The sequence below is a fragment of the Oncorhynchus nerka genome, linkage group LG15, assembly GCF_034236695.1.
Source record: "Oncorhynchus nerka isolate Pitt River linkage group LG15, Oner_Uvic_2.0, whole genome shotgun sequence".
Lineage (NCBI taxonomy): Eukaryota > Metazoa > Chordata > Actinopteri > Salmoniformes > Salmonidae > Oncorhynchus > Oncorhynchus nerka.
The window spans coordinates 73461508-73522455 of record NC_088410.1 but is presented as its reverse complement, the minus strand read 5'-3'; the positions used below and the strand labels follow the sequence as shown (position 1 = coordinate 73522455).

The following is a 60948-nucleotide window of genomic DNA, read 5'->3' as shown; positions in this document are numbered from 1 at the left end:
GTCCCACTTTACTAAGTATCCAAAACACTAGGTTTATGTATTTACAGTACATGATTTCCTAGGCTACATGTAGGTACAGCCAGGTACATATAGTTATATTGGCCCTACTTAGGTTACAACTGCTACCTGTTTTGGTGTATGCAATTTTCATGGATATAAATAAATAAACGGTTCCTAATAGAGATAGATAATTCATCTAAAGCGATAATTCTATAATTCTAGGGTGAGGGGTGGTTTAGCTAAAATTAAATTAAATTTGTTTATATGATGAATACACCATTTTCTCAAGTATTAAGGAATTTAAGGATTAAGGAACTTGCATTGTTAACTAGGTATTTCTTTACACTCTTAACATGCAGAGCAATTACTTATAGGGTGGTTTCTCGCCATTGTGTTGGGATACCGACCGCCCAGACAGAGCTAGTGCATATGCTTATAAAAGGATTGTGAAGAGCATCAGGAACAGACACATGAAAACGTGAATGTGCTTTATCAACGGACAGACGTGTTTTTGCTACAGAAGCTTAAGAACCCGCAGTAAGTCTATTCCTTTAACTGTTTGCATTAATTGACTCTGTAATATTAGGCAATTTAAATGGTGTATTAATGGCATTGGTTGAAGCTCAATATTAAACTAAAATCTCCATATCATCATACAGTATTTTAGCCAATATGACACCAATCTTGATTTGCAAATAAACTTGGTTGGAGGTACAAAACACACTCCCCACCTATTGTCATGACCTGAGCCGACCATTACCGAGGATCACATACCAGAAAACAGAATCTTTAGCAATTTAATTTTCCAAGTATTTTCTGCACCTACCTAGCTCAAAATCTAGATGTCGGATTAATCCTAGACTATAGCGTCCATAAAGAGACCAATGGATTAAAAAAATGTCAGATTGACTAAATTTGTAGGTGCAAAAGTTATTTCATGTATAATTTATCACTCTCACATGCTCATTTCTGACCATTAAGAACCAATGATGTGTTACCTTTTTGTAGCATCTGACAACATTAACATCTTTTCAGTCGAATCTGGGTTTTAAAACCGGGACAGCAACTCGGTTGCTCAGCAACTCAACAACACAAACAGCTTGCCGCCTGCACCAGCCAGGCAGCAGCCAGTCATGAAAAGTGATGGAGGACAAACCTAGGCTACTATAGATAGCTATCGGTTGGCATTCAAAAGGTGCGTTCACACTGCCTTAGCCCAGGGCTAAGCAAGTGTTCACACTTGCACATTCTAAAGTGGGCTAGCAACAACCTTTGCCCAGGGATAGCTGGCACTCTTCCGGAGCAGGGTTAGCATGGAATTCTCAGGGCTAGCCCTAGAAACGTGGTGCCAAAATAGCTAGTGTGAACTGGTGGTCAAGAACACACATATCATTTTCACTGTCCAATCACAAAATCTGCACTTACACTTTTTTGCTACATTGCTTTTGTCGAATATATCTTGGTCACTGGAAACCTGCCTAGTGATGGAGAAGAAACAGAGATCAACACTAGGAGGGTTTCCATAGACCCAGGTTTATTCGACAAAAGCAATGTCAAAAAAGATCCTTGCAACATGTAATGGAAACAGCAAATATAGGAGGCTTTTTCTAAAGATCAACAATGTTTTTATCCCTGGAACAGAGGTGGATTTTTCTTTTGTCAAACTGTCTTTACTGCGACAAATGATAATTGCTACGGACCCAAGCCCCGACTTACAGTATATTCACTTTGTCCCATTCTTTAATCTTGTCTGGTATATATATTTTATTTGAGACACATGTATGATATACATTAATAAAAATGCATTCACTCTGGACATGAGACATTTATTTTAGACATTTTAAATCATAAGCTCTAAGTGTATTTCTGGATGTTTAAGTTATCACAGAAGTTAGTAAAAAATGTGAAGACCAACATAACACACAAGCTATGAAAAAGTTAGTTTTGTAATCTTACAAAAAAAAACTACAAATACAAAACTATTGCATTTGGTCATCCCCAAAATATGGCCATTGAAAGTCTGCGGCTAGGGGTGACAGGTAGGCAGGTTTGTTGATGTCCTTCTCTAGAGTTCTAGAGACTCACCTAGAAGAAAGGTGGATGGACACATGATAGTTTTGATTAATGTCTGGGAGACTTTTACATGGAGGAGAGAGCATGAGTTGGAGTGAGTACAGTAAATCCAATCCAACCATTGGCCCTGGATAAAATGCTAGCATCACACAAGCAGACAGCCATAGTGAATGAGGTTTACATAGTGCATCAAGTATACTATTATGAGTGGAGCTTACATCTCTGTGCCCTGGAGAGATCGCAGGTAGTTGGGCAGAAGGCTCTGAAAGCCCTTGGACCAGTCTGTCTCTGTAGCACCTGGAGATAGATGGATAGAGGTAGTGAGTGTGCTTGAAAGAGAGAGCCCTCACCCTTGACCTACCACTGGCCCCGGTCCTCCTGCCTAACCCTATTTTCACAGTCTCTCTGACAGGGAGTTACTCCAGGAATAGAACGTATTATGGTGCATAGATAGAGCTTATACACTTCTTATATGAATGTATTATTAGCTCTTGAAATGGTATAATGCAATGTAAAGGAAAAAATAATATAACGACTTCCTGGCACAGAGTGCTACATATTCCTGCTGATAGCAAGCCTCAACCTGGGATGCATGATTGAAAATATAATGGCGCTGGAGGGGATGGCTGCCGTTTTACGGGCTCCTAACCAACTATGCTGTTTTTTTTTTCCCCGCATTGTTTGTAACTTCTTTTGTACATCATTTTGCTGCCACAATCGCCTATGACTGAAAAGAGGTTCTGGATATCAGAACAGCGATTACTCACCTCACCTCACCTCACCCTCACAGTAGTACGCAAGTATAAACACCATGGGACCATGCAACCGCCATACCGCTCAGGAAGGAGATGTGTTCTGTCTCCTAGAGATGAACATACTTTGGTGTGAAAAGTGCAAATCAATCCCAGAACAACACCAAAGGACCTTGTGAAGATGCTGGAGGAAACAGGTACAAAAGTATCTATATCCACAGTAAAACGAGTCCTATATTGACATGACCATAAAGGCCACTCAGCAAGGAAGAAGCCACTGCTCCAAAACCGCCATAAAAAAGGCAGACTACTGTTTGCAACTGCACATGGGGACAAAGATGGCACTTTTTGGAGAAATGTACTCTGGTCTGATGAAACAAATATGGAACTGTTTGGCCATAATGACCATCATTATGTTTGGAGGAAAAAGGGGGAGGCTTGCAAGCCAAAGAACACCATCCCAACTGTGAAGCACGAGGGTGGAAGCATCATGTTGTGGGGTGTTTTGCTGCAGGTGGGATTGGTGCACTTCACAAAATAGATGGCTTCATGAGGGATGAAAATTATGTGGATATATTGAAGCGACATCTCAAGACATCAGTCAGGAAGTTAAAGCTCGGTCGAAAATGGGTCTTCCAAATGGACAATGACCCCGAGGTGTGCCAAAATCGTCCTGGCAACTTTGTTGCCAGGACAACAAAGTCAAGGAATTGGAGTGGCCATCACAAAGCCCTGACTTCAATCCCATAGAAAATGTGTGTGCAGAACTGAAAAAGCGTGTGTGAGCAAGGAGGCCTACAAATCTGACTCAGTTACACCAGCTCTGTTTGGAGGAATGGGCCAAAATTCACACAACTTATTGTGGGAAGCTTGTGGATCTTTACCCGAAATGTTTGACCCAAGTTAAACAATTTAAAGGCAATTCTACCAAATACTAATTGAGTCTATGTAAACTTGTGACCCATTGGGAATGTGATGAAAGAAATAAAAGCTGAAATAAATCATTCTCTGCTATTATTCTGACATTTCACATTCTTAAAATAAAGTGGTGATCCTAACTGACCTAAGACAGGGAATTTCTTTTACGAGAATTACATTTCAGGAACTATGAAAAATGGAGTCTAAAGGTATTTGGCTAAGATATATGTAAACTTCCGACTTCAACTGTACGTCTGGTAAGATTAGGGGTGGGGGTCTGTGTCTTTTTATCAATAACAGCTGTTGCTCAATGTCTAATATTAAGGTCTCAAGGTATTGCTCACCTGAGGTAGAGTACCTCATGATAAACTCTAGACCACACTATCTACTGTTAGGTTCTTATTTGTCAGAGTAAATAACTCACAGACACATTAGAGAAGCTTAACCAAGTTTATTTCTTCCCAAAGGGTCACAGCTGTATTCAGACAACAAAACATTTCTCACCATCACAGTTATACACATCCTACTGAAAACACTCCTCCTTCTCTCCAATCCTTACATTTTATGGCTCTACAGGAAGATAATAAAGAGGTTAACAGGATACCAAACCTTTATTACTCCCTTAACCTTTTGCGACTAGCAATCCTGTATCCGGGAGCGTAATCATAGCCTCAAATGCATTAGCATAACGCAGCGGACATAAATACCACTAGAAAATGTTCCTATTCATGAAAATCGCAAATGAAATGAATAAAATATATTCAAACACAAGCTTAGCCTTTTGTTAACAACACTGTCATCTCAGATTTTCAAAATATGCGTTACAGCCAACGCTAGACAAGCATTTGTGTAAGTTTATCATGGCATAATGCTATGCTAGGCTCTGCTGGCAGCAGGCAACATTTTCACGAAAATAAGAAAAGCAACCAAATTAAATCATTTACCTTTGAAGAACTTCAGATGCTTTCACTCAGGAGACTCCCAGTTAGATAGCAAATGTTCCTTTTTTCCAAAAAGATTATTTATGTAGGCGAAAAAGCTCCCGTTTCTTCATCATCCTTGGCTGAGAAATCGACCGGAAAATGCTACTACTACAACGCCAAACTTTTTTCAAAATTAGCTACATAATATCGACAGAAACACGGCAAACGTTGTTTAGGATCCATCCTCAAGGTGTTTTTAACATACCCCCCAATCTACTGGGAGGTATGTCAAGTGCCCAGTCCAGGCACGGCATCCAACCCAGCTCCATGGTTGGAGCCTTCCGCTGCGCCGGTGCCCAGTCCAGGCACGGCATCCAACCCAGCTCCATGGCCGGATCCGTGGTCGGGGCAGGGGCTACGACCCGCACCGGAGCCGCCACCGCCACTAGTCACCCTCCCTACCCTCCCCATTTGGTTTCAGGTTTTGCGGCCGGAGTCCGCACCTTTGGGGGGGGGGGGATTCTCTACAGTGGTTTAGGTCAGGGTGTGACAAGGGGGGTGTTCTAGAATCTGTATTTCTATGTTGGTGGTTTTGTATGGTTCCCAATTAGAGGCAGCTGGTAATCGTTGCCTCTAATTGGGGATCATATTTAGGAAGCCCTATCTCCCACCTGCTTTGTGGGATATTGTTTGTGTTAGTGTGTTTGGGCACTACGTCTTCACGTTCTTTGTAAGTTTTGTGGTTTTGTTTCTAGTTTTACTTTGTATTAAAAAGATGTGGATCTCAATGCATTCTGCGCCTTGGTCCACTCATTTTGAAGTTTGTGACATTCGGGCAGGTAGCGATCTCCAGGCAACCACCAAACCCAGATCTGTCTGTCGGACAAAAGGTTTGGAAAGAAGTTTTGTGTCAACACAAACTCTTCTGAAAGAACTGCAGCTTTCTCAAGAGTGAGATTCTTGTGCTCATAAATGTAGGTAGCAACCCTATCATGAAGGCAATTCTTGAACTGCTCGAGAAGTATGAGTGTCTTTAAATCCTCAAGTCTTTGATCTTTTGAGAACAACCCCACCGATCAAAAGGACACTCTTGTTCACTTGTGAACTCAACATGGCTTTGTTATTCTCTACGGGCATAAACAAATATAACACAAAAACATACATTCAAATTAATCAAATTAATTCAATATATAGCCCAGCCCTAAACTCAACTACAGCATATTGTATACTAATGTTGGAGGACTTGTGTTGTCTGTTTTAATAGCATAAAGTAACAGGGCTCATTTGCGCACAGTTTCAAGAATTTGTGAAATACCATTTTCTTTCAAGCACATAATGGTTATTTAGAGCATGTGCAACAATCATTTTGAAACCTCTTGTTATGGCTGTGAAATATCTCTGTGATTTGGCCCACAATCCCATTAAAGCGACCTTGACCACAGCACTGGGGAGGGATAGGGGTGGGAATTTTGGAGGGAGAGGTAGGGACAGGGGTGGAGGTGTAATAATAGATGAAGGCTGGCTGCTCAGGGCCCATGGGGCCGTGTTAGGACAACACTACAACAAAACCACTACTTCTGTTCACTGTGAATGTCTAAGTTGAAACCTACCTACTTTCCACATCATTTGCTGCACTTTAAATCAAACTCATCGTCAACGTTCATAAACACTGATTTCTCCGTCTTTTACAGACTCCCTCTAGTTTGGGACGTGGTATGTGATAACACTACAGCGATAGAGAGAAAGCATCATGAAGGTGACAATCCTGCTCATCTGCTCCTGCCTGGCCTGGGAAGGCCTGGGGAAGCCACAGTTTCCTGGTAATACACACACCTGTCAATAAATGTAATGTCTCTTAAAAGCATCTAGCTGTTTGACTGAAATCCACCAGGAAGACACATACTAACACAGACCTTTTTCATTCCTTCTTCTTGCTGAAGTGTGCACTTCTTCACTCCCGTTCATATATTTGAAAGGAAAGGGACCGGTTTAGGAAATGTAGTGGAAAGATCCTTTAGCACATGCTGAAACCAATCCAATGCTCCAATAGTCCTTGAGGAGGAGTGAATGAGTGCACACTTCAGGAAGAAGGGTAGAAACTAAATTGGGCTTTGATTTATTGGAGATGTGACACATGCAGAAGTCTTCAACTGCTCTTATTAAGGAAGTGCCACTTATCTGTTGTTTATGGCATCCTGTTTAGAATAACACGGCGTGTTAGGGTTATAACTGTCAGTCGATTGACCCCACTGAACATAATGCACACTGCATTTACAATACGATGGATAGTGTACCTCCATTTTCTCTGTTCTCTCTACAAAATGACCAGAATCATTTAGCTCCTGAAATATTATGTACAGATAAGGAGAGGTTCACAAAATGGATTCCAGATGTGTAATATTTCTCCCTAAACAGTTATAAGATTAGGTTCCTTCTTATCGTAACATCATTAATGTATGTGCTGGTGTATATTAGGCAACGTGATTTCAGAAATAAGAAGCTTACGTGCTGGAGATCTCCAATGTCATATGGTTGGCAGTGGCAGACCCTACAGAACATGTCATTATCAAAACAGTACATGTGTATATGCTTATGGTCATCCTGTTGGTCCCTTGATATTATCGGCCATACTTGTTCATATTATATGTCATGCTGAGACTTAAAACCAGTATAGAAATAAGTTACTCACAAAGGAACCTTGACATTGTCTGGCAGTAAAACATTAATTAGGAAGGTTATAACTAGGTTATGAAAAATTAATAAATCAGGAAGTGATATTTTGGATCAGTTCTGCTGGCCTCTTTCCCTCCTCATTTAAAACTAAAAGTCTACCTCCGTGTTGCAGACCAAGAGAAAGATCCCCTGTTCTGGAACACATGGGCTCAGCGTACTTTGAAGAATGCCCTCACACTTCAGAAGCTCAATCAAAACACTGCAAAGAACCTCATCCTCTTCCTTGGTGATGGTAAGCCATGATTACAGGGGCCTTTTTCATTGCATGATTATGTGCCATACTGTATGATGAAGTGTCTTGAAGTCTTAACTCTATGAGTTTATGTGCAGCATACAGATGTAATCGTTTTTATGCATTTCCAGAATATCGTTCCTAGTGGTTGTAGAAAACTAGTATTTTGATGATAAGTATGTGCTCCTCATCAAACACAGTCGTTTCCATCTAAACATTCTGGAGGATTGATGTAATCCAGTCAGAAGTAAATAGTATGTTTCAGACTTTCTAAATCGAATGTTGAATATGGGAGCCATCGAGCATTAAACAAACATGCTTACAGTGCCAATGGATAACTTTGCTTCTGCTTAATATTATGTTATGTAGTGACCCATTAAACTGTCCCCCCCAAAGGATCTTAACTGTCTATGTTTTACATGCAGCAGCATACAATGTATCTTACTCTATCATGTATGACAACCATGCTTATAACAATCATGCTGGATAAGGTGGAAGTTCCCGTCAGTTCACATCCTCTACAAAAGCATCCATTTTGATATCCATATATAACAAAGGGAAAATATATAGTTATCTCTAAAATACACATTTCTGGTGACTCAAGGCAGATCTCAAGTAAAAGCTCTTTTGACAGGGTTCTTTACCACCAAATGTAGAGTTGTCTGTTTAGTGGATGGAGCAGCTGCTGTGAAAAGTGACCACAGAGCCTTGTTAATCAGATAGAAAACCAAAAGGTGTTAATGCATGAGATGGAAAGAATCACACCATAACAGACCGAGCACTGCTTTGCTTTTGTTGTGTAGGAATGGGCATTCCCACAGTGACGGCAGCACGAATACTGAAGGGGCAGCTGAGCAGACAGAGTGGGGAAGAGACCCAACTGGAGATGGACAATTTCCCCTTTGTTGCGCTTTCCAAGGTCTGACCTGGTCTGTTATCATATAGAAAAGCTATAGAATAGCATGCATTATTGATCTGGAAGTAATGAATGGTTCACCAAGATCAAGACCAATATACCTGGTCACATACTGTCTATGTCATACGATAATAATGTGTTATTATGTTACATACTTGGCAAGAAGCCACACATCATAGAACTGTCTTTATAGTTAAGGGAGCAGCACATTCCACACATGATTGATCATGTAGTAGTCTGTGTCAATAACTGTGTAAGAATGAAGAATGTAAAAGAAATTACACAATCTGAGCGTTTCAAGGTGATGCTTGGAGGTGCGGATAACACCAACACGGCATGCAGAACAATGTCTTCTACTACAATTCTATATAATTCACACGTTACTTTCCTGTCTCTGCAGACATATAACACCAATGCCCAGGTTGCAGACAGTGCGGGTTCAGCCACAGCATTCCTCTGTGGGGTGAAAGCCAACGAGGGCACGGTGGGTGTGAGTGCAGCTGCCGTCCGCTCTCAGTGCAACACCACACAGGGCAACGAGGTCACCTCCATCCTCAGATGGGCCAAGGAAGCCGGTAATGTCTCCTTATAACTCATGTTTTTTCACAGTACCTTTCCACACCAGATCTATTAAGCCTTATTTGGCCAACCTGAGATAAGCAGTAGAGACACACCAAGATAACATTGTAATCCTAGGCATGCATGAATCTCAATGGGGAGTTTATAGCTACAGATGTATTTTCTCAAAAGCAGAGACTCCCTAGCAGGCCCCAATGACTTAGAGACATGGCAGGAATGAAGACAAGACTTCTGGAGTAGAGGTCAGGGGTCAGAGAGGATCAGGGATCCAATCCTTAGTGACCAGACCAGGTTGGCAGTGAACTTATGACCTGAGCCCTTCACATACTGTAACACACAGAAATTGATGACTCACATCAGGAACAGGCTTTAACTAATTAGTTTCTGACCCACTCATCCTCAGTGGAAATATTTGTACAACCATATTTATCTGTCTAACATAGTAAGTACTCTAACCATGATGGGTAAACAACAAACAAAAAATACATAAATTGTCATATTTCTCAAATGAGTGAAAATTGAATTCAAATCAAATCAAACTTTATTTGTCAAATTTGTCACAAGTGTAGACCTTACTGTGAAATGCTTACTTACAAGCCCTTAACCAACAGTGCAGTTCAAGAAGAGTTAAGAAAATATTTACCAAATAAACTAAAGTAAAAAATCATAAAAAGTAACACAATAACATAACAATAACGAGGCTATATGCAGGGGGTACCGGCACCGAGTCAATGTAAGGGGGTACAGGTTAGAGGGAATTTGTACATGTACTGTAGGTAAGGGTGAAGTGACTATGCATAGATAATTAACAGCGAATAGCAGCAAAACAAATGGGGGGGGGGGGGGGGGTCAATGTAATAGCCTGGTGGCCATTTGATTTATTGTTCAGCAGTCTTATGGCTTGGGGGTAGAAGCTGTTAATGAGCCTTTTGGTCCTAGACTTGGTGCTCTGGTACCGTTTGCCGTGCGGTAGCAGAGGAAACAGTCTATGACTTGGGTGACTGAAGTCTCTGACAATGTTTTGGGCTTTCCTCTGACACCGCCTATTATATTGGTCCTGGATTGCAGGAAGCTTTGCTCCAGTGATGTACTGGGCCCTACGCACAACACTCTGTAGTGCCTTACAGTCAGATGCCGAGGAGTTACCATACCAGGCTGTGATGCAACCGGTCAGGATGCTCTCGATGGTCCCCTGGGCGTCAACAGAATTGTTCAAGTAGAATTAGCAGATTCTTTGGAGCTATTGATTGTCTTCAGATCTGGCAGACTATTGTACAGAATCCAAGCAGCAGGTTCAAAAACGGTTTGTGTGTTTGTTACCCAGGCAAGTCAGTGGGAATAGTCACGACAACGCGTGTGAACCATGCCACCCCCAGTGCAGCCTATGCCCACTGTGTGGACAGGGAGTGGTACTCCGATGGAGAGATGCCCGCTGAGGCAGTACAGGCGGGCTGCAAGGACATCGCCAGGCAGCTCTTTGAGAACATTCCCAACATCGATGTGAGTCACATCATATAATATAGATCCTGATGTTACAGAAAATATCCAGCAATCATGTTAAAAACAGAGCATTATTGTTCAGACAGTAATATTAACCAACTTGCACCTGTAATGTAAAGGCACACAGATAATAATAAAAGGAAAATATTTAACCCTACCGGGGATGTCCATAGAGATAGGTCAAATGTTTTACCTCTGTGGTGGATGTCTAGGTGATTATGGGAGGAGGGAGGAAGTACATGTTCCCCAAAAACCAGTCAGATGTGGAGTATCCTGGAGAGAAGAAACACTTTGGTACCCGCATCGATAGAAGGAACTTGGTGGAGGAGTGGAATAACAGAATGAAAAACAAGGTCAGCTGCTCTGTCTTAGTTCTTCTCTCACTCCTCTTCTACCATGTCCTGTTGTTTCTTCCTTCTTCCTTCTCCGTCCTCCACTTTTCTCTATTTTTCTTATCAAGAACATTTGAATAGCTTTAGATTGTCACAGGGTTGGATCAATGCCATATGATGTATTGTTTTATTTTTTAAATAAACAGAACGCCAACTATGTATGGAACAAGAAGGAACTTTTATCGCTAAATCCTAATAGTGTGGATTACCTTTTGGGTGAGTTATTTTTTTTAAATTATTGGCTCTTTATTGATTTCATGACCTTCCTGTTTCATCTTTTCTATTCATGTTAACCACTGATCATCTTCTCTATCTATTTTGCAATATATGAAACCCTGCTTCCTGTGTCAACACAGGTCTGTTTGAGCCTGGAGATCTTCCCTATGACCTGGAGAGAAACAATGAGACAGATCCTTCACTGACAGAGATGGTGGAGGTGGCCATTAAGATCCTGAAGAAAAACCCCAGCGGATTCTACCTGCTGGTGGAGGGTGATTGTTGTGTTACATTTACTTTGGCACCAGTAAATACTGTATCAGCTGCACAAGTTTAATAATGTATATCATGTTGAATATGAAGTTTTTACAGCTTAGGCTGCTTTGCCAGTGCTGATGCTAGATTTTATCATCTGTCTGAGAGAGAGGTTAACCAAGCTGTGCGTTGGCAGGGGGGCGCATCGACCACGGACATCACGACGGTAAAGCCAAGCAGGCCCTGTATGAGGCAGTGGAGATGGACCGGGCCATTGGCCACGCCGGCCTTATGACCAGCATATATGACACAATGACTGTTGTCACTGCTGACCACTCTCACATGTTCAACTTTGGAGGCTACACTCCAAGGGGGAACACCATTTTTGGTGAGCAGTGGATGATTTTGCAACAATGTATTGTATATTTTATGTGGCTACACTCAGTCATCAGTCACTTGGATGTCGTGGATGTTGTGATTAATGGTTTGTGATGGAGATCGTTCCTTGTTTTCTCTCTGTCTACAGGACTAAATTCCATTTTGAGTGATGTGGACCAGAAGCCCTTCACTGCCATCTTATATGGGAACGGACCAGGGTTCAAAGTAGTCAATGGTCTGAGAGAGAACGTCTCCACCCTTGACTATGGTAAGTGAAATCTTATCATCAATGGAGTATTGCCTCTGTCATAGAGAACATCACTTGGTCTTTGGCATGCCAGAAAATCATCCATCTGATCTCTTTCTCCATCCCTTTCCCCACCCCCCCCCCCTTCCCTTCCTTCCCTCTCTTCAGAGGAAAATAACTACAAGGCCCAGTCTGCAGTGCCGCTGAGTATGGAGACTCATGGAGGAGAGGATGTGGCTGTGTTTGCTAAGGGCCCTATGGCTCACCTGCTGCACGGTGTCCACGAGCAGAACTACATTCCCCATGTCATGGCTTATGCTGCCTGCATTGGCCAGAACAGAGACCACTGCATGTCATCCAGTGGAGCCTATAGTCTCGGCGCTGCTCTGCCCAGCCTGACAGCTCTCCTCACACTCATCCGCCTCCTCTGCTGACCTTTCACCCCAACCCCCTCCTGCACTACCCCAACCCTTCTCTTAGTATACATGTAATACTCCCACATATTGTTTTCCAGTTGCAATGCATATTTTCTTCTTACCATTTATTTTATTTTTTTCCATTCTATAATGACCACTGCAAGGGCATTTAAAGTTAGGGTTTTGAGGGTTGGTGTTGTTCAGTCAGATGTAGTGTTAGGGAAAATAAGAGGATATCACTTTATTTCTACTGTAACATATAGGGTAGGTTGTGTTATTTTACTTTGGTATTGATCACTATCCAGGTAACACCGAAACTATGTGAAGAATTCTGTCATATCAGTTGGTTTAAGAGAAGGGTATATCTCTGAATTTATATCAATCATTGTATGGGGTAAATAACCTCCCAGTATTAATGACAAAGCAATGTTGCTGCTCACCTATATATTTGTTGTCTGTCAATTCCATGACTATGGATTAGTCAACTTTTCAAAGAAGCCAGTTCCTTTTGAAAATTAGAAACCTAATGCAGGGGAGAGCGAGGTATGTTGTCACACTTTTCACACTCTCTAACATTTACTGGGCACAATACATCACAATCTTATAAATGTCATACCAAATGAAAGAAGGAAGTCTTGGGCGCATATGTTGTATTCATTACATCTTCATGTCTTATTTCAGTATGGAGTTGTGGGCCGTTAAATAGAGAGTGTGCACATGTGACAGTTTGCAACATCAGCGGGTAAATTGTCACACTTCGTCGGGTAAATTGTCACACTTCGTCGGGTAAATTGTCACACTTCGTCGGGTAAATTGTCACACTTCGTCGGGTAAATTGTCACACTTCGTCGGGTAAATTGTCACACTTCGTCGGGTAAATTGTCACATTGGATTATCAACAAATAAGAACACAACTAATTCATTGTGAATATTGATTTTAATTTCAAATTCAAAACCAAATTCAATTTCATTAAAGAGCTCAAAATAAAAACAATCATGCCTAGAGAATCTGGCAAATCATGACTTTCAATCAAAACAATAATACTGGCAGAGCGCACGGTAATTAAGTGGCACGACCACTTTACTTCAAACCTTGAAATCAAACGTTCTCTGGCGTTCACATAGATCCACGGTAATTGTTGTAATTGGAATGGAATGTAAAGCTGCAGATAACTTGCTTAATTAAATGTTTAAGGTCTTAACAAAACAGACGTGGTGTTTAAAAACACTAATGCACTGTTTTGTAACAGCCTATACGACGTACATCTGTATCTGACTAATGAGACTCATCTTCGGAGTCACAGTTCTGACACACATAAATTGCCTGGCCTGAGGTGCAAGCGTCATGGGCCCATCTGTTGCATCTCACACAGTTCACCCACGTCTCCTTTGGAAGGCTGTTTGAAATGGCTCCACACAGACGAGGCAGAAGCTCTCCTCTTCATCTGATGATGACTCTTCTATGATTTTTTTTTTAGCTGCCTTCTTGTTCTTTGCAGATCCAGATTTTGCTGGCAGGGCTGGAATGATGCTGGGGCCTGGCTGGTTGGTGCTGGAGCCAGGTTGGTGCTGGGGCCAGGCAGGGCTGGAATAGTGCTGGGGCCTGGCAGGTTGGTGTTGGGGCCTGCCAGGGTTGGAATGTTGCTTGGGCCTGGCAGGGCAGGGTTGGTGTTGGGGCCAGGCAGGGCTGGAATAGTGCTGGGGCCTGGCAGGTTGGTGTTGGGGCCTGACAGGGTTGGAATGTTGCTTGGGCCTGGCAGGGCAGGGTTGGTGCTGGGGCCTGGCAGGTTGGTGTTGGAGCCTGACAGGGTTGGGATGTTGCTTAGGCCTGGCAGGGCAGGGTTGGTGCTGGGGCCTGGTAGGGTTGGGTTCTGAATGGGGCGATCTGTAATGTAGGATGGTGCAAACTCGGTTGTAATGTTGTACCCCAGCCACCCTAAAGCCAGCCTGAATGTTCAAGGGGGTTGCAGCCAGAGGATAGATGATTGCCACAATCCCAGGAATGTCATAAATTGACATTGTCTTCCCGGGATTGTTCCTCATCCAGGCATCACAAGAGGTGTTGATGTGCCTCTTTAGCTGCCTGTAGACAGAACTGTCTAAGGTTGAAGCCGATGAGAGCAATGGGGTGGGAATGACAGCATAATTATGCCATTTACTCTGGCATAAGTGAGTCCATCAACAGACAGATAAGACTCGTGGTTTTGTCCAAAAGGAGTAAACAGGGCTTCTCCTTTGAGCACTTCGTATGCTCAACCAAATGTTTCAGGAAGTCACAGTGCACACCTTTCATCCACCCAGAGGGATTTGTCCCTCCTTTCCTACCAGGTGGCCCGTTGATCAGGAAATTATCATGAAAGTTGACACGGGGAATATAAAATATGGAGGTATACTATTCCCTGTGGCTGAGACAGCACAGGCCAGTGTGACAAGGGTTCCCCTTTCAGCGGAGATCAGTGACCCTACTTGTTTGAATCCACATCTGCCCACCACTTTGTCAGGTTTATGTACAGTGGTCACTCCAGTTTCATCGACATTGCATATGTCTCCTGGTCCAACTTGATATCTCTCTAGCACTTATGCTACATTGTTGAAGAAAGCATTAACATTTTCTCTGTTGAAGCTACTTGCCCTGGCAAGGCTAGTTGCCTCTGGCTTTTTTCAGCAACAGCGTTGGGTGCCGCTTTAAGAAGCCTGTAAACCACTCCAAGCTGGCCTTTTCTTTTTCTGCCCACATTGGCGCGAACTTCAGCTGGTGTGTCACAGCAAACTGGTAGGAAAGTCTTCTGACCTCACTTGGCGACAGACCAAAATAAATGTCAGCTGACCTAGTACTATATTAAACAAGCTGCATCTCCAAATCAGGTGAAAAAACCTGTCGTGGCTTTGTATAGCCAACCACTGTTGTTGGCATGGCTGTCTGACTTTCAACTTCTTCTCTGGTAGCCTTTTGACAATACCGAGTCAGGGTACGGTCATTTATGTCAAAATCCTTTGCTGTACTCCTGATTGATTTGTTCTGCAACTTCACCTGCCTCACTGCCTTTAACATTATGCCAGGTGGTGGGCTGCCATCCTCTGTCTTTCTTTTATCATTTCTAACCATCTTTCTTTCTTTCCTTCCTTCCTTCCTTCCTTCAAAATCAAATTTCCTCACTGCAATTGCATATTCATTAGAGGATTATTACGCCCACCTCCCTGTCTACTATTCTAGTTGCCACAATGCAATTCATAACACCACACTAAATTCATGACACACTGTGTGTGTGTGTGTGTGTGTGTGGATATACTGTCTCATACAGTAGGCATGTAGTGAGTTAGTACACACACACACACACACACACACACACACACACACACACACACACACACACACACACACACACACACACACACACACACACACACACACACACACACACACACACACACACACACACACACTCTCTAGGGACATGTCTGCTGCTCTAAACTGTGTATATACAGTGCCTTGCGAAAGTATTCGGCCCCCTTGAACTTTGCGACCTTTTGCCACATTTCAGGCTTCAAACATAAAGATATAAAACTGTATTTTTTTGTGAAGAATCAACAACAAGTGGGACACAATCATGAAGTGGAATGACATTTATTGGATATTTCAAACTTTTTTAACAAATCAAAAACTGAAAAATTGGGCGTGACAAGGATAATTTCCGCTACGCGTGACAAGGATAATTTTTCTGAGTTAGCACAAAAGGAGACCACAGCAGTCCCTGTCCTTTTATGAATCCAGCATGTGAAATGTGGGTTTTGGATTATCGAGAATGCATTCCAGAATTGTAATTGGATTCCTATTGTTTCCCTGACCACAACTCGATCTGGTAATAAGCAAGTGATCCATCATCGAATCAGAATGTTCCCCTCCCTGCTACTCCCTCTAACATATCTGTTTCAGCACCTCTTCTGGAAATCACTATTTTATTTTTATTTTTGGAAAGTTGTGAGTCACTTTTGTGTTATGGATTGTTCACCAGATGTTCTCATGTTGACATATGAAAGGTTGGTTTTTGGATTCTCGATTTTGGATTCCCAAGAATATTTTGTGAGTGACTTTAGTTGTGGATTGTTCACAAGATGTTCTCATGTCTGGCATGTAAAATGTGGCTTTTGGATTAACTACCTGTTTCAAATTTGCAACACCTCTCCAGGAAATCACAATTGGTTTTGCTCTTAGGAAAGTCATTGATTAACATCTTACATAAATTGTCCCTTTTGAGTTGTATATTGTTCACCAGGTGTCTCCCAGTCCTATAGTCAATTAGAAATTGAACTGCAAATAGAAAAACTCTGACTGCGCTGCAGTTATCCTGAAAAATATTTTATTGTATCATCAGAGCATCTCACTCTGAAATGATTGGCATCAAAGCCCATCAGCTTCACTGCCTCAATCTGTCAGGTCAGATAATGCTACCAATGTGGGACAGCTTTGTTCCTTCCCATGGACACTCGTTGTCTGTCTGTGTCTTTCTCTCAAATCATCCTCCCTCTCACTAATTCTCTTTATCGCTCCATCTCCCTTTCTCCCTCTGGATGTCTCCTATCTCTCCATTTCTCTGGGATCCTCAGTTCCATCTGGCCGCTGACCTCCAGCCCTAGAGATTGACTCTGTGGGCCTGTGGAGCACAGCTGAATAATTGAAAAAAGCAAGAGTGTGTTTAGCCAGGCAGGGGCTCAGGTCTTATTCAGATCAAACACAGACAGCAGGAGCAGGCTGACAGGCTGTTGTAGAAAAGGAGCATTGAGACTGCAAGATGCTAATGCTCTCCTTTTTCAAAGCAGACATCCTCCTCTTACCCCCTCTGGGCCATTCAACAGCCCCTGAACCTGCTCCACATTTTGAGTGAGCTCAGGAGAGCACTGTTATTAATGAGATTCACAATGCTTCACATCTCCAAGTCTGCCTTCCAGACATAAGCATGCCACAGCCAGTCAACTCCCTCTCACCCAGTTCAGTGTTAGTATGGTGTTTGAGATTTCAGTTTTAGAATGGTCTTTGAAAGTTCAGCTTTAGTATGGTGTTTGAGAGCTCAGTTTTAGTATGGTGTTTCAGAGATGGAATAGGTGTGTCTGTTGCCCATAGAACCTGTCTATCTTGGAAGTACACAGAATGACACAGAGCTACACAGGGTGAATAAGTGAAAGCCAGTCATTCACTGGGCAGCTACATTAATCTAATAATTACTGTGTATTATCTCACAAAGCCATATTACTAAAAATAATTGAAGTTCTCATTTTTCAACATTTGAATGTATGCCCTTTCGACCTCTGTCGGGATTGACAACTCATGTTTCTTATGAATAGGAAAGCTAATCCCTCTCGAGCCCTCTCTCTGTGTTGGTTTTTAATGAGTGCGGAAATACCAGAAAGCCCTGCCTTTCCTCTTGTGAATATTTCCATTTCGTTTCCTGTAATTCTCCTCCATACAGCCTCCCTATTATGAAAATAATGGTCTAAAATGCGCTGTGACGTTAGGAAACTGGAGCCTCCAATTTCATGAACTCAAGAATGAAACCAAGACTTAGGTCACATTTAGAGAGAGGAAATCGGAGGAGCTAAAGTATGTACAGTACTCAGCAAATCTATGTAGCTAATTACAAACACAACACATAAAGCCATGTGTAACGATCCTCTTCGTCTGATGAAGAGTAGTCAAGATTGGACCAAAACGCAGCTTGGTAAGTGTCCATGTTAATATTTATTTAACTCAGAACACTAAGACAAAATAGCAAAAATAGACAAACACGAAACAGTTCTGTCTGGTGCAGACACAGAGACAGAAAACAACTACCCACAAACACAGGTGGGAACAAACTACCTAAGTATGGTTCTCAATCAGAGACAACGATTGACAGCTGCCTCCAGGCCAAAACATAGAACAAAACATAGAATGACCCCCCCCCCCAACTCATGCCCTGACCAAACCAAAATAGAGACATAAAAAATGAACTAAGGTCAGGACGTGACACCATGGTTGTATACTTTACACAATAAATAATAAATGCAACTGCAGGGAAAACATCCTATTAACTGTAAAAAAAAAAAAAAAAAAGTAAGTTGGTGGTTGAAGATATATCCCTCTAGTGGTGTGGGGGCTGTGCTTTGGCAAAGTGGGTGGGGTTATATCCTTCCTGTTTGGCCCTGTCCGGGGGTATCATCGGATGGGGCCACAGTGTCTCCTGACCCCTCCTGTCTCAGCCTCCAGTATTTATGCTGCAGTAATTTATGTGTCGGGGGCTAGGGTCAGTTTGTTATATCTGGAGTACTTCTCCTGTCTTATCCGGTGTCCTGTGTGAATTTAAGCATGCTCTCTCTAATTCTCTCTTTCTTTCTCTCTTGGAGGACCTGAGCCCTAGGACCATGCCTCAGGACTACCTGGCATGATGACTCCTTGCTGTCCCCAGTCCACCTGGCCGTGCTGCTGCTCCAGTTTCAACTGTTCTGCCTGCGGCTATGGAATTCTGACCTGCTACCTGTCCCAGACCTATTCTTTGACCACGCTGGTCATTAATGTCATTTATGAACATTTGAACATCTTGGCCATGTTCTGTTATAATCTCCACCCGGCACAGCCAGAAGAGGACTGGCCAGAAGAGGCCAGAAGAGGACTGGCCACCCCTCACAGCCTGGTTCCTCACTAGGTTTCTTCCTAGGTTTTGTCCTTTCTAGGGAGTTTTTCCTAGCCACCGTGCTTCAACACCTGCATTGCTTGCTGTTTGGTGTTTTAGGCTGGGTTTCTGTACAGCACTTTGAGATATCAGCTGATGTACGAAGGGCTATATAAATACATTACATTTACATTTAAGTCATTTAGCAGACGCTCTTATCCAGAGCGACTTACAAATTGGTGCGTTCACCTTAAGACATCCAGTGGAACAGCCACTTTACAATAGTGCATCTAAATCTTTTAAGGGGGGTGAGAAGGATTACTTTATCTTATCCTAGGTATTCCTGAAAGAGGTGGGGTTTCAGGTGTCTCCGGAAGGTGGTGATTGACTCCGCTGTCCTGGCGTCGTGAGGGAGTTTGTTCCACCATTGTGTGAGGCAGGGTCGTACTCTGCGGATGTTGTAGAGCATGAACCTACAAGAACGGGCCACCGCCTTGATGTTAGTTGAGAACGACAGGGTGTTGTCCAGGATCACGCCAAGGTTCTTAGCGCTCTGGGAGGAGGACACAATGGAGTTGTCAACCGTGATGGCGAGATCATGGAATGGGCAGTCCTTCCCCGGGAGGAAGAGCAGCTCCGTCTTGCCGAGGTTCAGCTTGAGGTGGTGATCCGTCATCCACACTGATATGTCTGCCAGACATGCAGAGATGCGATTCGCCACCTGGTCATCAGAAGGGGGAAAGGAGAAGATTAATTGTGTGTCGTCTGCATAGCAATGATAGGAGAGACCATGTGAGGTTATGACAGAGCCAAGTGACTTGGTGTATAGCGAGAATAGGAGAGGGCCTAGAACAGAGCCCTGGGGGACGCCAGTGGTGAGAGCGCGTGGTGAGGAGACAGATTCTCGCCACGCCACCTGGTAGGAGCGACCTGTCAGGTAGGACGCAATCCAAGCGTGGGCCGCGCCGGAGATGCCCAACTCGGAGAGGGTGGAGAGGAGGATCTGATGGTTCACAGTATCGAAGGCAGCCGATAGGTCTAGAAGGATGAGAGCAGAGGAGAGAGAGTTAGCTTTAGCAGTGCGGAGGGCCTCCGTGATACAGAGAAGAGCAGTCTCAGTTGAATGACTAGTCTTGAAACCTGACTGATTTGGATCAAGAAGGTCATTCTGAGAGAGATAGCGGGAGAGCTGGCCAAGGACGGCACGTTCGAGAGTTTTGGAGAGAAAAGAAAGAAGGGATACTGGTCTGTAGTTGTTGACATCGGAGGGATCGAGTGTAGGTTTTTTCAGAAGGGGTGCAACTCTCGCTCTCTTGAAGACAGAAGGGACGTAGCCAGCGGTCAGGGATGAGTTGATGAGCGAGGTGAGGTAAGGAGAAGGTCTCCGGAAATGGTCTGGAGAAGAGAGGAGGGAATAGGGTCAAGCGGGCAGGTTGTTGGGCGGCCGGCCGTCACAAGACGCGAGATTTCATCTGGAGAGAGAGGGGAGAAAGAGGTCAGAGCACAGGGTAGGGCAGTGTGAGCAGAACCAGCGGTGTCGTTTGACTTAGCAAACGAGGATCGGATGTCGTCGACCTTCTTTTCAAAATGGTTGACGAAGTCATCTGCAGAGAGGGAGGAGGGGGGAGGGGGAGGAGGATTCAGGAGGGAGGAGAAGGTGGCAAAGAGCTTCCTAGGGTTAGAGGCAGATGCTTGGAATTTAGAGTGGTAGAAAGTGGCTTTAGCAGCAGAGACAGAGGAGGAAAATGTAGAGAGGAGGGAGTGAAAGGATGCCAGGTCCGCAGGGAGGCGAGTTTTCCTCCATTTCCGCCGGCTGCCCGGAGCCCTGTTCTGTGAGCTCGCAATGAGTCGTCGAGCCACGGAGCAGGAGGGGAGGACCGAGCCGGCCTGGAGGATAGGGGACATAGAGAATCAAGGGATGCAGAAAGGGAGGAGAGGAGGGTTGAGGAGGCAGAATCAGGAGATAGGTTGGAGAATGTTTGAGCAGAGGGAAGAGATGATAGGATGGAAGAGGAGAGAGTAGCGGGGGAGAGAGAGCGAAGATTGGGACGGCGCGATACCATCCGAGTAGGGGCAGTGTGGGAAGTGTTGGATGAGAGCAAGAGGGAAAAGGATACAAGGTAGTGGTCGGAGACTTGGAGGGGAGTTGCAGTGAGGTTAGTGGAAGAACAGCATCTAGTAAAGATGAGGTCGAGCGTATTGCCTGCCTTGTGAGTAGAGGGGGAAGGTGAGAGGGTGAGGTCAAAAGAGGAGAGGAGTGGAAAGAAGGAGGCAGAGAGGAATGAGTCAAAGGTAGACGTGGGGAGGTTAAAGTCGCCCAGAACTGTGAGAGGTGAGCCGTCCTCAGGAAAGGAGCTTATCAAGGCATCAAGCTCATTGATGAACTCTCCGAGGGAACCTGGAGGGCGATAAATGATAAGGATGTTAAGCTTGAAAGGGAAATAAATTAGATTTTGATTTGAAATGTTTATAGACATGAGAGGTTGAAATGGGTTAATTCTTGTTTTTCAGCAAATAATGAAACATCTGTGTTCTGAGTTTATGGTTTATGGTAAGTTCTGTCCCCAGTCCCCATGTACCAAGCCTTGCTGCCTCAGGGCTAGGGTTGCAAAATTCTGGGAACTATCTCTAAATTCTCCAGTTGTCCAGAAATCTGGTTGGAGGATGTCGGATTTCCTGCTTGTTCCCTCCTGATTCTGGGAATCTACCAGGGAATGTATTGCAAGTTCCTGTAATTTTGCAAACCTACTCAGGGCGTTCTCTTCAATGCCATTGTAGTCAACTGTCATTCATTTTGATTGGATCTCGGGTCTTTGAAACATCTTTGTGACTCCCCTCTATTATGTTGGATTTCAGTTGGTGATTGAAGGCTTTTCCAACCCTTCCATTCTATAATTTTTTTCTGTGTCAATTCAGTTGATTTCACTCATTGTGTCCACCTTACAGTGATTAAAAGGGTTATGTATTTTGTTTCCTTCTCAGTTTTCCCTTTATGTGATATAGTTTATATGCATGGGAATGTTTTACGGGTATAGTACACAAATAAAATATATATTTACTTATAACGAACCAAGTGAACTTTGGGAGATAAGTACACCGTACTACTGGAAGAACAAACCTCTGTGGTGGTCTGAGTTTTCCCGTGTTTGTGTACTCTGTTACATGCGGTGTACTTATAAACAGGACATGTTGAGATGTTTATTAAGCAGTTAATAAAATATTTAGGAAGTCAAATATTTATTCAGCTCTATTTATGGACCAGACACAGACTGGATGAGCAGAAAAAACTGTGGATTTACAGATTATTGATTTCACAGGGTGATACTGTTCATAGATTCCCACCAGAACACAGACTACACTGTGAAAGAACCAGCCACAGCCTACACCCTGTGTGATCCCAGACCACACCACAAGTATCCACAGCAGCAAGGGAATCAGAACAAGAGAGTGGATAGAGAGAGAGGGAGCTCAAAGTAGACTGACACCAGCTCTACTGCTTTTTGGAAAATCATACTGCTGTTCATAGCCCTTGGGAAGTAGGGGTGCTGAGGGTACTGCAGCACCCCCTAATAAATCGGAATAAAAAATGATTATTATAAAAATTTGTTTCAAATATTTTTTTTCTTTCACATAAGATAAAAATTATCCCCATGGGGACATTTTTGTTGCGGCTCTGTGCATACATAACACATAATCAAAGATAGACAAAGGACATATACCATCAATAAATGCATGTAGAAAAAGTGCAATTCATGAGTGATCAATGGTTCATGGTTCATCTGTACACAACAGAGCACTCTATCAACAGAACACAAGTAGTGCACTGGGCCTTTATTACTCCCGTATGAGTGGACAAAATTAGCGGACCAAAATTTCAACACCTGTCACGGCTGATTTCCAATAAAACGAAACATGAAACAAACCGAAACAGTACCGTGTGGTGAAACAAACACAGACACGGAAACATATGGTTCCCAATCAGAGACAACGATACACAGCTGCCTCTAATTGAGAACCAATCTAGGCAACCATAGACATACAATATACCTAGATAGGTGACAGCCCCATAAACATACAAAACTCCTAGACAAGAAACACATACATCACCCATGTCACACCCTGACCTAACCAAAAATAACAAGGAAAACAAAGAATACTAAGGTCAGGGTGTGACAGCACCACTACCACTAAACATCTTCCGCGACCAGAGGTTGTACCTTGGGCCCTGGCCTGATTGTAAACAGGAACACCTATGTGTGAATGCTATTCATTGACTACAGCTCAGTGTTCAACACCATAGTGCCCTCAAAGCTCATGACTAAGCTAAGGACCCTGGGACTAAACACCTTCCTCTGCAACTGGATCCTGGACTTCCTCACGGACCGCCCCCCAAGTGGTAAGGGCAGGTAACAACACATCCGCCACACTGATCCTCAACACGGGGGCCTCTCAGGGGTGCGTGCTCAACTCCCTCCTGTACTCCCTGTTCACTCATGACTGCATGACCAGGTATGACTCTAACACCATCATCAAGTTTGCAGATGACACAACAGTGGTAGGCCTGATCACAGACAATAATGAGACAGCCTATAGGGAGGAGGTCAGAGACCTGGCCGTGTGGTGCCAGGACAACAACCTCTCCATCAACGTGATCAAGACAAAGGAGATAATTGTGGACTACAGGAAGAGGAGGACCGAGCACGCCCCCATTCTCATCGACGGGGCTGTAGTGGAGCAGGTTGAGAGCTTCAAGTTCCTTGGTGTCCACATCACAACAAACTATCATGGTCCAAACACACTAAGACAGTTGTGAAGAGGGCACGACAAAGCCTATTCCCCCTCAGGAGACTGAAAAGATTTGGTATGGGTCCTCAGATCCTTAAAAGGTTCTACAGCTGCACCATCGAGTGCGTCCTGACTGGTTGCATCATTGCCTGGTATGACAACTGTTCTGCCCCAGACCGCAAGGCACTACAGAGGGTAGTGCGTACGGCCCAGTACATCACTGGGGCCATCCAAGACCTCTATACTAGGCGGTGTCAGAGGAAGGCCCTAAAAATTGTTAAAGACCCCAGCCACCCTAGTCATAGACTGTTCTCTCTGCTACCACATGGCAAGTGGTACCAGAGCACCAAGTCTAGGTCCTAAAGGCTTATAAACAGCTTCTACCCCCAAGCCATAAGATGCCTGAACAGCTAATCAAAGGGCTACTGTAAAGCGTCTGTGTGTAGCTGGTGAGATGAGTCAGGTGCAGGACAGCAGGTATGAGTAATGAAAGCAATTTTACTCAAATAATAACAATACACGTTGTAAAAAGACAAGGCCACACATACGGACCGCAGTACAGCAAACAATTACTCACAAATAAACATGGGGAACAGAGGGTTAAATAATGAACAAGTAATTGGGGAATTGAAACCAGGTGTGTAAGACACAGACAAAACAAATGGAAAATTAAAAGTGGATCGGCGATGGCTAGAAGGCCGGTGACGTCGACCACTGAACGCCGCCCGAACAAGGAGAGGGATCGACTTCGGCGGAAGCCATGACAGCTATCCAGACCCCTTTTTTTATGTTGCTGCTACTCTCTGTTTATTATCTATGCATAGTTACTTTATCTCTACCTACATGTACATATTGACTAACCAGTGCCCCACATATTGACCCTGTACCGGTACCCCCTGTATACAGCCTCACTATTGTTATTTTACTGCTGCTGTTTCATTATTTGTTACTTTTATTTTCTATTTTTTACTTATCCATTTTTTTCATAACACTTAGTTTTAAAGCATTGTTGGTTAAGGGCTTGCAAGTAAGCATTTCATTGTAAGGTTGTAGCATCAACCTGTTGTATTCCTAATAAATAAACAACCATTAATAAAGTTTTATTGAATTTGATTTGAACAAATGTTTGGAGGTGGTGGAACTCAACTCACTGACTCCTGACTCTCAGATACCTCCTCCGATAGGGAGTTCCTGGTTTCCCAATATTCAACAACTGGAAGTGACTTGAGAATGTCTTTATATAAGTAATTATCAAACTATAGGTGTTGTTCAAGCAACTTTAATAGATGCACAGGTCAGGGCCGTAGTGTCACAACAGCACTGATTATTCTCAATGTCGTTCTTAGTATTTTAGTCGGCTCCTCTCATTCCTCTAGAATCCAAGCAGCACTAGCTCATAAATCACACTTCCTGAGAATGAGGAGGCTTTGATGGGGTAGAGCTGCATGACGTCTCCTATGAACCCTGCCTGGGTCTGTCTGGGTCTCCCTGCCTGCCTACCCAGTGTGTTGGTTGTCTCTCACAGTTGCAAGCTCTTACAGTTGATTGTTAAGTAATTTTGTAATCAATGTTCATAGATTCCAATTATCTTTATCTGTCTGATACCCAGAGGTTGTAAAGTTCTGGTCTTACATAAAACAGACAGAATTCCCAGCTCACAATTGATCAGATCCCGATTTATTTGCGAGAGCTCTGCAGTTAACACAAATATATTCCTTTTATACCATCCTAACCTACGCACAGACATACACACCAACATAGTGATTTTCTCATGAGTCTCACCACAGTTTATAACCACTCAGCTGACAGTTCCAGTCTCCCCCAGATACTAGAGCTCTGGAGGGGCTCTCCAAATCAAATCAAATCAAATGTATTTATATAGCCCTTCGTACATCAGCTGATATCTCAAAGTGCTGTACAGAAACCCAGCCTAAAACCCCAAACAGCAAGCAATGCAGGTGTAGAAGCACGGTGGCTAGGAAAAACTCCCTAGAAAGGCCAAAACCTAGGAAGAAACCTAGAGAGGAACCAGGCTATGTGGAGTGGCCAGTCCTCTTCTGGCTGTGCCGGGTGGAGATTATAACAGAACATGGCCAAGATGTTCAAATGTTCATAAATGACCAGCATGGTCCAATAATAATAAGGCAGAACAGTTGAAACTGGAGCAGCAGCACGGCCAGGTGGACTGGGGACAGCAAGGAGTCATCATGTCAGGTGGTCCTGAGGCATGGTCCTAGGGCTCAGGTCCTCCGAGAGAGAGAAAGAAAGAGAGAAAGAGAGAATTAGAGAGAGCACACTTAAATTCACACAGGACACCGAATAGGACAGGAGAAGTACTCCAGATATAACAAACTGACCCTAGCCCCCCGACACATAAACTACTGCAGCATAAATACTGGAGGCTGAGACAGGAGGGGTCAGGAGACGCTGTGGCCCCATCCGAGGACACCCCCGGACAGGGCCAAACAGGAAGGATATAACCCCACCCACTTAGCCAAAGCACAGCCCCCACACCACTAGAGGGATTTCTTCAACCACCAACTTACCATCCTGAGACAAGGATGAGTATAGCCCACAAAGATCTCCGCCACGGCACAACCCAAGGGGGGCAACCCAGACAGGATCATCACATCAGTGACTCAACCCACTCAGGTGACGCACCCCTCCCAGGGACGGTATGAGAGAGTCCCAGTAAGCCAGTGACTCAGCCCCTGTAATAGGGTTAGAGGCAGAGAATCCCAGTGGAAAGAGGGAAACCGGCCAGGCAGAGACAGCAAGGGCGGTTCGTTGCTCCAGAGCCTTTCCGTTCACCTTCCCACTCCTGGGCCAGACTACACTCAATCATATGACCCACTGAAGAGATGAGTCTTCAGTAAAGACTTAAAGGTTGAGACTGAGTTTGAGTCTCTGACATGGGTAGGCAGACCGTTCCATAAAAATGGATCTCTATAGGAGAAAGCCCTGCCTCCAGCTGTTTGCTTAGAAATTCTAGGGACAATTAGGAGGCCTGAGTCTTGTGACCATAGCGTACGTGTAGGTATGTACGGCAGGACCAAATCAGAAAGATAGGTAGGAGCAAGCCCATGTAATGCTTTGTAGGATAGCAGTAAAACCTTGAAATCAGCCCTTGCTTTGACAGGAAGCCAGTGTAGGGAGGCTAGCACTGGAGTAATATGATCAATTTGTTTGGTTCTTGTCAGGATTCTATCAGCCGTATTTAGCACTAACTGAAGTTTATTTAGTGCTTTATCCTTGTAGCCTGAAAGTAGAGCATTGCAGTAGTCTAACCTAGAAGTGACAAAAGCATGGATGAATTTTTCTGCATCATTTTTGGACAGAAAGTTTCTGATTTTTGCAATGTTACGTAGATGGAAAAAAGCTGTCCTTGAAATGGTCTTGATATGTTCTTCAAAAGAGAGATCAGGGTCCAGAGTAACGCCGAGGTCCTCCTCAGTTTTATTTGAGACGACTGTACAACCATTAAGATTAATTGTCAGATTCAACAGAAGATCTCTTTGTTTCTTGGGACCTAGAACAATCATCTCTGTTTTGTCCGAGTTTAAAAGTCGAAAGTTTGCAGCCATCCACTTCCTTATGTCTGAAACACATGCTTCTAGTGAGGGCAATTTTGGGGCTTCACCATGTTTCATTGAAATGTACAGCTGTGTGTCATCCGCATAGCAGTGAAAGTTAACATTATGTTTTCGAATTACATCCCCAAGAGGTAAAATATATAGTGAAAACAATAGTGGTCCTAAAACGGAACCTCGAGGAACACCGAAATTTACAGTTGATTTGTCAGAGGACAAACCATTCACAGAGACAAACTGATATCTTTCCGACAGATAAGATCTAAACCAGGCCAGAACTTGTCAGTGTAGACCAGTTTGGGTTTCCAATCTCTCCAAAAGAATGTGGTGATCGATGGTATCAAAAGCAGCACTAAGGTCTAGGAGCACGAGGACAGATGCAGAGCCTCGGTCTGATGCCATTAAAAGGTAATTTACCACCTTCACAAGAGCAGTCTCAGTGCTATGATGGGGTCTAAAACCAGACTGAAGCATTTCGTGTACATTGTTTGTCTTCAGGAAGGCAGTGAGTTGCTGCGCAACGGCCTTTTCTAAAATTGTTGAGAGGAATGGAAGATTCGATATAGGCCGATAGTTTTTTATATTTTCTGGGTCAAGGTTTGGCTTTTTCAAGAGAGGCTTTATTACTGCCACTTTTAGTGACTTTGGTACACATCCGGTGGATAGAGAGCCGTTTATTATGTTCAACATAGGAGGGCCAAGCACAGGAAGCAGCTCTATCAGTAGTTTAGTTGGAATAGGGTCCAGTATGCAGGCCATGATTATTTTCATCATTGTGTCAAGAGATATAGTACTAAAACACTTGAGCGTCTCTCTTGATCCTAGGTCCTGGCAGAGTTGTGCAGACTCAGGACAACTGAGCTTTGAAGGAATACGCAGATTTAAAGAGGAGTCCGTCATTTGCTTTCTAATAATCATGATCTTTTCCTCAAAGAAGTTCATGAATTTATCACTGCTAAAGTGAAAGCCATCCTCTCTTGGGTAATGCTGCTTTTTAGTTAGCTTTGCGACAGTATCAAAAAGTAATTTAGGATGATCGAGCAGCAGTAAGGGCTCTTCGGTACTGCACGGTACTGTCTTCCCAAGTTAGTCGGAAGACTTCCAGTTTGGTGTGGCGCCATTTCCGTTCCAATTTTCTGGAAGCTTGCTTCAGAGCTCGGGTATTTTCTGTGTACCAGGGAGCTAGTTTCTTATGAGAAATGTTTTTAGTTTTTAGGAGTGCAACTGCATCTAGGGTATTGCGCAAGGTTAAATTGAGTTCCTCAGTGGGTAGACAGAGGGAATCAGTGGGTAGACAGAGGGAATCTGGAAGGACATCAAGGAATCTTTGTGTTGTCTGTGAATTTATAACACGACTTTTGATGTTCCTTGGTTGGGGTCTGAGCAGATTATTTGTTGCAATTGCAAACGTAATAAAATGGTGGTCCAATAGTCCAGGATTATGAGGAAAAACATTAAGATCCACAACATTTATTCCATGGGACAAAACTAGGTCCAGAGTATGACTGTGACAGTGAGTGGGTCCAGAGACATGTTGGACAAAACCCACTGAGTCGATGGCTCCGAAAGCCTTTTGGAATGGGTCTGTGGACTTTTCCATGTGAATATTAAAGTCACCAAAGATTAGAATATTATCTGCTATGACTATAAGGTCCGATAGGAATTCAGGGAACTCAATGAGGAACGCTGTAAATGGCCCAGGAGGCCTGTAAACAGTAGCTATAAAATGTGATTGAGTAGGCTGCATAGATTTCATGACTAGAAGCTCAAAACATTTTTCATTTATTTTTTTGTAAATTTAAATTTGCTATCGTAAATGTTAGCAACACCTCCGCCTTTGCGGGATGCACGGGAGATATGGTCACTAGTGTAGCCAGGAGGTGAGGCCTCATTTAACACAGTAAATTCATCAGGCTTAAGCCATGTTTCAGTCAGGCCAATCACATCAAGATTATGATCAGTGATTAGTTCATTGACTATAATTGCCTTTGAAGTAAGGGATCTAACATTTAAGTAGCCCTATTTTGAGATGTGAGGTATCATGATCTCTTTCAATAATGACAGGAATGGAGGAGGTCTTTATCCTAGTGAGATTGTTAAGGTGAACACCGCCATGTTTAGTTTTGCCCAACCTAGGTCGAGGCACAGACACGGTCTCAATGGTGATAGCTGAGCTGACTACACTGACTGTGCTAGTGGCAGACTCCACTATGCTGGCAGGCTGGCTAACAGCCTGCTGCCTGGCCTGCACCCTATTTCATTGTGGAGCTAGAGGAGTTAGAGCCCTGTCTATGTTGGTAGATAAGATAAGAGCACCCCTCCAGCTAGGATGGAGTCCGTCACTCCTCAGCAGGTCAGGCTGTCCTCAGCAGGTCTCCCTGTCCTATCTTATCTCTCCAGAGTTAGTCAGGTCGGTTCAAACATATGTTAATGCCCCTCTTCGTTCTCTTTCTACCCCCACATACATTCATTTCTTCCTAGGTCCATGCCATATAACACCTTCCTAATGAACAAATATTATTTAACACTACTAGAAAGACAGGGTAGAATTCTTGCCAGTTATAATGCCGTATACATCATTTAGTCATTATTCATAAAAAATCCCATAACATTGATCGAAAGAGGAATGAGCACCATCCCCCAATCCCTTCAAACCCCACAAAGAGAGATGCCAAGTCTGTTTTTAATGAGCCTCTCAAGCCAGAGCGAGTCACTACAAAGTAGTTTAACCCGAGAGATAGGGATTTAGTGAGCATACACATTATATGAAGTAACTGTTGGCCACAGTAATAGTCACATTTAGTCAGACAATGCAGAAGGAGTATTTGGCTGAATCATATGTAGTCAAACAAAACTAACAGTAATAAAATCACTATGTGCCACATGCATCATGCACTCCCTTCAAGTCTTATTCCTCTCCAGCTTTATCATCCCTGCAGCTTGTTCATTGAAGGGGATAAACCAAGAGCAGCAGAGTGGAATAAGACTTGACAAGTCAATCATTATATTGGAAGGATTATGCATTTGTCATCTTTTACTTGTTGAATCTGAGTGTGTTTACTGAGGAGAACACAAGCCAGCCAGCTAGCAGCAACTTTATAACTCAGGTCAAGAACTGCTGCGCTGTGTTCACACACCTTTCAGGAAGACACAACTCTGTAATAATCAAGGGTTTTACCTCCGATGTGTCCATTTGCCAACTGGACCTCCATAGGAGAGTTAATTTGAGGTCAGACAGGACATTGTGAGTAAGATGTACATAAAGAAACTGGGTGGTAAATTCTTGCGTATTTAAATGTTTTTGTTTGCGCTGAGGACAAACTTCCATTGTGTTGTGGTTTTGGATCTGATGCAGCAGCTCATCTCTGTCAGCCAAATTAAACATTGGATAAAAGGGAATTCACACCAATAGAAATACCCTCTTTGGATTTAAAGTATTTTCCATTGACATGTGAATGTTTATTTGTGTGTTATGTGTTCAATGCTGGTGACTTCGTTTGGATGTTTGGATGCAATGGTGTCCAATTGCACTTTTGTGCTAATAAGAATTTATTTTTGAAACACCATGGGCATTGGTCCAATTGGATTGAGCCTAGTGGTTAGAGTGTTGGGCCGGTTGCTGGATTGAATCCCCGAGCTGACAAGGAAAAATCTGTCATTCTGCCCTTGAACAAGGCCGTTAACTCACTGTTCCCCGGTACGCTGTCATTGTAAATAAGAATTGTTCTTAACTGACTTCCCTAGTTAAATAAAGGTTGCAATTTAAAACGACCAGGTTACATGACTTAGCACAGGGTTTCCCAAAGTTGGTCTTAGGGCCCCCTGGGTACACATTTTTTTTTAACCTTTATTTAACCAGGCAAGTCAGTTAAGAACACATTCTTATTTTCAATGACGGCCTGGGAACAGTGGGTTAACTGCCTGTTCAGGGGCAGAATGACAGATTTGTACCTTGTCAGCTCAGGGGTTGGAACTTGCAACCTTCCAGTTACTAGTCCAACACTCTAACCACTAGGCTACCCTGCCGCACTAGGCTATCCTGATTTTTGACCAATCACTACACAACTGATTCAAATAGTCAAAGCTTGATGATGAGTTGGTTATTTGTGTTAGTACTGATTATTCTCAATGTCATACTTTGCATTTTAGTCGGCTAACTGTGAAACTAGTAGAGTTCACATGTCAAGAAAAAAAGGATGTGTCACACCCTGACCATAGTTTGCTTTGTATGTTTCTATGTTTTGTTTGGTCAGGGTGTGATCTGAGTGGGCATTCTATGTTGGATGTCTAGTTTATCTGTTTCTGTGTTTGGGCCTGATATGGTTCTCAATCAGAGGCAGGTGTTAGTCATTGTCTCTGATTGGGAACCATATTTAGGTAGCCTGTTTTGTGTTGGGTTTTGTGGGTGGTTGTTTCCTGTCTGTGTGTTTGTTGCACCGGATAGGGCTGTTTTGGTTTTGCCATGTTTATTGTTTTGTATTATGTTCATGTTGAGTTTCCTATTAAAAAAACATGAACTATAACCACGCTGCATTTTGGTCGACCTCTCCTTCCCAGGAGGAAAGCCGTTACAGGATGCCATTTTCATTCAGACATTGTATTGTCTTGCAGATTTTTGGACTCCTGTCATTCCTCTAGAACCCAAGCAGCCCTAACTCTTAGATCACACTTCCTGAGAGAGGCTTTGATGGGGTAAAGCTGCATGATGTCGCCTATGATCCCTGCCTGAGTCTGTCTGGGTCTCCCTGTCTGCTTACCCAGTGTGTTGGTTGTCTCTCACAGCTGCAAGCTCTTACAGTTGATCAAAAGAGGAATGAGCACCATCCCCCAATCCCTTCAAACCCCACAAAGCGAGATGCCATGTCTGTCTTTAATGAGCCCCTAAAGCTCATGTATTCTTCACTGACATGTGAACGTTTATTTGTGTGTTATGTGTTTAATAATGGTGACTTCGTTGGGATGTTTGGATGGAAGCTCCTCTTTGCTGCAGCTATTCAAATCTGGGCTGTGTTCATAGACAGCATATTTATCTGATTATCTCCAAAGAGAATGACTTGCCAAGTACATTAATATCCAATTCACCTCATCGCTGAACCTGAAGTTTTCCTCCCAAATGGCTGCCACTTTTGAAAGCGTGCCCAATTATTGCAAATATTAAAATACTTTACATTGTTAACTTGTAATGATCTAAACGGGACTGGTTACTGTGTGTTAGTGCAAAGGCCTCTCCTTTTCTCATTCAAGATGACAGCATTTGATTGAATGTTTGACATTCTTTTGAAACAGGGAACCCTTTCATTAGTCTCAATGAGTAACTGTTGGGAGGCTCCTATAACTCTAATTCATCCATTAGTTCTTTAAATAAACAATTGCTACACAATGTATTTCTGAAACTCGCTAAATCTGACTTGTAAAGGAAAGATTACAATTTGACTTAATGGCTAAAAAGACAACACATTTCACATTCCATTTCCTACTATGTCATTTAGTATCCTACTATCCGTTTATAAAGTTCACTAGGCTTCCCTGCTGATCTTCCTCTCGCTACTATTTAACAGAGGGGGCATTTATTCAAGGACTTCCACTCATACGCTCAACCCCAAAGCATATTTCAAAGGAGAGATTTAGAGTGTTGTGAAGTGTCTTTAAACAAATATGCTGTTCTCAGTTGGTAATTAACAGCATCTAATCCCTCCTCTCTTTTCCCTATCTCTCCATCTGGTTATGAAATGGGATTGTTAATTGATTCCAGTTTGAGGAGGCAGGCAGCTCACCACAGAGGAAACTCGGCTCCAGAGAGGAACTGTACCCCTCCCTCCCACTGCTGAGGAGAACACAAGCCAGCCAGCTAGCAGAAACCTTAACTCAGGTCAAGCACTGCTCTGCTGTGTTCACACATCTTCCAGGAAGACACACCTCTGGGCATAGTGAGTAAGCTGTAAACAAAGAAACTGGGTGGTAAATTCTTGCGTAGATGGATGTTCTTGTTTGCGCTGAGGACACACTTCCCTTGTGTTATGGTTTTGGTTCTGATGCAGCAGCTCATCTCTGCCAGCCTAAACATTGGATAAAAGAGAATTCACACCAATAGAAATACCCTCTTTGGATTTAAAATATCTTTCATAGTACACTTTATTTTAAGTCTTGCTGTTGTTTTCATGTGTGGTATTATCATAGGCCATCTTGATAAGCTTTGAATGTCCTCAAAGCTTCACCAGAGGAGCTGAGCAATTCAAGCTAATAAAGCCAGTGCTAGGAATGGGGTTCACTTCCTAATAGTGTACACCTTTTCCACAATGGACACAAGAGCTGAAACTTCAATAGGAAAAGGAATGTCAACCATGATGTGGACCTCCTTGATACAGACTTGATAGAGGATTGAGTAAATGGATAAGGCTGATATACTGTAGGTGTTACGGATACAGTTATCCTGTGTGTGTGTGTATCCTGTGTGTGTGTTTCTTTTCTCTCCTTCTCCCCTCACAGGTGAAAACCATCACTCCCCAATCAGTCAACAATCAATCATCAATCAGAAGACACACCTCCTCCTACTTCCTATCCTATCACAGTTCCTTCCCCATGGTTTAAAAACTCCATCATTTGTTTGTTCTGGAGCTCAATCTCTAGCTCAATCTCTAGCAATCTCTAGCAATCTCTAGCTCAATCTCTAGCTCAATCTCTCTGTAAATGCCATGTCTGTAGGTCTCTGTGTTTCACTCTTGCTTTGTGTCGTAACCTCTCTTTTGTTTAAGCACCTCCATAGCACTTTGTCATCACCTGTGAGTATTGTTTTTGGTTATGGTGTTTGTTTGTTTGCTGGTGGGAAAAGGGGGAAACCAAGACAAGTCGCCCATGGGCATACACTACCCGTAGGTGAACTTTGTTAAATACACTAGTTAGAACTGGGCGGACCACCCACTGTATTTTTGGTTAGTTAGTTAGCTGTTGTTAAAGTAGGCTAGTCTAGCTTAGGGGTGTTTTTGAATACTTATTGTTTCTTTCCTTGGGTCCAGCTCAGCCCCTTTTCCTGCTCCCCCCCATTACCGTGTGTTTATAAATAAACCTAGAGTTTGACGGTAGATTTCTGTTGTCGTGGTTATTTCGTGCACACTTTTACTTTGTCACAATAATAATTTGCATGAGTTATGTTACGGGTCTCATTACCATCCCCCCCTAGACTGTCGGGCCAAAAGGGATTCGTAACATAAGTGGGGGCTCGTCCGGGATCTGTCATAACTGACACCCATGCCGCTCATGTAGATTGTTGTAGTGGTATAGTTCAGTGTTGAGCGTCATAGCTGAAGTAGCATTAGTGTTTGCTATTTTCTTTGGCACTTGTGAAGTAGTGTAACATGACTACTTTTGATTTGAGATCCTTTTTGGATAACCCTTCGTGGGAGGTTTTTGACAAATGTCGTAGAGTTGATTTAATGACCTTGGCTGACCATTATTCAGTATCGATTCCGCAGAGTTTAGTTAAGGCGGAGGTTAAACAACTAGTATTAAATGTATTGTTGGAAGAGCAGGTGCTTGTGTTACCGCTGCCTGAGCCTACTACCCCTGTAGGGGATGTTGCTGCTCCTGTAAGCCCATTGGTGTCTGATAATGAGGGCGAGGCTAAAACACCAGCCACATTGTCCCGTTTTGATCCACTCTCCCCACTGTCAAATGGTGATGCCAGGAGGGATGTCCGTTTAGCACAGTTCCAACTGGAGGTGGAAGAGAGAGCCCAAATTAGGCGAGAGACTCTCCAGTTGGAGATGTGCAAAATAGAGGCAGAAAAAGAACGAGAACAACGGCATTTGGAGATGTGTAAAATTGAGGCAGACAGAGAACAAAGGCAGTTGGAGTTCAAAATGCGCCAGATGGAACTGGAGGCAGAGACAGCGAGGCTAGCCTCCGGTCCTACTATGCCTGTTTGTGAGCCGTCCTCACCTGCTGTGTCCTCAAACACATTTGACATTAGTAGGCAGATTGCCTTAGTACCTTTGTTCAGAGAGTCAGAGGTTGACTCCTATTTTAGTGTATTTGAGCGTATAGCCGTAGCATTGAAATGGCCTGAAGAGGTATGGTGCCTATTACTTCAGTGTAAATTAACTGGTAAAGCCCAAGAGGTTTTGTCAGCGCTACCTCTGGAGGACAGTTTGAATTATGAAGTGGTCAAAGCTACTGTTCTTCGTGCCTATGAGCTTGTGCCTGAGGCATACCGACAGAGATTTAGGTCTCATAGAAAGTCTTCTAGTAAGACTTATGTGGAATTTGCTAGAGACAAGGGAAATCTGTTTGATAAATGGCATGCTGCTAGTAAGGTAACTGATTTCAACTCTCTCCGGGAGTTAATCTTGTTGGAAGAGTTTAAAAATTGCTTACCCGAACGCATTGTAGTTTACCTAAACGAACAGAAAGTATCCTCCCTGGCAGAAGCGTCTGTGTTGGCAGACGAGTTTGTGTTGACGCACAAGAGTGTGTTTTCGGCTCAAACTGAGAGTAGAGCCACTGAGTTTCCTACCTTTAGCCCTAGTCGGCCAGCAGTAGTATATCAAGCACGCCAGAAGAATGAGCGTCCCTGTTTCTATTGTCATAAAGTAGGACATATGATTAATGATTGCTTCCTGCTTAAACGCAAACAAGGGATGCCTCTTCGTGCCAAGCCACCAACAGGTGTTGCTCTAATTAAATGCGGTTGTGAGGTCTGCAACAAAACAGGTGCCTCAGGGTAACTGTAGTTTGAAAGTCTCAGTCCCCGACCGCAGTTATGAACCATTCATTTTCGAGGGGTTTGTGTCCCTAACGAATGACGAAGCATCTCAACGACCGGTTAAAATCCTTAGAGATACTGGTGCGGCGCAGTCGTTTATATTGTCTGATGTGTTGCCCTTATCTGACGATACATACTGTGGTTCCAGTGTGTTAGTGCAGGGTATTGAAATGGGTTTTGTCCCAGTGCCATTGCACTTTGTGAAAGTACACTCTGAGTTAATCAGTGGAATATTCAGAGTGGGGGTACGTCCTATGTTGCCAGTGAAAGGTGTGACCTTTATAATGGGTAACGATATTGCCGGAGGAAAGGTAGTACCCGTATTGGATAAAAGTGACCACTCTCTCTCGAATGAGCTGGCACAGAGTTATCCACATGTGTTCCCCGCTTGTGCTGTCACTCGTGCTCAGGCACTACAAGAGGGTGACGTGATAGATTTGTCGAACACTGTTCTGTTCAAAGAGGTTGATCAAGAAGATGGATTATGTGATACCTCTGAGAAGCTGATCACCTCTGACAAACAGGCCAGGAAAGAATCAAAGAACGTTGAACTTATTGCTGATGCAATACAGTTACCAGTCACTCGTGAGCAGCTGATTGCTAACCAAAAGGTTGACAACAAGCTTGCTAAATGTTTTTCTAGTGTTGTCTCATTGGAAGATGTGAAGAAGAAGAACGTGGCTTACTTCATTGATGGTAATCTCCACATGCGTAAATGGAAATCCCATGTTGACGCGGATGGAGATTGGAATGCTGTTTACCAAATAGTGATTCCTACAGCCTTTCGACAAAATGTGTTATCCCTTGCTCATGATCACCAGTGGTCTGGTCATTTAGGAATCACAAAAACTTATGATCGGATCCTTCGACATTTCTTTTGGCCGGGTTTAAAACAAGATGTGGCTCAGTTCTGTCGGACATGCCACACCTGTCAGATAACAGGAAAACCAAATCAGGTTATTCCTCCCGCTCCTCTTTGTCCCATACCTGTCATAGGTGAACCATTCGAGCATGTGGTGGTTGATTGTGTCGGACCGTTACCGAAGACAAAATCGGGTAACCAGTTTTTGTTAACGATAATGTGTATGGCTACAAGATACCCCGAGGCCATTCCTCTGAGAAGGATTACAGCCCCGGTAGTGAGTAAAGCCTTAATAAAATTCTTCACGACATTCGGGTTACCTAGGGTGGTACAAAGCGATCAAGGAACCAATTTCCTATCCAAGCTCTTCAGGCAGGTGTTAAAATCCTTGTCAATTACGCACCGTGTGTCAAGCGCCTATCACCCAGAGTCTCAGGGTGCACTTGAAAGATGGCATCAGACACTGAAGTCTATGCTACGTAAATATTGTTTGGAATCTGAGAAAGATTGGGATGAGGGAGTTCCTCTAGTTTTGTTTGCTGCTCGTGAAACTGTGCAGGAGTCCCTAGGTTTCAGCCCGGCTGAACTGGTGTTTGGTCACACAGTGAGAGGACCAATGAAAGTCCTTAAAGAACAGTTCTTGTCCCAAGAGTTGTGTACCAGAGATGAGAATGTGTTGGACTACGTTAGTCGCTTTCGTGAGCGCCTACACCAAGCTTGTGCTCTCGCAAAGGAAGCTCTGTCTTCCTCACAGAGGAGCATGAAAAGACACTATGATAAAGAGGCTGTTTCTCGTCCACTACAGCCAGGTGACCAAGTACTGGTGTTATTACCTGTTCCAGGATCTTCACTGTCAGCTCGTTTCTCGGGTCCTTATGTAATTGAAAATAAAATAAGTGAAACTGACTATGTGCTTCAAACTCCTGATAGACAACGCCAATCTCGTGTGTGTCACATTAACATGTTGAAAGCTTACCACACCCGACCCATCACACAGTTAGAGAGTTCAAAAACAGAGGAAGGTACTGCTGTCTCTGCTACTACTGCTATGATAGTGGACTGTCATATTGATGATGTTGATGGCTTGGAGTTGCGCAATACTCAGCAGCAGTGTGTTAGATTGCCCAACTCAGAAATGCTGCTGTCTATCCAATCCGGTCTGGTTCATTTAACGGATGGACAGGCCAATGATATTGTGAGGCTACTACACAGTTTTCCATGTCTCTTTAATGACATTCCTACTCGCACAAATGTGTTGGAACATGACATTAATGTTGGAAATGCTACACCTATCAAGCAACACCCATATCGTATCAACGCTTCCAAGAGGAAGATAATGAGGGATGAGGTGAGATATTTGTTGGAGAATGACCTGGCTAAGCCAAGTACAAGCCCTTGGAGTTCTCCTTGCATTTTGGTTCCTAAACCTGATGGTACGTCCAGGTTATGTACGGATTATCGAAAGGTAAATTCTGTCACAATGCCAGATTCGTTCCCGTTACCCCGACTGGACGACTGTATCGACACTATTGGTGCTGCTAAGTATGTAACTAAGTTAGACCTCTGAAAAGGTTACTGGCAGGTTCCGTTAACTTCACGTGCTTCTGAGATTTCTGCCTTTGTGACCCCAGACAACTTCCTACAGTACTCAGTCATGGCTTTTGGGATGCGAAATGCACCAGCCACTTTCCAACGACTGGTTAACTCCGTATTAGCTGGCGTTCCTAATTGTAGTGCATACCTTGATGACCTAGTGATTTATTCGTCTGAGTGGACAGATCATGTTGACTCGCTAAGGGTAGTATGTGATTGGTTGGCAGCTGCTTCTCTAACCCTGAACTTGGCAAAGTGCGAGTTTGGGAAGGCTACTGTTACCTATCTCGGTAAAGAGGTTGGTCATGGACAGGTGCGCCCTGTTGATGCCAAGGTCTTGGCTATAACTGCATTCCCTGCACCTACCACCAGACGAGAGCTACGCCGCTTTTTAGGGATGGTTGGCTACTACCGTAGCTTCTGTAAGAACTTCTCTGCGGTAGTTGCTCCATTGACCGATTTGCTTAGTCCGGCTAGATCATTTGTGTGGTCCGCTGATTGTAAGAGAGCTTTTGAATCAGCGAAAGCACTCTTATGTAGTACACCTGTACTTGCTGCTCCAGATTTTGAACAACCGTTCAAACTTGAGGTAGATGCTAGTGCCAGAGGTGCTGGTGCTGTTCTACTGCAGCAGGACAAGAGTGGAGTGGATCATCCCGTTTGTTATTTTTCACGTAAATTTAATAAATGTCAAACAAACTATGCGACAATAGAACAAGAAGCTCTTGCTTTGTTATTGGCTCTGCAATACTTTGAAGTATATATTGGTTCCAGTGCCCTACCCGTGATTGTATATACTGACCATAACCCCTTAGTTTTTCTCCACCGAATGTACAACCAGAACCAGCGCCTTATGCGTTGGGCGCTGATTGTACAAAATTATAATTTGGAGATCCGCCACAAAAAGGGTTCTGATAATGTGTTGGCAGATGCTTTGTCTCGTGTGTGAAAATGATTTCTGTATGTTTTGCAAGGTTGTTGCTTTGTTGTGAGTTTTCATTGAAATACTGTAGTCCCAACCCCTAGGGTTGCTCTTTTAAGGGTGGGAGTGTTACGGATACAGTTATCCTGTGTGTGTGTGTATCCTGTGTGTGTGTTTCTTTTCTCTCCTTCTCCCCTCACAGGTGAAAACCATCACTCCCCAATCAGTCAACAATCAATCATCAATCAGAAGACACACCTCCTCCTACTTCCTATCCTATCACAGTTCCTTCCCCATGGTTTAAAAACTCCATCATTTGTTTGTTCTGGAGCTCAATCTCTAGCAATCTCTAAAGCAATCTCTAGCTCAATCTCTCTGTAAATGCCATGTCTGTAGGTCTCTGTGTTTCACTCTTGCTTTGTGTCGTAACCTCTCTTTTGTTTAAGCACCTCCATAGCACTTTGTCATCACCTGTGAGTATTGTTTTTGGTTATGGTGTTTGTTTGTTTGCTGGTGGGAAAAGGGGGAAACCAAGACAAGTCGCCCATGGGCATACACTACCCGTAGGTGAACTTTGTTAAATACACTAGTTAGAACTGGGCGGACCACCCACTGTATTTTTGGTTAGTTAGTTAGCTGTTGTTAAAGTAGGCTAGTCTAGCTTAGGGGTGTTTTTGAATACTTATTGTTTCTTTCCTTGGGTCCAGCTCAGCCCCTTTTCCTGCTCCCCCCATTACCGTGTGTTTATAAATAAACCTAGAGTTTGACGGTAGATTTCTGTTGTCGTGGTTATTTCGTGCACACTTTTACTTTGTCACAATAATAATTTGCATGAGTTATGTTACGGGTCTCATTACCATCCCCCCTAGACTGTCGGGCCAAAAGGGATTCGTAACAGTAGGTCATGCTGCTTCCTACTTCCTGTTCTCCCAGGGAAATCATGTCTCTGCCTGCTGTGATGTCAATAGAGAGGGTCAAAACAACACTGACCTGTTTTTATTTGGGATTTCTCTCTTCCATGTAAAACAACTCATGTAAAGTCTATTGTTGGAAGTCAAGTGACCTCGCTCTGAGCTCTGCACAATCTTGTTTCTTCTTAAGCCCTCTTTTATCTATGTCATAGGGCTGTTGTTGAACCTCACAAACATCCTCAAATACTAACATTTTTGTATCCAGGTCTGTTCAAAAATAGGTTAATGCCCCTCTCCGTTCTTTTTCTACCCCCACATACATTCCTTTCTTCCTAGGTCCATGCCATATAACCCCTTCCTAATGAACAAACATTATTTAACACTACTAGAAAGACAGGGTAGAATTCTTGCCAGTTATAATGCCGTATATATCATTTAGTCATTATTCATAAAAAATCCCGTAACATTGATCGAAAGAGGAATGAGCACCATCCCCCAATCCCTTCAAACCCCACAAAGAGAGATGCCAAGTCTGTCTTTAATGAGCCTCTCAAGCCAGAGCGAGTCACTACGAAGTAGTTTAACAGGAGAGATAGGGATTTAGTGAGCATACACATTATATGAAGTAACTGTTGGCCACAGTAATATAGTCACATTTAGTCAGACAATGCAGAAGGAGTATTTGGCTGAATCATATGTAGTCAATCAAACAAAACTAACAGTAATAAAATCACTATGTGCCACATGCATCATGCACTCCCTTCAAGTCTTATTCCTCTCCAGCTTTATCATCCCTGCAGCTTGTTCATTGAAGGGGATTAACCAAGAGCAGGAATAAGACTTGACAAGTCAATCATTATATTGGAAGGATTATGCATTTGTCATCTTTTACTTGTTGAATCTGAGTGTGTTTACTGAGGAGAACACAAGCCAGCCAGCTAGCAGCAACTTTATAACTCAGGTCAAGAACTGCTGCGCTGTGTTCACACACCTTTCAGGAAGACACAACTCTGTAATAATCAAGGGTTTTACCTCCGATGTGTCCATTTACCAACTGGACCTCCAAAGGAGAGTTCATTTGAGGTCAGACAGGACATTGTGAGTAAGCTGTACATAAAGAAACTGGGTGGTAAATTCTTGCGTATTTAAATGTTTTTGTTTGCGCTGAGGACAAACTTCCATTGTGTTGTGGTTTTGGATCTGATGCAGCAGCTCATCTCTGTCAGCCAAATTAAACATTGGATAAAAGGGAATTCACACCAATAGAAATACCCTCTTTGGATTTAAAGTATTTTCCATTGACATGTGAATGTTTATTTGTGTGTTATGTGTTCAATGCTGGTGACTTCGTTTGGATGTTTGGATGCAATGGTGTCCAATTGCACTTTTGTGCTAATAAGAATTTATTTTTGAAACACCATGGGCATTGGTCCAATTGGATTGAGCCTAGTGGTTAGAGTGTTGGGCCGGTTGCTGGATTGAATCCCCGAGCTGACAAGGAAAAATCTGTCATTCTGCCCTTGAACAAGGCAGTTAACTCACTGTTCCCCGGTACGCTGTCATTGTAAATAAGAATTGTTCTTAACAGACTTCCCTAGTTAAATAAAGGTTGTTTTTAAAAAAACGGGGCAATTTAAAACTACCAGGTTACATGACTTAGCACAGGGTTTCCCAAAGTTGGTCCTAGGGCCCCCTGGGTACACGTTTTTTTTTTTAACCTTCCAGTTACAAGTCCAACACTCTAACCACTAGGCTACCCTGATTTTTGACCAATCACTACACAACTGATTCAAATAGTCAAAGCTTGATGATGTGTTGGTTATTTGTGTTAGTACTGATTATTCTCAATGTCATACTTTGCATTTTAGTCGGCTAACTGTGAAACTAGTAGAGTTCACATGTCAAGAAAAAAAGGATGTGTCACACCCTGACCATAGTTTGCTTTGTATGTTTCTATGTTTTGTTTGGTCAGGGTGTGATCTGAGTGGGCATTCTATGTTGGATGTCTAGTTTATCTGTTTCTGTGTTTGGGCCTGATATGGTTCTCAATCAGAGGCAGGTGTTAGTCATTGTCTCTGATTGGGAACCATATTTAGGTAGTCTGTTTTGTGTTGGGTTTTGTGGGTGGTTGATTCCTGTCTGTGTGTTTGTTGCACCAGATAGGGCTGTTTTGGTTTTGCCATGTTTATTGTTTTGTATTATGTTCATGTTGAGTTTCCTATTAAAAAAACATGAACTATAACCACGCTGCATTTTGGTCGACCTCTCCTTCCCAGGAGGAAAGCCGTTACAGGATGCCATTTTCATTCAGACATTGTATTGTCTTGCAGACTTTTGGACTCCTGTCATTCCTCTAGAACCCAAGCAGCCCTAACTCTTAAATCACACTTCCTGAGAGAGGCTTTGATGGGGTAAAGCTGCATGATGTCGCCTATGATCCCTGCCTGAGTCTGTCTGGGTCTCCCTGTCTGCCTACCCAGTGTGTTGGTTGTCTCTCACAGCTGCAAGCTCTTACAGTTGATCGAAAGAGGAATGAGCACCATCCCCCAATCCCTTCAAACCCCACAAAGCGAGATGCCATGTCTGTCTTTAATGAGCCCCTAAAGCTCATGTATTCTTCACTGACATGTGAACGTTTATTTGTGTGTTATGTGTTTAATAATGGTGACTTCGTTGGGATGTTTGGATGGAAGCTCCTCTTTGCTGCAGCTATTCAAATCTGGGCTGTGTTCATAGACGGCATATTTATCTGATTATCTCCAAAGAGAATGACTTGCCAAGTACATTAATATCCAATTCACCTCATCGCTGAACCTGAAGTTTTCCTCCCAAATGGCTGCCACTTTTGAAAGCGTGCCCAATTACTGCAAATATTAAAATACTTTACATTGTTAAATTGTAATGATCTAAACGGGACTGGTTACTGTGTGTTAGTGCAAAGGCCTCTCCTTTTCTCATTCAAGATGACAGCATGTGATTGAATGTTTGACATTCTTTTGAAACAGGGAACCCTTTCATTAGTCTCAATGAGTAACTGTTGGGAGGCTCCTATAACTCTAATTCATCCATTGGTTTTTTAAATAAACAATTGCTACACAATGTATTTCTGAAACTCGCTAAATCTGACTTGTAAAGGAAAGATTACAATTTGACTTAATGGCTGAAAAAAAGACAACACATTTCACATTAACACATTCCATTTCCTACTATGTCATAAACATCCGTTTATAAAGTTCACTAGGCTTCTCTGCTGAGCTTCCTCTCGCTACTATTTAACAGAGGGGGCATTTATTCAAGGACTTCCACTCACACAAGCCAAACAAATAGGCTGTTCTCAGTTGGTAATTAACAGCATCTAATCCCTACTCTCTTTTCCCTATCTCTCCATCTGGTTATGAAATGGGATTGTTAATTGATTCCAGTAAGAGGAGGCAGGCAGCTCACCACAGAGGAAACTCGGCTCCAGAGAGGAACTGTACCCCTCCCTCCCACTGCTGAGGAGAACACAAGCCAGCCAGCTAGCAGAAACCTTAACTCAGGTCAAGCACTGCTCTGCTGTGTTCACACATCTTCCAGGAAGACACACCTCTGGGCATAGTGAGTAAGCTGTAAACAAAGAAACTGGGTGGTAAATTCTTGCGTAGATGGATGTTCTTGTTTGCGCTGAGGACACACTTCCCTTGTGTTATGGTTTTGGTTCTGATGCAGCAGCTCATCTCTGCCAGCCTAAACATTGGATAAAAGAGAATTCACACCAATAGAAATACCCTCTTTGGATTTAAAATATCTTTCATAGTACACTTTATTTTAAGTCTTGCTGTTGTTTTCATGTGTGGTATTATCATAGGCCATCTTGATAAGCTTTGAATGTCCTCAAAGCTTCACCAGAGGAGCTGAGCAATTCAAGCTAATACAGCCAGTGCTAGGAATGGGGTTCACTTCCTAATAGTGTACACCTTTTCCACAATGGACACGAGCTGAAACTTCAATAGGAAAAGGAATGTCAACCATGATGTGGACCTCCTTGACACAGACTTGATAGAGGATGGAGTAAATGGATAAGGCTGATATACTGTAGGTCATGCTGCTTCCTACTTCCTGTTCTCCCAGGGAAATCATGTCTCTGCCTGCTGTGATGTCAATAGAGAGGGTCAAAACAACACTGACCTGTTTTTATTTGGGATTCCTCTCTTCCATGTAAAACAACTCATGTAAAGTCTATTGTTGGAAGTCAAGTGACCTCGCTCTGTGCTCTGCACAATCTTGTTTCTTTGATGTGATACCGTTATTTGATCAGTGTTTTCTTCTAACATTAATTGAGTATTGTTCAATTTCTTTCAAATTTAACATTTACAATTGCTGTTTTGAACCATCTTTGTCATGATAACACACATCCCCACCAACCAAGGTGATCATGGTTATTTTGAAAATAAATCCAAAAACCATTCAAAGAAAAGTAAAAATCCAGCATCAAAATTCAGTTGGGCATAATATATAATTCGGGTTAGATTAAAGTAAGGTAGTAACCCGGTGTGAGGTGATTTTTACATGTTTAAGTCTGCCCTCTGTTGGTTCAACAATATATTGCTATAATGCAATGTGTACAGTTGACATGGTGCTCCATTCAATGATGATGGCATATTCATAATGTAGCTGTTTCAATCTAGAATAACAAAATTAACAGTGTCAGTAAACTAGGAATCATATTTATTTAGAATTTGACAAAGATTTACAGAATCAGTCCTTTTACAGTCCATTTGGCTGAGTGCAAACTAATTTAGTCTGGTGGAAAAAGTGGGACAATATATTAGATGCAATTTGAATAGCAACAGAAATGTATATTATCTATACAAAACCCAATGTATCACATATCCCATAGAAATCCATGGAAATTTAGACAATCTAGACAATGTTGCCGATTTAAAACCTTTTGCTGAATAACAAGTAACTTAATTTTGACCATACAGCTCAAACAACTTCACATCTGGAGATCTGGAGAAGGTGAAGATGTGTGGTGTGAATTGGAGAGCTTCAGATGTTGTGTGTGTGTAACAGATAGTGGCAGTCTTACGGTAGACTCCCAAAGCAGGCGGAGTGAGCACAGATCTCACAAGGATCTGGCGGCGTGATGGCATCCGCTGGAGAGAGACAGCAAACACACAAGGTTTCGGTGCCTTTTGAGAAGTGTAACTTGGTAAAAAAAAAAAGATGTCACTTAATTTTAACATCATCTCATAATGTTAAATAAAATGACTGTAGTAAGTGCCTATTAAGTGACAAATAAAGTAACAGGGTTGACCGTAACAGGGTTGATGATTTCATCTTAAATCAGCCATAAATTCCCTTGTGACAGGGGGAATGGAAGCTTGTTTTGTGCAACATGGGAGGCAATGGAAGCTTCACAAAAACATTTTAATTGCTAAAACACTTGTAGCCTGTCTATCTATGGGTAACAGGGTTGACGTGTTATGCTCGACCCGCTCAGTTATATGCTCGACCCGCTCAGTTTTATGCTCGACCCGCTCAGTTTTATGCCCGACCCGCTCAGTTTTATGCTCGACCCGCTCAGTTATATGCTCGACCCGCTCAGTTTTATGCTCGACCCGCTCAGTTATATGCTCGACCCGCTCAGTTATATGCTCGACCCGCTCAGTTTTATGCTCGACCCGCTCAGTTATATGCTCGACCTCGACCCGCTCAGTTTTATGCTCGACCCGCTCAGTTTTATGCTCGACCCGCTCCGTTTTATGCTCGACCCGCTCAGTTTTATGCTCGACCCGCTCAGTTTTATGCTCGACCCGCTCCGTTTTATGCTCGACCCGCTCAGTTTTATGCTCGACCCGCTCAGTTATATGCTCGACCCGCTCAGTTTTATGCTCGACTCGCTCAGTTTTATGCTCGACCCGCTCAGTTTTATGCTCGACCCGCTCAGTTTTATGCTCGACCCGCTCAGTTTTATGCTCGACCCGCTCCGTTTTATGCTCGACCCGCTCAGTTTTATGCTCGACCCGCTCAGTTTTATGCTCGACCCGCTCCGTTTTATGCTCGACCCGCACACCACAAAAAAAACAGAAAATTGCCAAAAGTTTAGAACCACTTTGCATTATGCTTTGACTATTTGATGTTCAATGTTTCTTCAAAGATCTATATTTTAAAAGAAAATAGTTTAACTATATTAAAACAAGAGCTCCGTTCACGTAACAGGGTTGACCTTAAAATGAGGGACAGACATAAACGAATCACATGAAATAAATAATAATCTTCAGAAATGACTTTGTCAAAGTAATAAAATAACTAGGGCTTTACAATGATGGTGAAAACTTGAATAAATGTTGGGATTAAGTGGGTAACATGTTTCCTAGAAGTCCCATAACGTGCACGGAGGGACATGTCAAATGCTTAAAAAAACAACAATGTTTTATTGTCACATACACCAGAGAAATATGTTGTTTTACAGGGTGAGCCATGGTAGTACAGAGCAACTGGAGAAAATGAGGGTTAAGTGCTTTGCTCAACGGCACATCAACAGATGTTTCACCTTGTTGGCTCGGCTATTCAAACCAGCAACCTTTTAATTACTGGCCCAACGCTCTAACTGCTAGGCTACCTGCCACCCTGCACTTATGCAAGTCTTTATTCATATTGAAAATGTATTGATTTATTGAATTCTCCATGTGGTCTATATTAAAGGGCACTTCATTTAATATAACAGGCTTTTAAAATGCAATATTAGAGCACAATTTCTAATAAAAAAATTAAAGTGACGCAAAAGGCACTCATTTAGTTGAACGATCAACCCAGTTTCTGTACCAGTATACCATTCATATAATATATGCCTCTGACTGTCGGAGTGTCAGATACAATGCTAATATTGACAAAGGGAGGAATGAATCACCCTCGTGTTCGCAGAGCAATAGAGAAGCATGTACTCTTTGTTTCGCACACTTTATTGCACTCAAATGCTATTTGGTCAGCTTCTATTGGACTCTTGTGAGTAGAATAATTTGAGAGCCACACACATTAATCATGTCACCTAGTGGCAGTAGTAGGATATCTTATATGCAGTGGTGTAAAGTACTTAAGGAAAAATACTTGAAAGTACTACTTAAGTAGTTTTTGGGGGTATCTGTACTTCACTTAACTATTTATATTTTTTGACAACTTTCACTTTTACTTCACTATATTCCTAAAGAAAATGATGTACTTTCTACTCCATACATTTTCCCTGGAACCCAAAAGTACTTGTTACATTCCGAATGCTTAGCAGGACAGGAACATGGTCTAATTCACACACTTACTGTATCAAAAAAATCTCTGGTCATCCCTATTGCCTTTGATCTGGCGGACTCACTAAACATATGCTTAGTTTGTAAATTATGTTTGAGTGTTGGAACGTGCCCCTGGCTATCCGTAAATAAAAAATGATAGGAAAATGGTGCGGTCTGGTTTGCTTAATAAGGAATCTGAAAGTATTTATACTTTTAATTTTGAAACTGAAGTACACTACCGTTCAAAAGTTTGGGGTCAGTTTGAAATGTCCTTGTTTTTTAAAGAAAAGCCATTTTTTTGTCCATTAAAATAACATCAAATTTATCAGAAATACAGTGTAGACATTGTTAATGTTGTAAATGACTACTGGAAACGACAGATTTTTAATGGAATATCTACATAGGCGTACAGAGGCCCATTATCAGGAACCATCACTCCTGTGTTCCAATGGCACATTGTGTTAGCTAATCCAAGTTGATCATTATAAAAGGCTAGATAACCCTTTTGCAATTATGTTAGCACAGATGAAAACTGTAGTCCTGATGAAAGAAGCAATAAAACTGGCCTTCTTTAAACTAGTTGAGTATCTGGAGCATCAGCATTCGTGGGTTGTATTACAGGCTCAAAATAGCCTGTAAATAACATTCTTCTGAAACTCGTCAGTCTATTCTTGTTCTGAGAAATTAAGGTAATCCATTTGAGTAATTGCCAAAAAACTGAAGATTTCATACAACGCTGTGTACTACTCCCTTCACAGAATAGCACAAACTGGCGCTAACAAGGAATAGAAAGAGGAGTGGGAGAGCAAGAGGATAAGTATATTAGAGTGTCTAGTTTGAAAAACAGACGCCTCACAAGTCCTCAACTGGCAGCTTCATTAAAAAGTACCCGCAAAACACCAGTCTCAACGTCAACAGCGAAGAGGCGAGTCCGGGATGCTGGCTTTCTAGGCAGTTCCTCTGTCCAGTGTCTGTGTTCTTTTGCCCATTTCAATCTTGACTTTTTATTGTCCAGTCTGAGATATGGCCTTTTCTTTGCAAGTATGCCTAGAAGGCCAGCATCCCAGAGTTGCCTCCTCACTGTTGACGTTGAGACTGGTGTTTGCGGGTAAGTTGGCAGGTTTATAGAGGTGATTCTCACAGCATGCTTCTTAAAATATTATAATACAGATAAGCCGGTTAATATCTTTGTAAATTAGTTCAAAACAAGTGTAACGGTGCATGGATAATAGCTAGAATGAATTGCTATATGATAATTAAAACCAAACAAAAAGTAGATTGCTTTTTAATGCTCTATACAATTAAGGGACAGTCAGTCATTGTCTCACTGTCATTGTAAATTAGAATTGGTTCTTGATTGACTTGCCTGGTTACATTTTTTTGAAAGAAATAGAGAAGTGTGAACCAGTATCTCTAAACTCCAAGTAGATCTAGACACTTACAGATATTGTATGTAGCCTAGCTGTTACGAGTGTTGTGCCAGTAACTGAAAGGTTACTGGTTCAAATCCCCAAGCTGACTAGATTACAAATATGTTGATGTGCCTTTGAGCAAGGCACTTAACCCTAGTCACTCTGGGTAAGAGTATATGTTAAATGCAAATCAAACCCTAATACCTCCAGAAGAATGTTTTCCTCCCATGTCAGAGAGTCACAGCACTAGTGAAACATTTCTGACCATGACCTGGACATAAAGAAGATTGCTACTCACCCTGTTCTCCACACTCAGTGACCCCCCACAGGATATAGGAGATCAACACAAACACTCAGTGGTTTCATTTTCAGGTTAGCCCGGATGTCTAAGAGAGCCTTAAAATGCAGAGAATAGACTACTCCTTGAATTGAGGTGTGCCTCTCTGCTCTGCTCTGCCCTTTATAAACCCACCGCTGGCCAGATTATTAAGTCACCTATTAATAAGGGCCTGGGGGCCCCTCTACCCGGGGTACCTGTTGTCACTATGTTGTTTGTATGTTTTTATTGTTGACATGTTGTTCCATATTGACATCCTTGGTGCCAATTAAACATCCTATAAATCTAATTTCTCCTGTCTCAACCACAGTCATTTATCATTAAACCCAGGTAACAAAGCAAAAGGCTCCCTGTCAAATGTATAGCGGATGATTGTATTTTACTGATCTTTTCAAATTGTTTGGATAGGTCTGTCCAAATATTTGTTCAGTTCGCAATCAACGACATGCTCCACCTGTTTGAGACTGGAATTCAATCAAACCTGTTACATCAATGTGTATGCTGGGTCTTTTTACAATCTACACATGACGTGCACATACTTCCTATGAGTGGGGCAGTTATGCTGACAAATTTGTCTCAATACGTCACATTGTGATAAAAGCCTTATGTACCCCGAAAAGATCTAGATATGGAGCCACCCCAGATTTGGCAGCCAGGGTAGACGTTTATTTTACAATTCAGTAGGACTGCTTTGAGGTAAAGACACCAAATTAGTCACTGAGATAAAGTGATGAACCAGTGCCAGCCATCTTTGAAAATGACCGCCTAGCAGTTCCAATATTTTTCAACTCACAAGGACTAAAGGCTCCTAATTTGACACAGGGCTAGACTAATAGATCCTGAAAAGACTTAGATATGGAGCCACCACACCTTTGGCTCCTTTGGCCTGTGACATTCCTCTTACAAAATGGGCTCTGTGGGTAATATAATGTTACAGTTCTGAAGGCTTTATTTTATATAAATGCAACACATTTGGTAGAGAGATAAAGGTATGTACCCTGAAAATATTTGGAGTCTCCACAGATCTGGCCCCTAGGGCCAGTGGCAGAAATCTTACAAAATGCCTTTGACCCTAATTAGGATAGATGTTCTACTGTATGTATATTATAGTTTAGACACTGTTGTGTACATCTCCCACCATTTTTGTAACATGCCTGCTATTGGTTGAAGTACATCATTGGTTGATGTACATTGTACAGCATACATTTGAATACAGGGTATCAGGTCAGGTCCAAAGTCACAAGATCCTTTTTCTTAGCAGCCAAAAGTAAGTTAGCTGATTGGTTCCAAGGCTTTTGATGCTGTGCTCATCTCTTTTGATATTCTGTCTTGTGTTTGACTCCACTGGCCCAATAATAATGATCTTGAATAATGATTTTGGAGGTGCCATAGGGGGCAGTAAGTCAACCTTTACCTAATGTTACTTTAGATCAACAGTCACCACCAAAGGTCCATAACATAAACTGTGGCATAGCCTCTAATTTGTTCTAATAACAGAACATTATATTCAACTGCAAGTTCAATCTAGTACAGGTTTCACTGAATGAACAACAGAGACGGAATGCAGTATGACATTAAATAGTTTGGGGAATGGCCTCGTCTCATAGGGATGATCCTCGAAGCCAGATGATGGGATGGCAGGTAGACCTATGCGTGGCTGTGCAACCGGGTCCTGGACTTCCTGATGGGTCGACCCCAAGAGGAGAAAATAGGCAACAACACTTCCGCTATGCTGGGGCCCCACAAGGGTGTGTGCTCAGTGAAAAGCTTCAAGTTCCTCGGCGTGCACATCACTGACAACCTGAAATGGTCCGTCCACACAGACAGTGTGGTGAAGAAGGTGCAAGAGAACCTCTTCAACCTCAGGAGGCTGAAGAAATTGAGCTTGGCCCCTAAGACCCTCACTAACGTCTACAGACGCAACATTGAGAGCATCCTCGGAATGTATCACTGCCTGGTACGTCAAATGCACAATCAGGGCTCAGCAGTGGGGTGGTGCGGTCAGCCCAACGCACCACTGGGAGGATACTGCTTGCCCTTCAGGACAACTACATCACCCAGTGTCACAGGAAGGTCAAGAGGATTATCAAGGATCTCAGCCAACCAAGTCACAGCCTTTTCACCCTCTACCATCTAGAAGGCAGAGACAGTACAGGTGCATCAAAGTTGGGACTGAGAGACTGAAAACAGCTTCTATCGCCAGGCCATCAGACTGTTACATATTCACCACTAGCCGGCATACACCCAATACCCTGACCTGAACTATAATCACTGTTACTACCACCCGGTACTCAACCCTGTACCTTCGAGACTGCTGCCCTATGTACATAGTCATTAAACAATGGTCACTTTAATTACTGTTTACATACTGTTTTACAGACTTCATATGTATATACTGTATTCCTGTGAAGGCTAAAATGGTGCCGGAGGAGATGGCCACTGTTTTACGGTCTCCTAACCAATTGTGCTATTATGTGGGTTTTTTCGCGATATTTGTAAATTATTTTGTACATAATGTTTCTGCAACCGTATCTTACGTCAGAAAAGAGCTTCTAGATATCTGGACAGCGATCACTCACCTCGGATTAGACAGAGTTTTTCAACAACAACAACAAAAGCAGCAAGCAGGACTCGCACGATATTATCCAAAAACCCCACAGGGCAGACATCCCAATTATTCGCAAAAGGAAGCGACGTAGAGGACAAAGAGCCGGATGCCTCGTCCGGACCCGCAGAAGGCAGCTATGAAAGCTGCCGTTACTGTCAATATTACTCGCCAACGTGCAATCATTGGACAATACACTAGACAAAGTACAATCATGAATATCCTATCAACGGGACATCAAAAACTGTAATATCCTATGTTTCACGGAATCATGGCTGAATGACGACATGGATATTCAGCTAGCGGGATACACGCTGCACCGGCAGGATAGAACAGCACACTCCGAACAGCACACTCCGGTTAGACGAGGGGGGGCGGTCTGTGCATATTTGTAAACAACAGCTGGTGCACGAAGTCTCTAGATTTTGCTCGCCTGAAGTAGAGTATATTATGATAAAGTGCAGGCCCCACTACTTGCCTAGAGAGTTCTCAGCTATACTTTTCGTGGCTGTTTATTTACCACCACAGACAGATGCTGGCACTAAGACCGCACTCAGTCAGCTGTATAAGGAAATAAGCAAACAGGAAACCACTCACCCAGAGGCGGCGCTCCTAGTGGCCGGAGACTTTAATGCAGGGAAACTTAAATCAGTTCTACCAAATCTCTATCAACATGTTAAATGTGTAACCAGAGGGGGAAAAATTATAGATCACCTGTACTCCACACACAGAGATGCATACAGAGCTCTCCCTCGCCCACCATTTGGTAAATCCGACCACAACGCTATCCTCCTGATTCCTGCTTACAAGCAAAAATTAAAGCAAAAAGCACAAGTAACTCGGTCTATAAAAAAATGGTCAGATGAAGCAGATGCTAAACTACAGGACTGTTTTGCTATCACAGACTGGAACATGTTCCGGATTCTTCCGATGACATTGAGGAATACACCACATCAGTCACTGGCTTTATCAACAAGTGCATTGAGGACATCGTCCCCACAGTGACTGTACGTACATACCCCAATCAGAAGCCATGGATTACAGGCAACATTCACACTGAGCTAAAGGGCAGAGCTGCCGCTTTCAAGGTGCGGGACTCTAACCCTGAGGCTTACAAGAAATCCTGCTATGCCCTGCGACGAACCATCAAACAGGCAAAGCGTCAATACAGGGCTAAGAGTGAATCATACTACACCAGCTCCGATGCTCGTCGGATGTGTCAGGGCCTGCAAACTATTATAGACTACAAAGGGAAGCACATCCGCGAGCTGCCTAGTGACACGAGCCTACCAGACGAGCTAAATCACTTCTATGCTCGCTTCGAGGCAAGCAACACTGAGGCATGTATAAGAGCATCAGCTGTTCCGGACGACTGTGCGATCACGCTCTCCGTAGCCGACGTGAGTAAGACGTTTAACCTCTTCAGTCGACCCTCTACTTTTTTGAACATTTTGTTAAAAATCGCGCAACATTTCAGCGCCCTGCTACTGCTCATGCCAGGAATATAGTACGTTCATATGGTTAGAATGTGTGGATAGGAAACCCTCGGACGTTTTTAAAACTGGTTAAATCACGACTGTGGCTATTACATAACGTGCGTTACATCGGAAAGCGCAGGAAAACCTGATCACAGAAAATGGAAATAAATATCCTTGCGCCACTTCCAGCAATTGTTAACAGTGAGCCGAATTAGATAAGACCGAGCATTCAACTCCCACAGCATCCCCATGTTGTCTAGAGTCTTGTGAATTGAATCATCTTTGATTCTTGGTTGAACCGAAAGAGGGGCACGACTTACCTCCGGTCTCCGCCCAGATCATTCCGGAAGAGCTCTCTCCTGAAATTTTTTCCAAGACGACAGCTAATGATTTCTACATCGCCTATGGATGATTTTTATCACTTATTAACGTTTACTAATACCTAAAGTAGCATTACAAATGTATTTCGAAGTGTTTTGTGAAAGTTTATCGTCTACTTTTTGAATTTTAAAAAATGACGTTACGTTGTGAAATCGCTGTTTTTTTCGTTTATCACACAGTCTACATATAACGATATCTTGGCTTTATATGGCCCGATTTAATCGAAATAAAGACCCAATAGTGTTTATGGGACATCTAGGAGTGCCAACAAAGAAGATGGTGAAAGGTAATGACTGTTTTCTATTTTATTGTGCGGTTTGTGTAACGCCGAAATGCTAATTATTTTGTTTACGTCCCCTGCTGTGCTTTTCTGTTGTAGTGTATTGGTGCATGCTATCAGATAATAGCTTCTCATGCTGTCGCCGAAAAGCATTTTAAAAATCTGACTTGTTGCCTGGATTCACAACGAGTGTAGCTTTAATTTGATACCCTGCATGTGTATTTTAATGAACTTTTGAGTTTTAACTAATACTATTAGCATTTAGCGTAGCGCATTTGCATTTCCAGAGCTCTAGTTGGGACGCAAGCGTCCCAAGTAGAGGCAAGAGGTTAAACAGGTCAACATTCACAAGGCTGCGAGGCCAGATGGATTACCAGGACGTGTGCTCTGGGCATGTGCTGATCAACTGGCAGGTGTCTTCACTGACATTTTCAACATGTCCCTGATTGGGTCTGTAATACCAACATGCTTCAAGCAGACCACCATAGTCCCTGTGCCCAAGAACACAAAGGCAACCTGCCTAAATGACTACAGACCCGTGGCACTCACGGCCGTAGCCATGAAGTGCTTTGAAAGGCTGGTAATGGCTCACATCAACACCATTATCCCAGAAACCCTAGACCCACTCCAATTTGCATACCGCCCAAACAGATCCACAGATGATGCTCCATTGCACTCCACACTGCCCTTTCCCACCTGGACAAAAGGAACACCTATGTGAGAATGCTATTGACTACAGCTCAGTGTTCAACACCATAGTACCCTCAAAGCTCATTACTAAGCTAAGGAACCTGGGACTAAACACGTCCCTCTGCAACTGGTTCCTGGACTTCCTGACGGGCCGCCGCCAGGTGGTGAGGGTAGGTAGCAACACATCTGCCACGCTGATCCTCAACACTGGAGCTCCACAGCGGTGCGTGCTAAGTCCCCTCCTGTACTCCCTGTTCACCCACGACTGCATGGTCAGGCACGACTCCAACACCATCATTAAGTTTGCTGAAGACACAACAGTGGTAGGCCTGATCAACGATGAGACAGCCTATAGGGAGGAGGTCAGAGACCTGGCCGAGTGGTGCTAGAATAACAACCTATCCCTCAACGTAACCAAGACAAAGGAGATGATTGTGGACTACAGGAAAAGGAGCACCGAACACGTCCCCATTCTCATCGACGGGGCTGTAGTGGAGCAGGTTGAGAGCTTCAAATTCCTTGCTGTCCACATCAACAACAAACTAGAATGGTCCAAACACAAAGACAGTCGTGAAGAGGGCACGACAAAGCCTATTCCCCCTCAGGAAACGAAAAAGATTTGGCATGGGTCCTGTGATCCTCAAAAGGTTCTACAGCTGCAACATCGAGAGCATGCTGACCGGTTGCATCACTGCCTGGTATGGCAATTGCTCGGCCTCCGACCGCAAGGCACTTCAGAGGGTAGTGCGTACGGCCCAGTACATCACTGGGGCAATGCTGCCTGCCATCCAGGACCTCCACACCAGGCGGTGTCAGAGGAAGGCCCTGAAAATTGTCAAAGACCCCAGCCACCCCAGTCATAGACTGTTCTCTCTATTACCGCATGGAAAGCGGTACCAGAGTGCCACGTGTCATGACGTTGCCCTCTTTGGGTACAGCGAGCACCATCCCCCGCTCTCTGCTTCTACAACCAGATTGCTGTGGTCAGAGTGAGGTCGTACATTTTTAGGGAAGACCCTGCCTCATGGCCACACAGTATAGAGATAGAGTGAAGTTTCATAGAGAACAAAGGAATTTCTTCCCCCTCACAGAACTTGAGGTCCGACCAACGTTTACATTCCGGAGAAGGTATAAAAGATCGGTGAAGAATACAGCTACGAACTGGTCCGTTTGTTACAACTTGGGGAAGCTCATGGGAGATGGTGCGGCCACATTACCATAACGCTGTTTATAAAATAGCCTCAGATATGAGGTTATCTAATTGTTGTATTAGATGAATGAGTGAGGATGATACTGTTTGTAAAATTGTGTAATGTGATTTTGGACTGTTTAATGAAGGAAACTCCAATTCCCTTTTGAGTTGAACTAAATCAGAGGACCGCCCATGAGCCTAATTGTCACGATCGTTGTAAGGAGCGGACCAAAATGTAGCGTGGTATGTGTTCATGATGATTTTTTAATTAAAGAAAGCACTGAACACTGAATACAAGCTATACAAAACAATAAACTAATAACGACCGTGAAGCTATAATGAGAATTGTGCTGACACAAGCAACTAACATAGACAATCACCCACAAACAAACAGTGAAACCCAGGCTACCTAAGTATGATTCTCAATTAGAGACAACTAATGACACCTGCCTCCGATTGAGAACCATACTAGGCCGAAACATAGAAGGTTGCAGACCATTGCTGAATCTTTTAACCATACCACATGGTTAAACTCTTAGACTATCGATACCGACAGAATAAGAACAAGTCTTTGATATTAATTACTAGTCTGCAGCTAGGAATTCAGTATCATTGAACGCGAAGAACAACAACCGCCGAAACATCCATTCTAGAACAACATGAATGACTGTCGCTCTGAACTATCCCCTCTAAACAGAGAGAGAGAGGATGAAAACTCTCCAACAGAAACTAATTTTTCAACAGCGATCAAAATGACACACTGAGCGTAAATATATATATTGATTGCAATTGTTCCCGAATGAGTGAGCGTTCATGTGCAAAGGATTAGCATTTCAATTGTTATAATTATTAACTCTGTAGTGACTTCTCAGCTAACCCCCACTTCCCTTTTTGTCCACCAAGCCGCGATACCGGTTTATCCCACTAGGGCACATTCCCTTGTCATTTCCTTGTAACTATCTACTGTTTGTTTATGCATTTCTGTGAATTACTTAGTCAGTAAATAAATTATTTAAGACAATTGATATATGGACTCATAGTGAAGACTGGGTTCGTGTAGATAACCCACAATTTACGACGTTTGGAATGAGACTAACATGAGGTAAAGTAAATAATTAATTAATCAGAAGACTATGGATCAGATATGAAAATATCTGAAAAGTTATTTGTAATCTGAATATTTTCCTTGGTGCCCCGACTTCCTAGTTAATTACAGTTACATGATTAATCAATTTGATCGCGTAATACTAATTACAGAGAATCTTTGATAAAAAAACTAAGTCTTCAATTTAATGATAGTAAAGACACGACACAAGTCTAGGACAAAAGGCTTCTCAACAGTTTTTACCCCAAGCCATAAGACTCCTGAACAGGTAACCGACTATTTGCATTGTGTGCCTCCCCCAACCCCTCTTTTACGCTGCTGCTACTCTCTGTTTATCTTATATGCATAGTCATTTTAACTATACGTTCATGTACATACAGTGCGGAGAACAAGTATTTGATACTCTGCCAATTTTGCAGGTTTTCCTACTTACAAAGCATGTAGAGGTCTAAGTTTTATCATAAGTACACTTCAACTGCGAGAGACGGAATCTAAAACAAAAATCCAGAAAATCACATTGTATGATTTTTAAGTAAAAATTAGCATTTTATTGCAAGACATAATTATTTGATCACCTACCAACCAGTAAGAATTCCAACTCTCACAGACATGTTCGTTTTTCTTTAAGAAGCCCTCCTGTTCTCCACTCATTACCTGTATTAACTGCACCTGTTTGAACTCATTAGCTGTATTTAATTTTTTATTTATTTTACTAGGCAAGTCAGTTAAGAACAAATTCTTATTTTCAATGACAGCCTAGGAACAGTGGGTTAACTGCCTGTTCAGGGGCAGAACGACAGTTGTAGTCAACTCAGGGATTCGAACTTGCAACCTTTCAGTTACTAGTCCAACGCTCTAACCACTAGGCTACCCTGCCGCCGTATAAAAGACACCTGTCCACACACTCAATCAAACAGACTCCAACCTCTCCACAATGGCCAAGACCAGAGAGCTGTGTAAGGACATCAGGGGTAAAATTGTAGACCTGCACAAGGCTGGGATGGGCTACAGGACAATGGGCAAGCAGCTTGGTGAGAAGGCAACAACTGTTGGTGCAATTATTAGAAAATGGAAGAAGTTCAAGATGACGGTCAATCACCCTCGGTCTGGGGCTCCATGCAAGATTTTACCTCGTGGGGCATCAATGATCATGAGGAAGGTGAGGGGTCAGCCCAGAACTACACGGCAGGACCTGGTCAATGACCTGAAGAGAGCTGGGACCACAGTCTCAAAGAAAACCATTACATTTACATTTAACATTTAAGTCATTTAGCAGATTAGTAACACACTACGCCTTCATGGATTAAAATCCTGCAGCGCACGCAAGGTACCCCTGCTCAAGCCAGCGCATGTCCAGGCTCATCTGAAGTTTGCCAATGACCATCTGGATGATCCAGAGGAGGAATGGGAGAAGGTCATGTGGTCTGATGAGACAAAAATAGAGCTTTTTGGTCTAAACTCCACTCGCTGTGTTTGGAGGAAGAAGAAGGATGAGTACAACCCCAAGAACACCATCCCAACCATGAAGCATGGAGGTGGAAACATCATTCTTTGGGGATGCTTTTCTGCAAAGGGGACAGGACGACTGCACCGTATTGAGGGGAGGATGGATGGGACCATGTATCGCGAGATCTTTTCCAACAACCTCCTTCCCTCAGTAAGAGTGTTGAAGATGGGTCGTGGCTGGGTCTTCCAGCATGACAACGACCCGAAACACACAGCCAGGGCAACTAAGGAGTGGCTCCGTAAGAAGCATCTCAAGGTCCTGGAGTGGCCTAGCCAGTCTCCAGACCTGTACCCAATAGAACATCTTTGGAAGGAGCTGAAAGTCCGTATTGCCCAGAGACTGCCTCGAAAACTGAAGGATCTGGAGAAGGTCTGTATGGAGGTATGTGCCAAAATCCCTGCTGCAGTGTGTGCAAACCTGGTCAAGAACTACAGGAAACGTATGATCTCTGTAATAGCATGTAAAACCAAAAAGAAAAACGTAATATTTAGATATTCACATGTCGGTGGGGTTACATGTGGAATCCCTGTTATTGGTTAAGTGCACAGCCAACACTTCCTGTCCTTTCAAAGTAGGAGTGCACCCTTCTAACTCCATTCTATGAATCTATTATTCTATTTTTTAACAATTTAATAGATAGCTGCCTATACCGTAGATAGCTGCCTATACCAAGATAAAGTAAGAATTCTCCATTTCTGCACAAGATTTAATGTGTATTGGCGTTTTAATTAACTGCTGTTACTGCACCTCTCTGATTCAGAGGGGTTGGGTTAAATGCGGAAAACACATTTCAGTTAAAGGCATTCAGTTGTACGACAGACTAGGTATTTCCCGTTCCTTAAAAGATTAGCTGACTGACATACTGTATATCCTAGCTACCTAGCTAACCATTGGTAATCTTATTCAGTAATGCCATACAGCCAAAACAACAGTATCTACTGCTAGACCAGATATAGGTGTTGTCAGTCTGGCACTGTCTAAAAATGTTAAAGGAGCAGGGCAGTTAAAAACTAGATTTTTACGTTTTCTTATGATATTTCCACACACACAGAAAGCAGAAAGGGCCACGACAATATCAGTACCACAAAAAGGAAAACACAAAGCAGACCGAACACTTTGGTCCTTTAATAAAAACCTGCTATATGTAAAATATTGTGTGCTATAGCTTGGAAAATAAATAAATGTGACTCTCAACAGCGATCAAAATGACACACTGAGCGTAAATATATATATTGATTGCAATTGTTCCCGAATGAGTGAGCGTTCATGTGCAAAGGATTAGCATTTCAATTGTTATAATTATTAACTCTGTAGTGACTTCTCAGCTAACCCCCACTTCCCTTTTTGTCCACCAAGCCGCGATACCGGTTTATCCCACTAGGGCACATTCCCTTGTCATTTCCTTGTAACTATCTACTGTTTGTTTATGCATTTCTGTGAATTACTTAGTCAGTAAATAAATTATTTAAGACAATTGATATATGGACTCATAGTGAAGACTGGGTTCGTGTAGATAACCCACAATTTACGACGTTTGGAATGAGACTAACATGAGGTAAAGTAAATAATTAATTAATCAGAAGACTATGGATCAGATATGAAAATATCTGAAAAGTTATTTGTAATCTGAATATTTTCCTTGGTGCCCCGACTTCCTAGTTAATTACAGTTACATGATTAATCAATTTGATCGCGTAATACTAATTACAGAGAATCTTTGATAAAAAACTAAGTCTTCAATTTAATGATAGTAAAGACACGACACAAGTCTAGGACAAAAAGGCTTCTCAACAGTTTTTACCCCCAAGCCATAAGACTCCTGAACAGGTAACCGACTATTTGCATTGTGTGCCTCCCCCAACCCCTCTTTTACGCTGCTGCTACTCTCTGTTTATCTTATATGCATAGTCATTTTAACTATACGTTCATGTACATACAGTGCGGAGAACAAGTATTTGATACTCTGCCAATTTTGCAGGTTTTCCTACTTACAAAGCATGTAGAGGTCTAAGTTTTATCATAAGTACACTTCAACTGCGAGAGACGGAATCTAAAACAAAAATCCAGAAAATCACATTGTATGATTTTTAAGTAAAAA

The 60948-nt window shown here is 42.8% G+C and overlaps 1 protein-coding gene across 1 annotated transcript; it reads left to right on the top strand.

The window, feature by feature from the left end:
• Positions 1-448: 448 nt before the first annotated feature.
• Positions 449-13172, top strand: LOC115143273 (alkaline phosphatase-like). The gene is made up of 12 exons (XM_029683495.2): positions 449-537; positions 6358-6486; positions 7512-7631; positions 8435-8550; positions 8948-9122; positions 10451-10626; positions 10839-10979; positions 11165-11234; positions 11375-11509; positions 11686-11877; positions 12016-12135; positions 12283-13172. The coding sequence occupies exons 2-12, from the start codon at positions 6417-6419 to the stop codon at positions 12546-12548; spliced, it is 1581 nt and encodes a 526-aa protein (XP_029539355.1). The 5' UTR covers positions 449-537; positions 6358-6416; the 3' UTR covers positions 12549-13172.
• Positions 13173-60948: the final 47776 nt, after the last annotated feature.

Coding starts and splice junctions, on each gene's coding strand:
- LOC115143273 (XM_029683495.2), top strand. CDS start 6,417: ATGAAGGTGACAATCCTGCTCATCTGCTCCTGCCTGGCCTGGGAAGGC. Junction 10,627..10,838: donor AGAACATTCCCAACATCGAT/GTGAGTCACATC, acceptor GTGGATGTCTAG/GTGATTATGGGAGGAGGGAG. Junction 10,980..11,164: donor ATAACAGAATGAAAAACAAG/GTCAGCTGCTCT, acceptor TTAAATAAACAG/AACGCCAACTATGTATGGAA.